General features: G+C 35.6%; 1 protein-coding gene across 1 annotated transcript; it reads left to right on the top strand.

Moving 5' to 3' along the window:
- Positions 1 to 36,925: 36,925 nt before the first annotated feature.
- On the top strand, positions 36,926 to 67,556 carry Scp1 (Sarcoplasmic calcium-binding protein 1). The gene is made up of 6 exons (XM_089098856.1): positions 36,926 to 37,021; positions 41,253 to 41,312; positions 44,366 to 44,532; positions 56,764 to 56,893; positions 58,513 to 58,616; positions 67,233 to 67,556. Exons 2-6 carry the CDS (start codon positions 41,261 to 41,263, stop codon positions 67,359 to 67,361), a joined length of 582 nt encoding a protein of 193 aa, XP_088954982.1. The 5' UTR covers positions 36,926 to 37,021; positions 41,253 to 41,260; the 3' UTR covers positions 67,362 to 67,556.
- Positions 67,557 to 72,089: the final 4,533 nt, after the last annotated feature.

The raw sequence follows: 72,089 nt of genomic DNA, 5'->3' as shown, positions 1-72,089 counted from the left end.
CGAAGGAAGCCACCGGTCCTCAAAGGTTCTCTGGGCTTCCAAAGGACCCCCCGGATCCCCAAAGGCCCTCATCCCGGCCCCAAAGGCCCCCCAGGGTCCCAAAGGGACCCCCCGCCCCCCCAAGGGCCCCCCGCCCCCCAAACGCCCCCCCCCGGTCCTCAAGGGTTCCCCAGACCCCCAACGGACCCACCAGGCCCCAAAGGGCCCAATCGGTGCTCAAGGGCCCCCCCGGACCCGCAAAGGTCCTCCACCCGTCCCCAACGGCCCTCACCCGGTCCCCAACGGTCCCCCAGGCACCCAAAGGCCCCCAGACCCGAAAAAGGCCAGACCCGAGCCCCCCAAGGCCCGCCCCAGTCCCCAAAGGGCCACCCGAACCCCCAACGCCCTCCCCCCGGCCCCCAAGGGCCTCCCCCGGCTCCCAGGGCTCCCAAAGGGCCCCGATTGCTCTACCCCAGCCCCGAAGGAAGCCTCCGGTCCCCAAAGGTCCCCCAGGCTCCCAAAGAACCTCCCGGACCCCCAAAGGCCCTCACCCGGTCCCCAAAGGTCCACCGGGCTCCCAAAGGGACCCCCGGTCCCCCAAAGGGCACCCCGGACCCTAAAGGTCCCCCCCGGTCCTCAAGGATCGCCCAGACCCCACCCGAACCCACCGGGCCCCAAAGGGCCCAATCGGTGCTCAAGAGCCCCCCGGACCCCCCAAGGCCAACTCCGGGCCCCCAAACGTCCATCGAGCTCCCAAAGGACCAATCGGTCCTCAAGGACCCTCTCAGACCCGCAAAGACCCTCCCCAGACCCCCAAAGGGCCCCCCCGGCCCCCAAAGGCCCACCCCCGGGCCTCAAGGGTCCCCCAGACCCCCCACGGACCCACCCGGCCCCAAAAGGCCCATTCGGTGCTCAAAGGCCCCCCCCTGGACCCTCCAAGGCCCTCCACCTTTCCCCAAAATCCCTCTCCCGGTCCCCAAAGGTCCCCCAGGCACCCAAAGGGCCCCAGACCCTAAAAAGGCCATACCCGAGCCCCCAAAGGCCCTCCCCAGTCCCCAAAGGTCCACCAGACCCCCAAAAGCCCTCCCCCAGGCCCCAAAGGCCCACCCCGGGCGCCCACGGCTCCCAAAGGGCCCCGATTGCTCTACCCCAACCCCGAAGGAATCCTCCTGTCCTCAAAGGTCCCCAGGCTCCCAAAGGACCCCCTCCCTGGACCCCCAAAGGCCCTCACCCAGTCCCCAAAGGTCCACCGGGCTCCCAAAGGGACCCCCGAACCCCCAAAGGGTCCCCCGGACCCCAAAGGTCCTCCCCCGGGCCTCAAGGGTCCCCCCAGACCCCCAACGGACCCACCCGGCCCCCAAGGGCCCAATCGGGGCGCAAGGGCCCTCCGGACCCCCAAAGGCCCTCACCCGATCCCCAAAGGTCCACCGGGCTCCCAAAGGACCAATCGGTCCTCAAGGACCCTCTCAGACCCGCAAAGACCCTCCCCAGGCCCCCAAAGGCCCATCCCGGTCCCCAAAGGTCCCCTCGGGCTCCCATATGACCCCCCCACCCCTCAAGGGGCCCCTGGCTCCCCAAAAGCCCACCCCGACCCCACCCAAGAGCCACCGCTCCCTTTTTAACACTTTTTATGGCTGTATTATATCCTTTTAGAACAAGTTCCTTTCATAATGTCATTCCTAAACCCATTTTCCAACTTGAAGTACCAATCCCTTCACTCACAACTATACTTTACAGCTTTTTGGATACCTCGACACCAAGAAATACTTTTCAAGGACCTTTTAAGAGCAAGTTACTTTCTTAATGTCCCTCCTAAACCCATTTTCCAACTTGAAGTACTTATCTTTTTCACCCACAACTATACTTTAAAGCTTTTTGGATACTCAACACCAAGAAATACTTTTCAAAGACCATTTCAGAGCAAGTTAATTTCTTAATATCCCTCCTAAACCCATTTTGCAACTTGAAGTACTTATCTTTTTCACCCGCAACTAAACTTTACAGCTTTTTGGATACCTCAACACCAAGAAATACTTTTCAAAAACCATTTCAGACCAAGTTCCTTTCTTAATATCCCTCCTAAACCCATTTTCCAACTTGAAGTACAAATCCCTTCCCTCACAACTATACTTTACAGCTTTTTTGATACCTCAACATCAAGAAATACTTTTCAAAGTCATTTCAGAGCAAGTTACTTTCTTAATGTCAGTCCTAAACCATTTTCAAACTTTAATTACTTATATTTTTCACACACAACTATACTTTACAGCTTTTTGGATACCTCAACACCAAGAAATACTTTTCAAAGACCATTTCAGAGCAAGTTACTTTCTTAATGTCCCTCCTAAACCCATTTTCCAACTTGAATTACTTATTTTTTTCATCCTCATCTATACTTTACAGCTTTTTGTATACCTCAACACCAAGAAAAAATTTTAAAAGACCATTTCAGATAAACTAACTTTCTTAATGTCACTCCTAAGCCCATTTTCCAACTTGAAGTAATTATATTTTTCATCACAACTATACCATACAGCTTTTTGGATACCTCAACACCAAGAAATACTTTTCAAAGACCATTTCAGAGCAAGTTACTTTCTTAATGTCCCTCCTAAACCCATTTTCCGACTTGAAGTACTTTTTTTTTCATCCACAACTGTACTTTACAGCATTTTGGTTACCTCAACACTAAGAAATACTTTTCAAAGACCATTTCAGAGCAAGTTAATTTCTTAATGTACTTCTAAATTTTACCAAAGAACACGCTCCAATTCTAATTTCTCCAGAGAAAACAAAAATCTTCCACTTCAGTTCTTTATTTCACAAAGACATAAAGAAATTTAAAGTTCAATTCTAATTTTTCGGTGGAAGATAGAAAAAGTAACACCATACTTGTGAATATTTTCACGGAAGATGAAAAGTTCTTGTTCAATTTTAAATTTTCACAACGAAGTGAAGAGAAGTTCAAGTTCTCTTCTGAACTTTACCAAAGAACACAATTCAATTCTAATTTCTTCAGAGAAAACAAAAATCTTCCACTTAAGTTCCTTATCTCACAAAGACATAAAGAAATTTAAAGTTCAATTCTAATTTTTCGATGGAAGATGGAAAAAGTAATACCATACTTGTGAATATTTTCACGGAAAATAAAAAATTTAAAGTTCAATTCTAAATTTTCTCAATGAAGATAGAAAAATTCAAGTTTTCTTCTGAATTTTACCAAAGAACACACTTCAATTCTAATTTTTCGGTGGAAGATAGAAAAAGTAACACCATACTTGTGAATATTTTCATGGAAGAGAAAAAGTTCTAGTTAAATTTTAAATTTTCACAACGAAGTGAAGAAAAGTTCAAGTTCTCTTCTGAACTTTACCAAAGAACACAATTCAATTCTAATTTCTTCAGAGAAAACAAAAATCTTCCACTTAAGTTCTTTATCTCACAAAGACATAAAGAAATTTAAAGTTCAATTCTAATTTTTCGATGGAAGATGGAAAAAGTAATACCATACTTGTGAATATTTTCACGGAAAATAAAAAATTTAAAGTTCAATTCTAAATTTTCTCAATGAAGATAGAAAAATTCAAGTTTTCTTCTGAATTTTACCAAAGAACACACTTCAATTCTAATTTCTCCAGAGAAAACAAAAATCTTCCACTTCAGTTCTTTATTTCACAAAGACATAAAGAAATTTAAAGTTCAATTCTAAATTTTTTTGGTGGAAGATAGAAAAAGTAATACCATACTTGTGAATATTGTCCCGGAAGATAAAAAGTTCTAGTTCAATTTACAGTTTCCTCAACGAAGTGAAGGAAAGTTCAAGTTCTATTCTGAATTTTACTAAAGAACACAATTGAATTTTAATTTCTCCAGAGAAAACAAAAATCTTTCACTTCAGTTCTTTATTTCACAAAGACATAAAGAAATTTAGAGTTCTATTCTAAATTTTTCCGTGGAAGATAGAAAAAGCAATACCATACTTGTGAATATTTTCCCGGAAGATAAAAAGTTCTAGTTCAATTTAAAATTTTCTCAACGAAGCGAAGAAAAATTCAAGTTCTCTTCTGAATTTTACCAAAGAACACACTTCAATTCTAATTTCTCCAGAGAAAATAAAAATCTTTCACTTCAGTTCTTTATTTCACAAAGACATAAAGAAATTTAAAGTTCAATTCTAATTTTTCGGTGGAAGATAGAAAAAGCAATACCATACTTGTGAATATTTTCCCGGAAAATAGAAATTTTCCACTTTAGTTCAGACTGTCCCGAAGAGATGAAAAAAATTTAAAGTTCTGTTCCAAATTTTTCTTAGAAGATAGAAAAGATCAAGTTTTCTTCTGAATTTTACCAAAGAACACACTTCAATTCTAATTTCTCCAGAGAAAATAAAAATCTTCCACTTCAGTTCTTTATTTCACAAAGACATAAAGAAATTTAAAGTTCAATTCTAAATTTTTCGGTGGGAGATAGAAAAAGTAATACCATACTTATGAATATTTTCACGGAAGATAAAAAGTTCTAGTTCAATTTAAAATTTTCTCAACGAAGTCAAGGAAAGTTTAAGTTCTCTTCTGAATTTTCTCAATGAACACACTTCAATTCTAATTTTTTCAGAGAAAACAAAAATCTTCCACTTCAGTTCCTTATTTCGCAAAGACATAAAGAAATTTAAAGTTCAAGTCTAAATTTTTCGATGGAAGATAGAAAAAGCAATACCATGCCTGTGAATATTTTCACGGAAGATAAAAAGTTATAGTTCAATTTAAAATTTTCTCAACGAAGTCAAGGAAAGTTCAAGTTCTCTTCTGAACTTTACCAAAGAACACACTTCAATTCTAATTTCTCCAGAGAAAACAAAAATCTTCCACTTCACTTCTTTATTTCACAATGACATAAAGAAATTTAAAGTTCAATTCTAAATTTTCGGTTGAAGATAGAAAAAGTAACACCATACTTGTGAATATTTTCATGGAAGATGAAAAGTTCTTGTTCAATTTTAAATTTTCCCAAAGAAGTGAAGAAAAGTTCAAGTTCTCTTCTGAACTTTACCAAAGAACACACTTCAATGCTAATTTCTCCAGAGAAAACAAAAATCTTCCACTTCAGTTCTTTATTTCACAAAGACATAAAGAAATTTAAAGTTCAATTCTAATTTTTCGATGGAAGATGGAAAAAGTAATACCATACTTGTGAATATTTTCACGGAAAATAAAAAGTTCTAGTTCAATTTAAAATTTTCTCAATGAAGTGAAGAAAAGTTCAAGTTCTCTTCTGAATTTTACCAAAGAACACACTACAATTTTAATTTTTCCAGAGAAAATAAAAATCTTTCACTTAAGTTCTTTATTTCACAATGACATAAAGAAATTTAAAGTTCAATTCTAAATTTTTCGGTGGAAGATAGAAAAAGTAATACCATACTTGTGAATATTTCCCCGGAAGGTAAAAAGTTCTAGTTCAATTTACAATTTCCTCAACGAAGTGAAGAAAAATTCAAGTTCTCTTCTGAATTTTAGTAAGGAAAACACTACAATTCCACTTTCGCCATAGAAAATAAAAATCTCCCACTTAAGTTCTTTATTTCACAATGACATAAAGAAAGTTAAAGTTCATTTCTAAATTTTTCGGTGGAAGATAAGAAAAAGTAAAACCATTCTTGTGAATATTTTAATGGAAGATGAAAAGTTCTAGTTCAATTTAAAATTTTCTTAAATTCAGTTCCGACTTTTCACATAGAGATGAAAAAAATTTAAAGTTCTGTTCCAAATTTTTCTTAGAAGATAGAAAAGATCAAGTCCTCTTCTGAATTTTACCAAAGAACACACTTCAATTCTAATTTCTCCAGAGAAAATAAAAATCTTCCACTTCAGTTCTTTATTTCACAAAGACATAAAGAAATTTAAAGTTCAATTCTAAATTTTTCGGTGGAAGATAGAAAAAGTAATACAATACATGTGAATATTTTCACGGAAGATAAAAAGTTCTAGTTCAATTTAAAATTTTCTAAACGACGTCAACGAAAGTTCAAGTTCTCTTCTGAATTTTCTCAATGAACACACTTCAATTCTAATTTCTCCAGAGAAAATAAAAATCTTCCACTTCAGTTCCTTATTTCGCAAAGACATAGAGAAATTCAAAGTTCAATTCTAAATTTTTCGCTGGAAGATAGAAAAAGTAATACCATACCTGTGAATATTTTCACGGAAAATAAAAATTTCTAGTTCAATTTTAAATTTCCTCAACGAAGTCAAGGAAAGTTCAAGTTCTCTTCTGAACTTTACCAAAGAACACACTTCAATTCTAATTTCTCCAGAGAAAACAAAAATCTTCCACCTCAGTTCTGTATTTCACAAAGACATAAAGAAATTTAAAGTTCAATTCTAATTTTTCGGTGGGTGATAGAAAAATTAATACCATACTTGTGATTTTTTTCACGGAAGATAAAAAGTTCTGGTTCAATTTTAAATTTCCCCGGAAGATAAAAAGTTCTAGTTCAACTTGCTATTATCTTTGTGAAAACACACAAACTCAGAAAAAATGTTCAATGTTCCTTTAGTACCTATGCAATTAGACTAAAAATGAAGATATTTATGCAGAGTTTCAACTCGCTATGGCTAAGTTTGCTAAAAACAAGCTATTTTCTTGCGAAAACACACAAAATCAGAAAAAATGTTCAATGTTCCTTTAGCACCTTCGCAATTAGGCTTAAATGAAGATATTTATGCAGAGTTTCAACTCGCTATGGCTAAGTTTGCTAAAAACAAGCTATTTTCTTGCGAAAACACACAAAATCAGAAAAAAATATTGTTAGGTTAGGTTAAGTTAGATTAGGTCAGATTAGCCTCCGTACGCGCGCATATAGGTTAGGTAAGATTGGATTAAGTTAGGTTAGGTTAAGTTAGGGTAGGTTAGATTAAGTTAGATTAGGTTAAGTTAGGTTAGGTTAGGTTAGATTAAGTTAGGTTAGGCTAGGTTAGCCTACGTACGCGCGCTTACGTAGGCTAACCTAGCCTAACCTAACTTAATCTAACCTAACCTAGCCTAACTTAACCTAATCTAACTTAATCTAACCTAACCTAACTTAACCTAACCTAACTTAATCCAACCTTACCTAACCTATCAGCGCGCGGACGTAGGCTAACCTAACCTAATCTAACTTAACCTAACCTAACAATATTTTTTCTGATTTTGTGTGTTTTCGCAAGAAAATAGCTTGTTTTTAGCAAACTTAGCCATAGCGAGTTGAAACTCTGCATAGATATCTTCATTTAAGCATAATTGCGTAGGTGCTTAAGGAACATTGAACATTTTTTCTGATTTTGTGTGTTTTCGCAAGAAAATAGCTTGTTTTTAGCAAACTTAGCCAAAGCGAGTTGAAACTCTGCATAAATATCTTAATTTTTAGTCTAATTGCGTAGGTACTAAAGGAACATTGAACATTTTTTCTGAGTTTGTGTGTTTTCACAAAGATAATAGCAAGTTGAACTAGAACTTTTTATCTTCCGGGGAAATTTAAAATTGAAGTAGAACTTTTTATCTTCCGTGAAAAACTTCACAGGTATGGTATTAATTTTTCTATCTCCCACCGAAAATTTAGAATTGAGCTTTAAATTTCTTTATGTCATTCTGAAATAAAGAAGTGAAGTGGAAGATTTTTGTTTTCTCTGGAGAAATTAGAATTGAAGTGTGTTCTTTGGTAATGTTCAGAAGAGAACTTGAACTTTCCTTGACTTCGTTGAGAAAATTTAAAATTGAACTAGAACTTTTTATCTTCCGTGAAAATATTCACAAGTATGGTATTACTTTTTCTATCTTCCATCGAAAATTTTAGAATTGAACTTTTAATTTCTCTATGTCTTTGCGAAATATGGAACTGAAGTGGAAGATTTTTATTTTCTCTGGAGAAATTAGAATTGAAGTGTGTTCATTAAGAAAATTCAGAAGAGAACTTGAACTTTCCTTGACTTCGTTGAGAAAATTTTAAATTGAACTAGAACTTTTTATCTTCCGTGAAAATATTCACATGTATGGTATTACTTTTTCTATCTTCCACCGAAAAATTTAGAATTGAACTTTAAATTTCTTTATGTCCTTGTGAAATAAAGAACTGAAGTGGAAGATTTTTATTTTCTCTGGAGAAATTAGAATTGAATTGTGTTCTTTGGTAAAATTCAGAAGAGAACTTGATCTTTTCTGTCTTCTAAGAAAAATTTGGAACAGAACTTTAAATTTTTTTCATCTCTATGTGAAAAGTCGGAACTGAATTTAAGAAAATTTTAAATTGAACTAGAACTTTTCATCTTCCATTAAAATATTCACAAGAATGGTATTACTTTTTCTTATCTTCCACCGAAAAATTTAGAAATGAACTTTAACTTTCTTTATGTCATTGTGAAATAAAGAACTTAAGTGGAATATTTTTATTTTCTCTGGCGAAATTAGAATTGAATTGTGTTCTTTACTAAAATTCAGAAGAGAACTTGAACTTTTCTTCACTTCGTTGAGGAAGTTGTAAATTGAACTAGAACTTTTTATCTTCCGGGGAAATATTCACAAGTATGGTATTACTTTTTCTATCTTCCACCGAAAAATTTAAAATTGGGCTTTAAATTTCTTAAAGTCAATGTGAAATAAAGAACTTAAGTGAAAAATTTTTATTTTCTCTGGAAAAATTAGAATTGTATTGTGTTCTTTGGGAAAATTCAGTAGAGAACTTGAATTTTTCTTCACTTCATTGAGAAAATTTAAAATTGAACTAGAACTTTTTTTTTGCCGTGAAAATATTCACAAGTATGGTATTACTTTTTCCATCTTCCATCGAAAAATTAGAATTGAACTTTAAATTTCTTTATGTCTTTGTGAAATGAAGAACTCAAGTGAAAGATTTTTGTTTTCTCTGAAGAAATTAGCATTGAAGTGTGTTCTTTTGTAAAGTTCAGAAGAGAACTTGAACTTTTCTTCACTTCGTTGGGAAAATTTAAAATTGAACAAGAACTTTTCATCTTCCATGAAAATATTCACAAGTATGGTGTTACTTTTTCTATCTTCAACCGAAAAATTAGAATTGTACTTTAAATTTCTTTATGTCATTGTGAAATAAAGAAGTGAAGTGGAAGATTTTTGTCTTCTCTGGAGAAATTGGAATTGAAGTGTGTTCTTTGGTAAAGTTCAGAAGAGAACTTGAACTTTCCTTGACATCGTTGAGAAAATTTTAAATTGAACTAGAACTTTTTATCTTCCGTGAAAATATTCACAAGTATGGTATTACTTTTTCTATCTTCCACCGAAAAATTTAGAATTGAACTTTAAATTTCTTTATGTCTTTGCGAAATGAGGAACTGAAGTGGAAGATTTTTATTTTCTCTGGAGAAATTAGAATTGAAGTGTGTTCATTGAGAAAATTCAGAAGAGAACTTGTACTTTCCTTGACTTCGTTGAGAAAATTTTAAATTGAACTAGAACTTTTTATCTTCCGTGAAAATATTCATAAGTATGGTATTACTTTTCCTATCTCCCACCGAAAAATTTAGAAATGAACTTTAAATTTCTTTATGTCTTTGTGAAATAAAGAACTGAAGTGGAAGATTTTTATTTTCTCTGGAGAAATTAGAATTGAAGTGTGTTCTTTGGTAAAATTCAGAAGAAAACTTGATCTTTTCTATCTTCTAAGAAAAATTTGGAACAGAACTTTAAATTTTTTTCATCTCTTCGAGACAGATCTGAACTAAAGTGGAAAATTTTTATTTTCCGGGAAAATATTCACAAGTATGGTATTGCTTTTTCTATCTTCCACCGAAAAATTTAGAATTGTACTTTAAATTTCTTTATGTCTTTGTGAAATAAAGAACTGAAGTTGAAGAATTTTGTTTTCTCTTGTTAAATTAGAATTGAAGTGTTTTCTTTGGTAGAATGCAGAGGACAACTTGAATTTTTCTTCGCTTCGTTCAGAAAATTTTCAATTTAACTAGAGCTTCTTATCTTCAGGAACAATATAAACAAGTCTGGTATTGCTTCTTCTATTTTCCTCCGAAAAATTTAGAATTGAACTTTAAATTTCTTTATGTCTTTGTGAAATAAAGAACTTAAGTGAAAGATTTTTGTTTTCTCTGGAGAAATTAAAATTCAATTGTGTTCTTTAGTAAAATTCAGAATAGAAATTTAACTTTCCTTCACTTCATTGAGGAAACTGTAAATTGAACTAGAACTTTTTATCTTCCAGGAAAATATTCACAAGTCTGGTATTGCTTTTTCTATCTTCCACCAAAAATTAGAATTGAAATTTAAATTTCTCTATGTCTTTGTGAAATAAAGAACTGAAGTGGAAGATTTTTATTTTCTCTGGAGAAATTAGAAATGAAGTGTGTTCCTTGGTAAAATTCAGAAGAGAAAGTGAATTTTTCTATCTTCATTGAGAAAATTTAGAATTGAACTTTAAATTTTTTATTTTCCGTGAAAATATTCACAAGTATGGTATTACTTTTTCCATCTTCCATCGAAAAATTAGAATTGAACTTTAAATTTCTTTATGTCTTTGTGAGATAAAGAACTTAAGTGGAAGATTTTTGTTTTCTCTGAAGAAATTAGAATTGAATTGTGTTCTTTGGTAAAGTTCAGAAGAGAACTTGAACTTTTCTTCACTTCGTTGTGAAAATTTAAAATTGAACTAGAACTTTTTATCTTCCATGAAAATATTCACAAGTATGGTGTTACTTTTTCTATCTTCCACCGAAAAATTAGAATTGAGGTGTGTTCTTTGGTAAAATTCAGAAGAAAACTTGAATTTTTCTATCTTCATTGAGAAAGTTTAGAATTGAACTTTAAATTTTTTATTTTCCATGAAAATATTCACAAGTATGGTATTACTTTTTCCATCTTCCATCGAAAAATTAGAATTGAACTTTAAATTTCTTTATGTCTTTGTGAGATAAAGAACTTAAGGGGAAGATTTTTGTTTTCTCTGAAGAAATTAGAATTGAATTGTGTTCTTTGGTAAAGTTCAGAAGAGAACTTGAACTTTTCTTCTCTTCGTTTTGAAAATTTAAAATTGAACAAGAACTTTTCATCTTCCGTGAAAATATTCAAAAGTATGGTATTACTTTTTCTATCTTCCACCGAAAAATTAGAATTGAACTTTAAATTTCTTTATGTCTTTGTGAAATAAAGAACTGAAGTGGAAGATTTTTGTTTTCTTTGGAGAAATTAAAATTGAAGTGTGTTCTTTGGTAAAACTTAGAAGTACATTAAGAAATTAAATTGCTCTAGAATGGTCTTTGAAAAGTATTTCTTAGTGTTGAGGTAACCAAAATGCTGTAAAGTACAGTTGTGGATGAAAAAATAAGTACTTCAAGTCGGAAAATGGGTTTAGGAGGGACATTAAGAAAGTAACTTGCTCTGAAATGGTCTTTGAAAAGTATTTCTTTGTGTTGAGGTATCCAAAAAGCTGTATGGTCTAGTTGTGATGAAAAAGATAAGTACTTCAAGTTGTAAAATGGGTTTAGGATGGACATTAAGAAAGTAACTTGCTCTGAAATGGTATTTGAACATTATTTCTTGGTGTTGATGGATACAAAAAGATGTTAAGTATAGTTGTGGATGAAAAAAATTAGTACTTCAAGACGGAAAATGGGCTTAGGAGGGGCATTAAGAAAATAGCTTGCTCTGAAATTGTCTTTGAAAAGTATTTCTTGGTGTTGAGGTATCCAAAAACTTGTAATGTCTAGTTGTGGGTGAAAAATATAAGTACTTTAAGTTGGAAAATGGTTTAGGACTGACATTAAGAAAGTAACTTCCTCTGAAATGACTTTGAAAAGTATTTCTGGATGTTGAGGTATCCAAAAAGCTGTAAAGTATAGTTGTGAGGGAAGGGATTGGTACTTCAAGTTGGAAAATGGGTTTAGGAGGGATATTAAGAAAGGAACTTGGTCTGAAATGGTTTTTGAAAAGTATTTCTTGGTGTTGAGGTATCCAAAAAGCTGTAAAGTGTAGTTGCGGGTGAAAAAGATAAGTACTTCAAGTTGCAAAATGGGTTTAGGAGGGATATTAAGAAATTAACTTGCTCTGCAATGGTCTTTGAAAAGTATTTCTTGGTGTTGAGTATCCAAAAAGCTGTAAAGTATAGTTGTGGGTGAAAAAGATAAGTACTTCAAGTTGGAAAATGGGTTTAGGAGGGACATTAAGAAAGTAATTCGCTCTGAAATGTTCTTTGAAAAGAATTTCTTGATGTTGAGGTATCCAAAAAGCTGTAAAGTATTGTTGTGAGTGAAAAAGATAAGTACTTCAAGTTGGAAAATGGGTTTAGGAGGGATATTAAGAAAGTAACTTGCTCTGAAATGGTCCTTGAAAAGTATTTCTTGGTGTCGATGTATCCAAAAAGCTGTAAAGTATAGTTGTGAGTGAAGGGATTGGTACTTCAAGTTGGAAAATGGGTTTAGGAATGACATTATGAAAGGAACTTGTTCTAAAAGGATATAATAAAGCCATAAAAAGTGTTAAAAAGGGAGAGGTGGCTCTTTGGAGGGGTCCGGGGAGGGCGTTTGGGGATCCAGGGGCCCTTGAGGGGTGGGGTGGTCATATGGGAGCCCGAGGGGACCTTTGGGGACCGGGATGGGCCTTTGGGGGCCTGGGGAGGGTATTTGCGGGTCTGAGAGGGTCCTTGAGGACCGATTGGTCCTGTGGGAGCCCGGTGGACCTTTGGGGATCGGTTGTGGGCCTTTGGGGGTCCGGGGGGCCCTTGAGCACCGATTGGGCCCTTGGGGGCCCGGGGGGTCCGTTGGGGGGCTGGGGGGACCCTTGTGGACCGGGGGCGGACCTTTGGGGTCCGGGGGACCCTTTGGGGGTTCGGGGGTCCCTTTGGGAGCCCGGTGGACCTTTGGGGACCGGGTGAGGGCCTTTGGGGGTCCAGGGAGGGGGTCCTTTGGGAGCCTGGGGGACCTTTGAGGACCGGAGGCTTCCTTCGGGGTTGGGGTAGAGCAATCGGGGCCCTTTGGGAGCCCTGGGAGCCTGGGGAGTGCCTTTGGGGACTGGGGGAGGGCTTTTGGGGGTCTGGTGGACCTTTGGGGACTGAGGAGGGCCTTTGGGGGCTCGGGTATGGCCCTTTTAGGGTCTGGGGCCCTTTGGGTGCCTGGGGGACCTTTGGGGACCGGGAGAGGGCCTTTGGGGACTGGTGGAGGGCCTTTGAGGGTCCAGGGGGGCCTTTGAGCACCGATTGGGCCCTTTGGGGCCCGGTGGGTCCGTTGGGGTTCTGGGGGACCCTTGAGGACCGGGGGAGGGCCTTTGGGGTCCGGGAGGGCCCTTTGGGGGTCTGGGGAGGGTCTTTGCGGGTCTGAGTGGGTCCTTGAGGACCGTTTGGTCATTTGGAAGCTGGGTGGACGTTTGGGGTTAGTTTGAGGGCCTGTGGGGGTCCGGGGGCTCTAGAGCACCGATTGGGCCCGTTGGGGCCCGGTGGGTCCGGGGGGGTTCTGGGGGGACCCTTGAGGCCCGGGGGAGGACATTTGGGGTCCGGGGTGCACGTTGGGGGTCCGGGGGTCCCTGTGGGTGCCTGGGGGACCTTTGGGGACCGGGTGAGGGCCTTTGGGGGTCCGGGAGGTTCTTTGGGAGCCTCGGGGACCTTTGGGGACCGGAGGCTTCCTTCGGGGTCGGGGTAGAGCAATCGGGGCCCTTTGGGAGCCCTGGGAGCCCGGGTAGGGCCTTTGGGGACGGGGGGTGGGCTTTTGGGGGTCTGGTGGACCTTGGGGGACTGGGGAGGGCCTTTGGGGGCTCGGGTATGGCCTTTTTAGGGTCTGGGGGCTCTTTGGGTGCCTGGGGGACCTTTGGGGACCGGGAGAGGGCCTTTGGGGAAAGGTGGAGGGCCTTTGAGGGTCCAGGGGGGGCCTTTGAGCACCGATTGGGCCTTTGGGGGCCCGGTGGGTCCGTTGGGGTTGTGGGGGACCCTTGAGGACCGGGGGAGGGCCTTTGGGGTCCGGGAGGGCCCTTTGGGGGTCTGGGGAGGGTCTTTGCGGGTCTGAGAGGGTCCTTGAGGACCGTTTGGTCCTTTGGGAGCCCGGTGGACCTTTGGGGACCGGGTGATGGCCTTTGGGGGTCCGGGGGGCTCTTGAGCACCGATAGGGCCCTTTGGGGCCCGGTGGGTTCGTTTGGGGTCTGGGCGATCCTTGAGGACCGGGGGAGGACCTTTGGGGTCCGGGGTGCCCTTTGTGGGTCCGGGGGTCCCTTTGGGAGCCCGGTGGACCTTTGGGGACCGGGTGAGGGCCTTTGGGGGTCCGGGAGGTTCTTTGGGAGCCTCGGGGACCGTTGGGGACCGGAGGCTTCCTTCGGGGCCGGGGTTGAGCAATCGGGGCCCTTTGGGAGCCCTGGGAGCCGGGGGTGGGCCTTGGGGGGCGGGGGGTGGGCTTTGGGGGGACGGGGGGCCCTTGGGGGCCCGGGGAGGGCCGTTGGGGGCTCGGGTCTGGCCTTTTTAGGGTGGGGGGCCCTTTGGGGGCCGGGGGGCCCGTTGGGGACCGGGTGAGGGCGTTGGGGGTCGGGGGGAGGGTGTTTGGGGGTCCGGGGGGGCCCTTGAACACAGATTGTGCCTGGGGGGGCGTGGTGGGGCCGTGGGGGTGCGGGGAGACCCTGGAGGACCGGGGGTGGACGTTTGGGGTCCGGGGATCCCTTTGGGGGTCTGGGGGTCCCTTGGGGACCCTGGGGGACCTTTGGGGACTGGATGAGGGTCTTCGGGGATCCGGGGGGTCCGTTGGAAGCCCAGAGAACCTGTGCGGCCGGGTGGCTACGTTGGGGGTTGAGGTAGGGGGCGTGGAACCCGTGTGGGTTGGGGTAGAGCGATCGGGGCCCTTTGAGTTGGGGTAGAGGACCTCACAACACTGTTCAATTGAAACTTGTGTATTATAACGACCACACTTAAAACCTCTTCCAAAATCTCTTCAAAAATCATATTTTATAATGTCTCTAGCTGTTTCGTCGAAATAGTTCACTAAAATAGCTAAAACGGTTTCGCCCAAATAATCCCTAAACGGAATTTCAGCATGTTCCTTTTGTTTTGCATCTCTGCGCTAATGTATTTCAAATTATTTGGAAACCTTTCCCTACGCTAAGATCAAAACATCTGCCCGTGAATCAATTCTCTTGTTAGAACTCCAATTAATTCCCCTTCCATGTCAATCAATCAATCATGACATCATCTGTGATTTAACTGTTTCTCGGAGACTTTTCTCTTTGTAAATGCGAAGACATTAATTAACTTGACGTCATCTGTCAGACATTAATTAACTGTTTCCGGGAACCTCATAACATCTGGCTCGAATAACAATAACAAATACTATTTCTGGATCATAACATTCGCTGAGGGGCGTGCCAAAAACACACCTGAAGAAAGAGGTCATTGACCGATTACGCAATCATTCTCCCTAATGACTCTATGCCCATATTAGGAGTCCCGGTCGGAGCTTTAGGGTCATCTCTACTGCTTTGGGGGCATAATGCCCTCAGGCATATACCTTATATGCATATATCCCCCCTCTGACGCCCACTATTTTCCCAAATACATCCAATCACAGTTTTCATATAGTCGTTTTGTTCAACGAAGTTGAAAGTTCTGAAAATTAGGACTTTGAGGATGACAAACCCCCCACACCCCTCAGGGCAAGGGTTGTAAATTATGCCCTTGGGGCATATAAGATTTTTATAGAAAGCGTTGTCGTAGAAACTTAAAAAAGGATTCATTCAATTTGAAATTGAAAGGGCTAGCGCCCTTTTTAATAGTCGAAAGTGATTGGAGGGCAACTAACTCTCATGCCTACCATTTCCTCAAGCACATGCAATCAAAATTCTTAGATATCCATTTTGTTCAACGCAGTTGAAAGTTTTGGAAACTAGATCTTTGAGGATGATACCCCCCCCCAAACCCCTCAGAAAAAAGGGTTGTAAGTCATGCTCTTGGGGCATAGGCTTTTATAGAAAGCGTTGTCGTAGAAACTTCAAAAAAGGTTCATTCGATAGGAAATTGAAAGGGCTAGGGCTCTTTTTAGCAGGAGGAAGTTATTAGGGGGTAGCTAACCCCCTCTCACGCCCATCATTTCCCTTAACACATCCAACCGAAATTTTAACATAGTCGTTTTTTCAACGTAGCTGAGAGTTAAAGAAATTTGGTCTTTAAGGATGACAACCCCCCCCCCCCACAACCCTCAAAGCAAGGGTTGAAAGTTATGCCCTGAGGGCATATTAGGTTCTTATAGAAAGTGTTGTCGTAGAAACTTCAAAAGGGCTCATTCGATTGGAAACTAAAAGGGATAGTACCTTTTTTAATAGTCGAAAATGATTGGAGGGTAACTAATCCCCTCTCACGCCCAACATTTTCCCGAAAACATTCAATCAAAATTTCGAGATATTCAACATAGTACAAAGGTCCGGAAATTATATATCTTTTAGGATGACAAACCCCCCACAGCTCCCAGGGCAAGGGTTGTAAGTTATGCCCTGGGGCATATAAGGTTTTTATAGAAAATGTTGTCGCAGAAATTTCAAAAAGGGCTCATTCAATTGAATATTGAGAGGGCTAGTGCCGTTATTAATAGTCCAAAGCGATTGAATGGCGAATGCCCCCCCCCCCCCCCTCATTTCCTCAAACACTTCCGATCAACATTTTGATATATCCATTCTATTGAACGTAGTTGAAGGGTCCGGAAATTATTTTTTTTGAGTATGATAAACCCCCCCCTCTCCACCTACAGCCCTCGGGGCTTAGTTTGTAAGTTATGCCCTGGGGCATATAAGGTTTTTATAGAATTTGTTGTTGTAGAAACTTCAAAAATGTCATTCAATTGGGAATTGAGATGGCTAGTGCCCTTACTAATAGTCAAAAACGATTGGAGGGCAAATTACCCTCCCCCGCACCCATTATTTCCCCAAACACTTCGAACTAACATTTTGATACAGCCTTTTTGTTGAATGTACTTGAAGGGTCCGGAAATTATGTTATTGAGTATGACAACCCCCCACACCCCTCAGGGCTAAGATTGTTATATATGCCCCGGGGGCGTATAATGTTTTTATAGAAAGCGTTTCCGTAAAACCTTCAAAAAGGGTCATTAGATTGGAAATTAAGAGGGCTAATGTTTTTTTTAATAGTCGAAAGTAATCGGAGGGAGAATCATCCCCGCCCCATGCCCATCATTTCCCCAAACATTTCCCATCAACATTTTGATATAGCCATTTTGTTCAACTTAGTTGAAAGGTTCGGAATTTATGTCTTTGAGGATGACAGCCCTCCCACCATAGCCCTCAGGACAATGTCCTAAGTTATACCATTGGGGCATATAAGGTTTTTATAGAAAGTTTTGTCGTACAAGCTTCGCAAGGGCTCATTCGATTGGAAATTGAGAGGACTGGTGCCTTTTTATTAGTCGAAAGTGATCAGAGGGTAAATGCCCCCCCTCCCCCATGCCCATCATTTCTCCAAACACTTCCAATCAGAATTTTGAGATAGCACTTTTGTTCAGCGTATCAGAAAGGTCTTGAAACTATGTGTTTGAGGATAAATAATCCCCTCAGCCCTCAGGGAAAGGGTTGTAAGTTTTGCCTTGGGAACATATAAGGTTGTTTTTTTTATATAAAGCGTGGTTATATATACTTCGAAGGGGGTTTTTGGATTGGTGATCAGACGCTTTAGTGTTCTTTTTAAGAGTCAAAGTTATCGGAGGGCAGCTACCCCCTCCTCCCCACACACGTCGAATTGTCTCAAAATGCATCTAATAGATATTTTGATATAGCCATTCTATCCATTGTAGCCATTCTATAAATGAAAACCAAAACAAACAGAAAGTAAAATAAATAACAGAGTCAGACTGAAAATGAGGAGAAATTAATAGAGTAGGGTTCTAAACCCCAGGCTTTCTAAAAGCCAGAATATAATTTGTATTTTACTGAAAAAATACTTTTAAATATTTTCACTCTTATAACTTTAAGATATAAAAAAATAATTTAGATTTTAAGGAATAAATATCAGCATGTGTATATTAAACTGATAATGCATATTTTTCTCATTAAATTTATTTGATTTTTTTTCAGTAAAATGCAAATTATATTCTGGCCTTTAGAAAGTATGTGGTTTAGGACACTACTCATATTAATTTCTGCTCATTTTGAGTTTGACTCTGCTATTTATTGTAGTTTCTGTTCGTTTTGGGTTTCATTAATCCTTACCGGCGGTGCTGATCTTCGTTTCATTGCCCTTCAGCAAGGGTGCCGGCAGAAAATTTTCCAGGGGGGGGAGCCAAAATATCAGTGGTGGTTGGGTGACAGGGAATATATTTCAGGATTTTTTTTCGTAGAATTGAGTTTATTTTCAGACTCTTTTAGTAAAAAACACAAATAAAAAGAGCAGTGAAACTGATTGCAAAATGAAACAAAATATAGTAAATTTTAAACGACAAGGATTCCTGACAAAAGGATTACTTTATTTAGTCAATAACATATTTAATTATTATGCATTTAATTATAAAAGAAAATCAAACTCTAGCCAAAATTACAGAAAGATTTATTGCTTCTGTTGATTTAAACAAATGTTGGCTTGCGTTTTTGCAATTCCTATGTCTTTAAATAGTTAACAGAAGTAGCAGAGATACTCAAAAATCATCCTGCCTGCATAGGTACCACGTATTGATTTTATAACGGTAATTCTAAGTGTACTTCTTTCATAACGGGACAGTTATCCCTCCCTCTAACTTCAATACCTTATATATTCAGACATTAAAAAAAAAAAAAAAAAAATAGAATAGCGAAAGAAAAACTAAATTTAAAGTTACTATCCATCTGTCAAATAAACCCTCTTTAATTTTAGTGTCCTATTCAACTAAGTAAAAAGAACAGGTTAAAAAAAAAATGTCATAATAGAATCTTATCAAATAGTTTGTGATAAAAAAAACTGGAAGTAAGAAGTGACTTGGACCAGTATTCACCAAAACTAAAAATGCAATTCTCATGACAATTGCTATACCGCCAGTATTGGCTTTTTATGCTGCTTCTAAGTATATAAAATTCTTTCAGTTTATTGTTACCCACCCAAAACCAAAAACCCAACAAAATTTGCCTGATTTTTGGAAAAAGGCGAAACACCCCCAAAAAAGCAAGCGATCTTATTGAAAATCCTTTTATTAGACACATCATATAAGAGAACCCTTCCATAGAGGTTCCATGCTCCAATTTTCAACATGTGGAATTTTGCATTTTTTTTTTCAGAAGAAACATCATCGATGCATGTTTATTTGTTTTGTTTTTCACAGGGGTGATTCTATCAAACCGAAGGTCCAAAATTGGGAGGGAGCTCAGTCAAACGTGAATTTAAAGGTCTTTTTTAAGTGACCATACAGACTGGGTCACGGGAAAGTCTTGTTTTCTTGCTATTTTAGGGCACCAAACCACGACTTAACCCCAAAGAGGACGAATTTGCAATTAATTTAGAATTCTGAGAAGCTAATTGATTTAAAGCATCAATAACCATATTTAAGGCTTCCCAGTTGCAAAAGAAGTAATGCCACACGGTGGCAGTACTGGATTCAACCAAGTTGATTCGCTTTATTTGTAATGAAAATAGGCTATATTTGATGATTTGTAATTGCGTATCAGCTGTAATGAGGGGGGAGTCATTGTTTAGGTGGGAGTAGGGTAGATTCCTACCCTAGATTCCTACCCCGCTAGGTAGATTCCTACCCCGCCAGGAAATCTCTTTGGGATGGCAAATACTGTTAGGTACTTAGTTTTCAGCAATTTTAAATGGTGTCATTTCTTTTTCTATTTATACGAAGGAGCCTACTTTAAAGTACCTTACTTTTGTTGAAAAACCTTTTCAATTTTTTCAATTATACTTCATGAAACTGTAAAGTTTCGTGAATACAATACTTTTGGTAACGCAGAAAAAACTATCAATAATTCAATGATCTCTGTTTGGATTTTGAGGGGTAATCGAACAGTTTGTAGTAACGAACTATAAGTAAGGAGCATCCCGGCTCAATAGTAACCTATACTCTAAAAAAGGGAATTTTGATACCAATAGATGCATCAAAAGAATTGCTTATTATGCTGATTTCAAATATATAAGTTTCATTAAGTTTAGTTTTACCCATCAAAAGCTATGAGCCTGAGAACATTTGTCTGATTTTTCAAAAAGGGAGAGAAAAATCCTCTGGAAGTCATAAAATTTTTATGAAAACCAAACCATTTGATTCAGCAAATCAAAGAACCTACTGTAAAGGTGTCAAGCTCATATCAGCAAAAATGTGGAATTTTGTAATTTTTGCCAGAAGTAAGATCACGGATGCGTGTTTATTTGTTTCCTTTTTTCCATGGGGGATCGTATCAGTTCAGTGGGCCTGAAACGTCGAGAGAGGGCTGATACTAACGGAAATAAAAATTTCTAGTACCCTTTTTAAGTGACCAAAAAAATTGGAGGGCAACTAGGTTCCCTCCCGCGCCACTTTTTTCCCAAAATTTTCCAATCAAAATTTTTAGATAGCTTTTTTCTTCAGCATAGTTGAAACGCCCCATAACTATCTGCTTAGAGATAAAATGATCCCTCACAGCCCCTGGGGAAAGGTTCTTAAGTTAAAACATTTACCTATTGTTTTATTTGTTATTTGGAAGTATGCACACATTTTTCGAGTGGGGAGGGGAGGACGAATTTTTTGGTGGAAGGATTTTGCATGGGGAGAATTTTAGAATTTTCCATGGAGAGAGAAGTTCCCAGAGGGTGAAATTTCCAGGGAAAATTTTGCACTGGGTGAATTTGACAGAATTCCTGTACAAAATTTCTTTATATGTTTTGCTTTTTCTTTATCAATTCAATTTTAGCCGTGGAGATGTTACGGGTAATTGTCCGGGCTAAGTTTTCGCCAGGATTGAATTGCCCAGAGGATATTTATGTGGGAAGGGAGATTTTTCCGTGGAGTAAGAGCCAAGTATTCTGGCGTTATTTTAAAAAACGATCAGAAGTTAAAAAAAAACAAGTTTTTTAAACTGAAAGTAAGGAGCAACATTAAAACTTAAAACGAACAGAAAATAATAACGTATATTAGGGGGAACACCCCCCTCCTCAACACCTCGGTCTTCGCGCTATAGTTTATAGCTTAGATTTAATGAAGCTTAGAGACAAACATTTTTCTAAAGGCAATGGAAAAAGTATGTCAATTAAAGCAAAAGTATATAAATATGAAAAAATTAATTAGATAGAAAAAAAAATACACAAAACAATAGCCTACTTACAAAAACTAAGATATAAACTCCCAGCATTTCGTTCTGTTGAGCAATGCCGAGGCGTTGGACGGATATTTTTTAACAATATCGACAGTTTTGAACTTGGTTATCAAAACCCAAAATATGTAATGCCTTTAGACTTAATTTCGTATAATAAGTAACGTATTATCAAAGTAGTTTGTTCAAAGTAAAACATTGAAACTAAAATGAAGAAAATCAAATATAAATTTTTAATTCAACATTTTTAAAATACCAAAAACCAATATATTTGACACCTTTATACTTCAGAAGCGTAAATAATAAATTCTTTTTCAAAGTGACAACTAGATAAATACGATCAGTTCTGGAAAAAAAATATAATAAAACACAAAAATACGTATCCGCTCAGGGGGAAAATACAAAAATTCCCAGCATTCCGTTCAGGGGAAATATTTCTGATTATAGTGTGCTTCATATATCAGCTCGTGGGTACTCTTGCAATGCAAGCAAAAGTTGGCGGCATATTTTTACCGAAATTGCCCCTTATTAAGTTGTTTTCCTTTTGTTTTCTATAATTAAACGAAATTTCTTGTATACTAATATCTGCACTAATTACTAATTAACAAATACATATTTAGGATCACCATAAAATGCTGATTCTTTGATTTAATGTTATCAATAGTTAGACTCTCATACTTTCGTTATTGACAAGGATCGTTATTTACTTACCATTCGTTACTATGAAGAATTCGATTTTCTTTTGTTACTCCGACCAAACCCTATAGAAAAAAAGTTTGTGGAAATCGGGAAACGGGTCACTCAGTCACAAATTAGAACTTATATTTTCCTTATTAAGGGTCAAAATGTATTGGCAGCCAACAATGGGAGAACACACATTTTTTCCATGTTTTTCCCCTATTCTGCTCATTTTCCTTTGGTTTGCTTATAATTACTTTATAGTCCCAAATTTCCAGGGGACCATGGCCTCCCTTGCCGGCGCCCATGCTCTTCAGCCAGGACGTGCAATGGGGGTAGCCAGCCATCCTTTGTTTTCGCACACCCTTCCTGTTTACCTTCCCCAGGCACTTATTTAGAGCTGTGTCGACTACGGTTGAGCTTACAGAGTCACACCACTGACATCTGTTCCAAACCAAATAACCAGCGACTCCTCACGAAGAAAGGGTTTCAAGTCTTATGCGCTAACCCCTCAGCTAGGACGGCCTACTCGCCTAGGATTAGCTTACTCGTTTTACTTATTTAGTGTCAGGTGTAACTTAAATCTATTATTAGGGGTCATCAGGGTTCGGTTAATGATGTCTAAAACTGTGCAAATTTTCATACGCTAATAGATTTCAATGAGCAAGTTCAAGAATCAATTAATAACTTCATTTAATGATTCCTACTTCTAAAATTTTGCAGATTTTCATATGCTAATATATTTCAATGAACAACTTCAATAATTAATACATTTGGTGTATTAAGAATCAGAATGAATAATAGATTTCCTTGTTGCATATATTGTAATTAGAACCTTATCTTGAAGCGTATCCTACTCAAATATATGACATGATAGAATACGTTGCCATAAGATTTCCAAATATTTTTTGTTTTCTTGTGCAATTCCACTTTCCAGTGAAAAATATCCAGGAAGTGAGGTCTATTTTCCCAGGTCTAATATTCACTTTTCTGAGAACACCCTTCCCAGCTTAATGGAAATGACCAATCCTACTGAATTATATTAATGATTTCCACGTGCCGTACAAGAAATTCTTTAAGAAGTTGCCAATTCCTGGATTCCTTTACAACAACATGGTCGTTTGAAAAAAAATTGAAATAAGCTTGTATCAATTGAACTGAAATTAAAATAACCATGGATCAATTGATTAGAAGTAAATCCTATAAGTAATTAAATACTTTTGTTAAGTAGTAAAACAGCACTATAAATCATTATTTATTTTATCTTATTCAACACAGGATAAAGCCTTCTGGCTTTTACTTTATTGACTGAAAAAGAAACACATACTGGTCATAAATAAAGATCGAATTACAAAAATAGAAAAAAGAAATATATATATATATATATATATATATATATATATATATATATATATATATATATATATATATATATATATATATATATATATATATATATATATATATATATATATATATATATATATATATATATGTTAGCATTATTTTGATGGACTTTGTTTTAAGGAGCACAGAAGAGGCAATGGGAGACTACGGAATCAAATGGGGAGGAAAAAGTCTCCTGAACTTAGATTATGCTGATGATTTAAGCATCCGTGATAAAAGTGTGAGCAAAATGAATGAAGTTTTAGAGGTTTTGCGAGTTCAGGGTACTAGAATAGGTTTGAAAATTAATGTTAGGAAGACTAAACCACTAAGGCTAGGAATAAGTGAAGATGAAAAGATGACGTTGAGTAATGAAAAGATTGATCAGGTGGGCAGCTTCACTTACCTTGGTAGTATTATTAGTAAAGATGGTTGGAGCAGTGATGATGTTAAATATAGAATAGCCCAGGCTCAGGGTGTTTTTTCACAGATAAAAAAAAGTCTGGAAGAATAGGAAGATAAGTCTTCAAACCAAGATTAGAATATTAGAAGCTACAGCGATGACAGTGGTCAAGCCGGCTTACTGACCGTATTTCAAACAATAGGCTATACGAAAAATGTGGTTCAATACCGCTCTCTAGGGCTATACTGAAAGAAAGGTTGAGGTGGCTAGGGCACGTTGTGCGGATGAAGGATGACAGATTGTCGAAGATTGTTCTTTTCGGCCAATCGTCTAGGGCTAAACGGAAAGCAGGTCATCCCCGTCAGGGGTGGGAGGACGTCATAAAGAAAAATTTAAAGGAAATGGGAACTTCGTGGGCGGGTGTAAAAAGAGAGGCTTTGAATAGATTGGGGTGGAGGAGGAGCATGCGTAGCTGTGTTGGCCTCGGGTGGCTTGGTACTGCGGTGAGTTGTTATTAGTAGTAGTATATATATATATATATATATATATATATATATATATATATATATATATATATATATATATATATATATATATATATATATATATATATATATATATATATATATATATATATATATATATATATATATATATATATATATATATATATATATATATATATATATATATATATATATATATATATATGGAAAAAATACAAAATTTGAACGTTTTAGGAGCAGGGGACGTTTTCGGAGGGGTTACCCGGTTTGAACCCCCCCCCCCCCGAAATTTTTGACCGAGTCGAAAATTAGTAAAATATTAGTAAAAATTAGTAAAATTAGTCGAAAACCGAGTCAAAAATTAGTCCCCCCCCCCCACCGAACAAAAATCCTGGATCCGCTCTTTTTTATATCGGGCATTTTTGGCGATGGGGTGCTTTCCATTTTCAAGGGAGATTCAGAGTCACAGCTTAAGAGGTGGCTCTTTCGTCTCCTGGTCTAAAACCAGAAGGTAATGAGGAAAAAACTGTAAAGACAAAAGGGACCATAACAACAGAAATTTATATAACAAATTATCTGTAACAAAAATTTGGATATTCCAGGAGGTTAGGATGTCCCAAAGGTTTCTTGCACGCGTATTTTCGTGAAATTTATTATTATGTTTTTTGGTGTTTCAAGGGGGAATCATAGTTTTAGAGGTCTTTAATGTTTCATTGTTATAAAGCCAGAAGGTAGGCCTAACTGAAAAAAAAAATGCAAACTAAAAGCAAGGGGCAATAACTACAAAAATTCAGGCATTTCAGGTTTGATAGGGGTCCCAGGACCTGAAACCAGAGCCCATTATGATATTTTTTGGCAATGAGGCCATGTTCCATCTTTAAGCTAAGATTTTCTTTTGAAGTTTGTGAACTTTGTCAAAATAGTATTATTCTTCTGCAACTGCAGATATGTTGTTTCCTCTAACGTATGCACTCATTCACACATTTTTTATCATTTGTAAGAGCGAACAACAAGAGTAGGCCTGCTTAAAAACTTCTAAAACTTTTTCGAATGCTGACAAATGTTCTGTGTAGCGCTGGTAGCGATCCCCTGATTTCATGCCCTCGATCAGGAGTGCAATCCGTGGTTGGGGACACATCATCCGACGCTTGCCGCGTTTTGCCCCCAGATTCCTCCAGGTACACTTTCATAGCCTGATCGATTCTGACCAAACCATTGACCCCGTTCCAAACCAAATAATCAGCGACCCCAGGATTATAACTCCTGAAACAGCAACAGCAGACAATGGCAAATTCCCAATTTTTAAGAAACAATTGTGGTCTGTTGAATATTTAGAAACAACTGCAGCTTGTTTTCTGTTAAATCGTACCATAATAAGAAACGTCACCGAATTTTGAGGGTGTACAATTCCAGCTATTAGAACTCTACGGAAACTCTTTGGCAAAATTCAAATTAAGTATATTTAAAATTCTGTTCCGTTCCTTTGTTTATATTCCTTATCATTTGACCACTTTCGTAAGAGTTTACGCCTAAGTAATTCTCTCATCGCCCAGATACTCCTTTTGTTTATAAGAGATCTATCTCATGTGACAACTGCTTCGGGATGAAAAGATGTGTTAATAAAATCCTAACATAAGTCATTTTTATCAAAATTGAGGGGCTAATCACTTTGCGAGAACTGGCGTGTATGTTTTGCAAACACCAGTTCGCAGGCTATATGGTACTGTAAATTGGTTGTTACTGGGTTAACTTGGCCTCCTCTGTAAACATATTTTGTGACTGAGCCATTCTTTGATTGACTTATATTTATTATTTAATGATTTGTTTCAAAACCTGTTATACAATAAATACTAAACAAAACGGAAAGGAAAAAGCAAAAGAGATAAAGCAGAAAATAATAAATGAATGGAAACTACACTTAAATAAATAATAAATATTTAAAATTTATATTTATAATATATAGAATTTCCAAACTATAAATTTCTTAATAGCAAAGAAAAAAAAGCAAATAAGCAGAAGCTGCACTTAATATAGAACAATGCTTTGATCCAGTCAAAAAAGACTATATAATAAAAAAAAACTTAATGCACAAAACACACTAATAATTTATGTATCTTCAATGGGCTTGTAAAACTTCTTTCATTGGGATCAGAGCTATTCAAGGGTGGGGGCAGGGTAGATCCCCTGGGTGTTGTTGCTGGGGGGAGTTAGGAAGCTGGAGGTTTGCCCACTTAGGCACATTTTCCCCTTTGATTCGGCTTTTTTGCTTATATCTGAGCTGACAAGGGGACGCTGTACTCAAGTTTTCCCCAGGCACCACCAACTCTAGGAATGGTTATGATTGAAATCGACAACTCTTAGCTATAAAGGATTTATTTAGGACAGAGACATGTGCAGGAGGGCTTTGGGGCATAGTTCTTCTGAAATCCTAAATAATTCCGAGTTTCTGAGCAGTTCTTTTTTTTATTTTTGTCCTTCTGATTCCGATGAATTCCTGCGTTACTGCCTGGCTGAATATCAGCCAGGCAGCAACATATGAGCCAGTAACGTATGAGCCAGGGACGGCTCAATATAAAAAAATAAAGAGAAAGTACAGTCTGAGTTACAACGTATGCCTTAGTTTCAATGGTTTACATCCGTGACTTATCCTCAAGCCAGTCATATTATTCCTTATTTCTGGAGAGACATATAACTCAAGGGGAAGGCGTCATAGCATCTAACCGTCAGAACCACTAACGTAAGGGCATCGACAAAATCCGTCATAACATCGACAAAAAAAATCTGTCAGAACCACTAACCATCATATCATCTAAAATTTTAAAACTTTTGATTTTTGGGGTTTAGGGGGGGGGGGGAAGGTACCTATGTTAAGTTACGTATTTAATAAATGCTATGCTTTACCCCCACCCCTCTGATGTGTTAATATATAGCCGAAATTTGTTTCTAAACTATTACATACTTATTGCTTATATAAAAACTTATAAATTTTTTGTCGATGTTATGACGGTTAGTGGTTTTGACGGTTAGATGTTATGACGTTTAGTGCGTGTGACGGTTAGTCGAAATGGTAGCACCGTACCTCAAGTTTTAAAAGTCTGATCAGCTTTCCTTGGGTTTCTGTGTATAGCTTTCTTTGGGTTCCTTTTTGGGTTTTGTGTTTCTTTTTTTTTGGGTTTCTGATCAGCTTTCCTTGGGTTTGTCCAGTAAATCAGAGTAAACATTTTGCAGTCAAATCTTCATTTATTCTTTCGAAAAACAATAGTGTTTGGTAGTGTCTTGAAGGTGTATATTTAATCTTCGTCTATTTCCAGAGGATGTATTACCTCACATGGAAGACAAATCATGTTTTAATAATAGAATAGCCAAGTCTCAGGTTACACAGTTAAAAAAAAAGTTTGGAACAATGGGAAGATAAGTCTGCAAATTAAGATTATAATATTGGAAGTTATAGTGATGACAGTGGTCAAATATGGTTCTGAAGCATGGGCGCTCCGAAAAGCGGATGAAGATTAACTAAATGTTTTTCAGAGAAATTGCTTATGGATTTATCTGGATGTACCCGGCTGACTGACCGTATTTCAAACAGTAGGCTGTACGAAAAGTGTGGTTCAACCCCGCTTTCTACGACTAAAATGAGAGAAAGGTTGAGATGGCTAGGGCACGTTCTGTGGATGAAGGATGACGGATTGCCGAAAATTGTCCTTTTCGGCCAACCGTTACGGAAAGCAGGTCGTCCGCGACTAGGGTGAAAGGATGTCATAAAGAAAGATTTAAAAGAAATGGGAACTTTCTGTTTGGGTGTAAAGAGGGAGGCTTTGAATAGATTGGGATGGAGAAGGAGCATGCCTAGCTTTGTTGGCCTCAGACGACTTGGTGCTGCGGTTAGTTGTTAGTAGTAGTGGTAGTGGTAGTATAGAGGCCGGGTATTCTGGCCTTGTGTATTTTGGCCGGGTAGTCTACTTAAATGATTTCAAATAAATTCTGAGATCACACTGGCTAAGCATGACAAGATGAGAAGAAAAGAAAAAAAGGAAAATCCTAAAAAAGGAAAAACGAAGATGTTTCCAGCCAGTGAAAATGAACAAGCAATGCAAATGTTTCGGCCGAAACCTCCACTCAACAGTCCCCAATGTATAAATAGAAAAATAAAGACAAACCGTAAAAAAATAACCCCGAAAATTAAAACAACTCTTTCCATGTAACGATGAAAGAATAACAGTGTAATGGTGAATCAAGACAGAATCATAACCATTATCAAAGTAACCATAAAATAAAAAGTAATTACAGCAGATCGTTAAGTTAAAATCCAATGCTTAACTTGATAAATGCGAAGAATGCTGTAGTTGTTCTAATGACAAGATGAGGTAAAGATATGCGTAAAGAAGAAATAAAAAAATGAGGATAGTTCCAGCCGGTGAAAATGAAAACAGTAGTGCAAATATTTCGGCCGAGACCTCCACTCAACCTTCTTCAGTGCAGAGATAGAGAAATAAATACAAACCGTAAAAAATAACAACTAAAATTAAAGCGACTCTTTCCATATTATTTGAAAAAAACTACGTTTTCTAAAGAGTTAAAGAGGCTGAGTCACAAGTTCGAACCTTAAAACGTACAGGGATTAGAAGGTACAGTTGGGGGGCTGCCGCCCCCCAAACCCCCGCATTCGCAGCCTTTAAAAAAAATCTTAAACTGAAAGTAAGGAGCGACATTAAAACTTAAAACGAACAGAAATTATTCCGCATATGAAAGGGGCTGTGCCCTCCTCAGCGCCTCGCTCTTTACGCTAAAGTTTGACTTTCTCACAACTCTTTTTTTAAACAATAAAAAATTTAGCGTAAAGAGCGAGGCGCTGAGGAGGGCACAGCCCCTTTCATATGCGGAATAATTTCTGTTCGTTTTAAGTTTTAATGTTGCTTCTTACTTTCAGTTTAACATTTTTTTCAAAGGCTGCGAAAGCGGCGGGTTTGGGGGGCGGCAGCCCCCCAACTGTACCTTCTAATCCCTGTACGGTTTAAGGTTCGAACTTATGACTCAGCCTCTTTAATTCTTTAGAAAACGTAGTTTTTTTCAAATAATTTCTGCACGTTTTTGTACAGTTTATTACTTATTATTGCTTGACTAACTGGTAGATGATTGTGTATTATTCTTTTCTTTCTCGACAGGGTGTTTTAAGGGTCGACCTTGTAATTCAGCCTCTTTAACTCTTTAGAAAACGTAGTTATTTTCAAATAATTTAAAAAAGAAACTGGGTTTCTTTTTTAAACTTTAAATTCAGTATATATAAAATTTCCTCTGACGGTGAATCGAACCCGGGGTTTCCGCCTGACAGTCAGGAGTGTCGACCGCTGTACTAAAGAGACACAATTATAATTGTTTTTTAGTAAGGGGAATCTATTTTTAACGCAAGCAAATCCCCACAAAACTTGAAATTTGGTTTTTGGAAAACAGGGAAGGAGTGATCAGATTGAGCTGAAATTTCGAGGATAAGCTCCCAGGCCCCAGAAAAGCTTATCCTCTAAATTTCAGCCAAATCGGAAAACGTTAAAGGGGGGTTGTGGTTGGAGGGTCGAAACTTCCGGCCCACTTTTACCCATGAAGATAAAGTCAGAGGGGGTGAAGTTTTGCACGTTTCTTAGTTTGAGCTTGGGCTACAAAATGCGATTACCGCTGTCTCTCTGCGACCGCTAGGACCGGAAATCGCTTGCGGGCTCTTATAAGGAAAACGAGCCCGCGTTTTCGCGGGCTCTTATAGGAAAACGATAAGAGCCCGCTTATAGCGGGCTGTTATAGGAAAACGAGCTTTATCGTAAATGTAAATTCGGGGGATAATTTTTTCAGTCTGAAAATATCAAAAGGCCCTAACAGGTCGAATTCTGCTTCGAATGAGTCCTCATTCACCCGGATCAGTTGCCAACTGTGGCCTGTAGGCGTGGATAACAAAAAAAAGAGAAATGAATTTTAAGTGGCTATATTTGTTTTTTTGAAAACAGGGAAGGAGTGACCGGATGAAGCTGAAATTTCGAGGATAAGCTCCCGGGCCATAGGAAAGCTTAACCTCTAATTTTCAGCCCAATTGGACAACGTTAAAGGGGGGCTGTGGTGGGAGGGTCGAAACTTCCGGCCCAGTTTACCCCATGAAGATAAAGTCGGAGGAAGATGAAATTTTGCACGTTTCTTAGTTTGAGCTTGGGCTACAAAATGCAATCACCGCCGTCTCTCTGCAACCTCTAGGACCTGAATTCGCTTAACATTGTGGTGGGTCGGCTCTTTATAGAGGCACAAGTGTGCCTCCTTGATAGCGGCGAAAGGATAACGATGTAATTGTGAATTAAGACAGAAAATAGTGAGTCAAAACCATTATCAAAATAACCACAAAACAAAAAGCAATTACAGCAGATCATAAAGTCAAAATTCGATGCTTAACTTGATAAATACGAAAAATGCTGTAGTTGTTCAAATGACAAGATGAGAAAAAGATATGCGTAAAGAAGAAAAAAAAGCGAGGATAGTTCCAGCCGGTGAAAATCCAAAAAGCAGTCAATCAATCAATTTATTTAAGAGAAACAGAGAAAAAAATCACAAAACTTAGACCCCCACAAAGGCTCTTTAGCCTTTGAGAGTGCAAAAATTTCGGCCGAGACCTCCTCTCAATCCTCCCCAATGCAGAAATGGAGAAATAAAAACAGACCGCACTTAGGGGTTGTTTTTATGGTTTGTTTTGATTTATTTTAGTTTTCTATGATTTGTTCTATTTTCTATTTTTATGGTTTTATTTACAGGAATGAGTATTAGTTCTCTTACAATACCAAGCTCGTCAAAATAAAAGCATTTTTTCGTATATAGTTGGGTCAGTTTCCACCTAACCCACTATAAAATTTAGATTCATTTTAACTATTTCTGGTATTTAAGGACATAAAATTAAAAAAATCACTGTCAAAAAGGGAAAAATAACTGAAAAACCGCTAAAATTTGTTCAGTTTCCTCTAAAAAATTGTTTTCTGTTACCCCCTCCCCCTTCTGCCGAATTTAATTATTCATCAATTTTTCGAAACTTGACTACAAAAAAAATTCCAATGAAGACAATCTCTTGTCAAGTTAAATTAATTCGAAATAAAAAGCCGCACTCTCAAGCTTTATCGCTAGTTCAAATAGTAGCAATCTATTTCGCAAGTAGGAGAATATAGCGTAATTCAACAGAAAACCTAGTTCAAACAAAAATGCAACACGTTGAGGTAACTCATAATTATGCAGCTGTAACTCAAAGGTTTCTTGTAAATTAGGTTATTTTTTATCAGGCTCTTGTATTTTACATTCCGACTGCCCCAGATCAGATTATTTCTTTAATAAAGAGATTAAACTTGCAGTTTAAAGTTCATAAATTACAAAAATGGTGGTTAGCAGTAGATTTTAACTTGGAGCAAACTCAAAAGGTAAGACTCGTTTTTCTTTCTTTTTGATATTTTAATAACAAAAAGAAAGAAAAAGAAAAGAAACGGAAAGAAAGAGAAAGAAACAGAAAGAAAGAAAGAAAAAGAAAGGAAAAGAAAATAAAGAAAATAACAAAAAGAAACAAAAGATATAGTAGGTGTGTGCACCAATTTATGAAAATGTAGAAGGAACAGGGAAAACATTTTCAAAAGAAAAAAAATTTTAAGTACAAAAAAGGTATTTACACAATATCTGAAGTGCTGATGCTTAAGCATACGCATATAGACTATTTGGCAAAATTTTGATATTCGGCTATTTGGAAATACATGGATAGTGGTAAGGTGCTTTCAAAAGAAAGAGACATCTACTACTGCAAGTGCAGTATTCGTTGTTAACTTCACGAGTACTTCACTTGTAAGTAAAAGTTTTCATGCCTCAAAATGCTCTAAAAATCTTTTTATTCTTGCAAAAGAATGAAGGGATTTTTGTTAGTTTATATTACTGAGTTTTATGCTTAGGGTATGTTTGTTTTCTCTTTATGGCGGCAATTTCGAGCCTCCCCAGCTCCGTTTTTTTTTAATACCTGATCTATGCTGCTTATCATGCGCTCAAATTAGTTGACCTTTTTGAGAGAGTCGTTCTTTGGTTTGATGCAAATTGCCTTGCACTAAATGTTGCTGAGTCCAGTTTTTCAATTTATTCCCGTATTTCTCTGGCTTGCTCAGAGTTAACTAATATCCAGCTTTCAAGGGGCTCTCTCAGTAGACCTAAGTAACGATATGTCCGATTTCTCGGTATTTCTTCTCGATGAAAACCTTTTATTCAAGCATCATATTGGACTATTTAATATGAAGATCTCAAGGAGTCTTGGAATTTTGAGGAAGCTAAAACACATTTTTCCTGGATCAGTTTTAAAAATTCTGTTCCATTTCTTAGTTCAGTCCTACGTCTTATATTGCCCTACAATATGGATGTCAACTTTCTCTTCTTTTTTGAAACCACTTTCTAAGTTATATGATAAGGCAAGACGGCTTATACAGGAAACAAAGTGTACTAAAACTAACCCAACTAGCCTATTACTTGATTTGCAGTCTCCTACGCTCTTTCGTGTGCGTCTTTCCCTTCTCATCAACTTCCTGATGATTTTCCCACAGCCCTTCAAGCTACTCCTTCTTTCGTCACTGTTAGGTCTTCGCATCATCTTCGCAATTCAAGGAATATTAATATTCTATTTACTCCATCGGTAAGGTCTGACTTTAATCCATTAACTGCTTGTCATATCGTTTGGAATAGCCTACCTGAATCAGCCCAAGAATGCCACTCGGTTGGTACTTTCAAAAGAATCTTAAGAAATTTTTTAATGTCTTGATTTTTCATGTTTAAATATATTTCTGTATATTTTATTATTATTATTTGGGGGGGGGGGACACTAGCCGGGGTTGGAAACATTTGTTGTGAGGGGTACTGAGTTTGTCTATTATTTTTTGTGGTTTGGTTTCAAATATATATTTAGAATTTGGTTTAATTTATTGGATTGTCCTACATCTTTTTTTTGTTTGTTTGGGGGGGGGGATCTCATAAAATCGCTTTTTGTTTGGGTTTTTTAATTGTTGTTTTTTTCTCTTCTTTGTTTTGTGTGTGTATGTGTGTGTGTGTTGCGTCTTTGAAAGGTTTAAATGCAATGCATTATATTGAACAGACCTGTTTTTTTTTTTTTTTCTCTCTTTTTTTTAGTATTAGTACCATTTCTGTTTTTCCCCTGTTTTTTTTCCTGGCCAGAGAACCTTACGAGGGCCTCTATATTGATGTGTTTTTGTCGTAAATTTACTGGTTGAGTAAAATGATTGATTGATTGATCATAGGGTGATCCACGCGGAATAAATTGATGGCTTGTTAGTCCCCTGCTTAGTTTTTGATTTTTTGATTTTTTTTTTTGCTTCTTTATTTTCATGTGGATCATTGTATTGTATGATTTTTTTTTTATTTATGGATTTTGTTTTCTTTCTTTCTTGTGTTGAGTCTCTTAAAGGTGTGAATGTATGATGTTGAAAATGTTTTTGTTTTTCATGTATTTGTTTCATTCTTATTTCTCCCCTGTTTTTTTCCTGGCCATAGAGCCTTACGGGGGAGTTTATATTGAAGTGTATTTTGTTGAGTTTATTGATTGAATAAATTGATTGATTGAATAAGAAATTAACAGCAATATAGCAATCTACTATGATGGTACTAGTAAACAGGTTTAACCTTAATGATATACCATCTCAAAATAATCTTAATGAAACTCTATGTTTGGGAACTTTGAATGTATGATCATCTTTTGGAATTTTTCCCCTTTCTGAGTAGGCTGACGGATTTTAGTATGATCATCTTTTGGAATTTTTCCCCTTTCTGTGTAGGCTGACGGATTTTTATTTTGTTCCTTAGTTGTTCGTTCTATTTTTGTGTTATTTAGTGTTTTATTTGTTGTTGTCATTTTATTGTCGTTCATACTCCACATTGTTGTTCTTGCTTGTTGTGAGTAAAACATATGTGAGTAAAACAGTAAAACATTATTGAAATAATCATAATTGGATAATTTGATGGAAATCCAGCCTTATAATAGAGGACAGGGATCGTTAAAAAAAGAAAATGTACTTATTTGTTATAGCGACTCCCCACTCAAGAATTACGCTGTGTAAAATTGTAGAGCAAACCAGTTTCATCCTGTATTAAAAGACAATTAGCTTACACTCGGTGGGAAGCAAGTGGCGGTTGACAGAATACATTATACTTGTATAATTTGAGCTATATATTTGCAAATTAGGGGGCTGGGGACAAGGCCGTACCCAGGAGTTTATTTTGGGGGGGGGGAGTACTCAAACAATTTTTTCGGGGGGGGGGGGTAACTTAAATATTTCTTCGGCCGGGAGTTTACACAAAAAAAACGCATAAAAATTTGTTTATATCCATTTTTGTTATGTTTTTACGAGTAAACCAAACATTTCCAGGGGTGGGGGGTCAAACCCCATAAACCCCCTGGGTAAGGCCTTGGTTGGGGGGTAAAATATTTGAACAGCTTGAAGTTAGAAAAAAATTCTTTCTTCATAATATGCAGAATAATTGTAGCTAACTCATTTAGCATGCAGAACCGCTGTACTTTACCCCTACCTCCCCCTCACCCTTATGTCCCCCCTATATCACCCTTGATGAAAAGTGAAAGACGCACACGAAAGAATGTAGAGAGACTGCAAATCAAGTAATCGGCTAGTTGGGTTAGTTTTAGTACAATTTGTTTCCTGTATAAGCCTTCTTGCCTTATCATATAACTTAGAAAGTGGTTTCAAAAAAGAAGAGAAAGTTGACATCCATATTGTAGCGCAATATGAGACGTAGGACTGAACTAAGCAACGGAACAGAATTTTTAAAACTGATCCAGGAAAAATGTGTTTTAGCTTCCTCAAAATTCCAAGACTCCTTGAGATCTTCATATTAATTAGTCCAATATGATGCTTGAATGAAAGGTTTTCATCGAGAAGAATACCGAGAAATCGGACATATCGTTCCTCAGGTCTACTGAGAGAGCCCCTTGAAAGCTGGACATTAGATAACTCAGGGCACGCCAGAGAAATACGGGAAGAAATTGAAAAACCTTGACTTAGCAACATTTAGTGCAAGGCAATTTGCATCGAACCCCCTAATATACGTATTAAAAATATATGAATATAGAAGTTCGTTACGTAAATTAATTCGTAAGTTACGTATATTTATTACTAATAAAAACGTTCGTAAATAAAATGAAACAAGTTTCGAGAAAGCCATTTAACCAAATAAAAGTAAATTAATATGAAAATTTTGTTTTAATTATTCATGTAATGTGAGCCAAGATGCGTAAAGAGCAAGGCGTTGAGGATGAGACAGCCCCTTTCATATACGGAATAATTTCTTTTCGTTTTAAGTTTTAATGTCGCTCCTTACTTTCAGTTAAAAAAAACTATTTTTTTTATCGATAAAGAAGGCCAAATATCATGAATGACAATACAATTTTCTTGACCTTAGTGTCACATATATAAAAAGCAAAAAATTAAAATTGCTAGAAATTAGTTTAAAGAGTTTGCACCAACAGTGATTCGTGTCCAACTGTTCTCTACTAATACTATGTCTTCTTAACTTTTGTCAGATTCCTCTCCCAGATAGAAAAAACCGCTGTTCTAAGTTTCCATATTTTCTAGTTTTAAAAAAATATGCCTTAAACTTTGACTCTGATTGGTCAGTCAAAAAATTTATGTTTGAAAGTTGAACAATTTAAACTTGAGAAATTACGAACGACGAACGTAATTAGCGCGGTAGTCGCGCGTAATTTTTATTTTATCGACAAGTGTGACTGTAATGTGGCACGGGCATTACTCCCTTCGTAATCTCAAACTTCTATCTTGTAACGGTGAGCCATATTGGGTGGAATAGGATGCCTGATTCAGCTCGAAGGACCTTGAAATTTTTTTTTACTTCTTGGAAATTTTTTTCCCTCTGTTTTTGTGCACGATTCATTAGTCTATTTAACCCATTTGATTTATTTAATCTATTTAATTTATCTAATTTATTTGATTATAAGTCTTGTATTATATTTTTTTCTCTGTAACCATTTTTTTTAACCATTTTTCTCTGAGTAAATACTGATACAAACAAACAGCAGTAAATTCTAACACTCAGTGGTGGATCCAGGGGAGGGGGTGCCCCCTAACGTAGTCTAAAGTAGTGTAATTTACTTAATTAACGCAATACTGCGTTGATTAAACTTGCTCCTAACGTAAGTTTATCGGATCAACCTATTTTGCGCTCCCCCCTTAAGAAATCCTGGATCCGCCCCTGCCCAGACTCATCAGCAAAGGCGATTTTCAATAAATCAGATTCAATAAAGGCTATCCCTTCGAAAACAGAGAGAGAAAAAAAATCTATGGGGCAAGTGGCAATTCTTCATAAATAGAGGGGTCATCCCCACTATACGTATATTTATTGTTACTAATATTTATTCAAAAACTATTAGAACCTGTACTTGTTTCGACTTGACATCTATAAAATAAAACTCATTTTTCATTAGCTGTATTTCTTTCTTAAGTGTCAAAAAAGTTTTATAACAATTTTTTGGCGACAGTCAAGAGAATATTTCTATGAAGTCTGGTAAATTCGTAAAACTGTAGAAATAATTTCCTCGGACTTGATTATCCTTCATATCATTAAAATGAACTGAGACACCTGTTTTCAGCTGTACTGCAATCCAGGCATGCCTGCCTTTGTTACTTTTAGCACAGTGTAGAGACTCCTCCTCCGGTATAAAGGGAGACACAGGACCAAAGAACTTCAGTGCTAGCAGAGCTTCGACAGTCGCCAGAGTAAGCGAAGTGTCGGTCCCTTTGTGCTGTAGAACTTCATAAAGGTGAGATTAAGGACCGAGATTATCAGTAGTGAAAATTGCATTCGAATAGCCTGGATTAACCATGGAAGCGTGGCAAAGAGCTTACCACAGTTGAGATGTGTTCAGTGCATTTAATTCAGGGATTGTGGTTGAGTGTCTTCGTGTTTCAAAAGTGGATGTCATTCAGTTTAGAATAGAAAATACTAGCATTACTGTTCTATCATTTCAGAAAGTTTTACACCAAGTAGTCATGACCAGACCAAGGCCGTACCCAGGATTTTTTTCGGAGGGGGTTTTACTCAAAGTTCTTTTTTCAGGGAGAGGAGGAGGCTTACACAAAAAAAAACTTAAAAACCACATACAAAATTCGTTTATGTCCATTTTTGTTACATTTTTACGAGCTAAAAAAACATTTCGGGAGGGGTTCAACCCCCCCCCCCTCCCCCCTCTGGCTACGGCTTGAATCAGATCCATCAATTGAAAAGATGGGGGAATGTCCAGTGTGTGTTTTCTTATCCCCAAATCTTCCAAAACCCCTTTTTTGGTATTCTCACTGAGAAATACTTTGTTGGTATTTTCATTAAAAACCAACAAAACATCAAAGCCCCTCTTGGTTTTGAAAAGTAGATTTTAGCTCCCCGCCTAAAAGAAGAGTGAATAAACATCCCTTGAAAGAAACCACAGACATTTTAACTTTGTTTTTTATTTAACTCTTTTTCTACTTTGATTAAAAAACTCGGTTGGTGATTAATCATTTCTTATTATGTTTGTTCCGAGTAAACAGACAACACAAATTTAAAACGGATTTTGGGTGTAATATGTGTAGGGGCTAAAGTTGCGGTTGTCTGGAATCTCAGACTAAAGGTAATAACCAATAACTACTGATTATTAAATGTCTTGGGTTCTATAGCATACACTTTGACAAGAGAAGACAACTAGAATTTTGGGGAACCCAGAATTTTGCTTTAGAAGATACGTAAAATTTTTTATAAAGCTGAAATTACAAGAAAATTATAGTTCAACAGTTACGCCTTTTCGCAGTATTTCCTATAAAAGGAGACATTTTGTGAAGATATGGTTTATTCAGCGAGAAGAGGGGCGGGAGTAATTTATTGATTAGTCTTGGCCTCAAATAAAACTGACTATCCTTAGAATTTAGCCTTGAATGAACACCTGAATTTTCATTAATTACTCCATTTAATTACTACTTATTAATTAATATTATCATCTGGTAATTACTAATCAAGCAGTAATTATTAACAATAATTGATTCAATAATAGCATCTTGGTATTCATTACTTAAAATAGCTTCATGGTTAATTAATAGCATATAAAGTGATACTATTATTGTATCACTATTGTATAAAAACACATTTTTTGCTGAGCTTATTGTTGTTTTTTTTTGCTTCTTTTTTTTTTACTTGGATTTAATTGAAAATAACTACATTAAGGATTTCCTCAGCAATTTTTGGCAGTTAATCCTTTTGATTTCTCTTTTGAAGTTTGAATCTCAATAAAATGTGATTTTCCATGATTTGTTAGGAATTATAAGAAAATCTTAGGGTAGTATTACATTTCGTCAGTGTTGCCATATAGAACCGTCAAAATAAATATTTTTTACCGAAGAAACCTTTTTGGAAATGAGTTGAAAAAGGGGATAATATACTTTTAGTGTTATTTTCCCATTTGGAAAAGAGTATATGCCTCATAGATGGTGGAAAAAAATTATGTATCTTAAGCAAAAAATGCATTAATTTGCGCTTAATGGGAAATGTTTTTTTCAAAAATAGATTTAAAGTAAGATTTTTTGGCATTTTTAAGAAAAAAATTTGGCAAAAATAGGGTTTATCTAAAATTTATGTATGAGATAAATAACACCCAATCGAATTAATCACTAGTTTCCACTGTGACTATATCATCGCGACTGACATTCATACACGATTCTTTTATGGACATGTTTAGCTGCACTTGCATGCTAAACTACGTCCCGTGTTAGAAACTCATGCTTAGTCAGGAAATTATAGCTAAGGGTTGCCACCCCCTAGTGATTTATTACTATTTGTTGTGATTTTTTATTTTGCCTAAACAAAAAAATCACTAAATTTGTAAATTACTAGCTTATTGAAGAAAATCACTAAATCAACCAGAAAATCACTAAATCTAGTGATTTGTTTTACAGCGGGTGGCAACTCTGGTCTAGCTGGACCTGCATGTGAACACAACTTAGGTGGAGTCATAAATTAAAGTCATAAATTAGTCATATGATAAGTAAAATTGCAAAAAAGTCAGATTCAATATTTAAGCTTCTAGGAAATAGGGCGTCAAAATTCTAAGACCTGGTGCTCTGGCCATGTCCCCTGATGTTCCAAACTTTCAGACTGAAAAATTTGTTAGCCAGTCCTTTAATTGTTCAGCATCCAAAAGTAAAATGATTAATTAGCTTTGTTATTATCAAGCAATTCCTTGTAACGAAACAGACAGTTCGTGGTAACGAAATGTAAGTAATGAGTGACTGGAAACTCTAAAAAAAAACTAATTTTGGTAATAATAGATCCGTCAAAATAATTGGCTTTTCATTCTGATTCCAAATATATAAAGTTTAATGTTACCCATCAAAAGCTACAACCCTGAAAAAAAAATTACCTGATCTTTCGAAAAAGGGGCAAACACCTCCCCAAAATCAAGGAGTCTTAATGATCACACCATCATATCCAGCGTGTCAGAGAGTCCAGTGTAGACAGACCGATGGTTGAAAAGGGACATCCCCCCTCCTCATTTACAGAATTACTTGTGCTCGTTTTAAGTTTTTATGTTGCCCCCCCCCCACTTTAATTTGAAGAAACTAGTCTGTTTTTAGTGAATATTAAGTTAAAACGATATACTCATGACCCATAAGCTATAACAAAAATAAGGTAAAGAGTCGGACTAAAGGTATCGGACTTTAGAGTCCTTGCAGGTTGTGCTGATCTTCATTTCATGGCCCTTCAGCCACAAAGTGCAATCAAGGATTGGGGGCAGCCATCCTCTGCTTTCGCACACCCTTACTGTTTACCTTCGTCAGATTTCTCCCGGCATCCATTAAGAACTGCGCCGACTGTGGCTGAGCGTAAAAAGTAAGGCCACCGATTACAATAGGTGAGAAACGTCAAAAACCAAGGGTAGTCACATAAGTTCTTTGGAATAAGAAAGTCTCCTGATTTTTGTTGGATTGGGAGGGGGGCAAACAATTTTTTGCAATGAATTTGTTTATTTATTTAGAATAGTCCGATATCCTAGATTTTGTTTGCATTTTGAGCCTACCAAGAGAGAAGATCACCTTCCCCCCCCCCCCCTGATACCCTTTTAAGAAGAAGCATTATATTTTAAAATGAGGAAACTGGATATGTAGCATAAGAAAATAAAAAATTTGACTTTATCTTTTTTTCTCTTCCGGATATGTTTTTAAACATGTAGCCTCATGCATCAAAGTTTCCATAAAACTGTGTTTAGAATTTCCCTTTGTATTTCATAATAAGAATCCCTATTTTCCATCTATTTATGCTTAATAATCAATATAATTTATAATTTAAAAGAAAAATATCGATGGATTTTCTTTAAAAGTCTAATTATGTTCCGATCTTCGGTTAACAAAAATTGTTATGTTCCCGTTTATTTTGGTTACGACGATCTAAGTAAAAAGTTAAAATTTTTTAGACACTTGATCTTTTTTTAGGGATACTTATTTTTTTAAATTAGCTGAACTTTTATATATTTGGAATCAGTGTATTATGAATATTTCTTCCATCACGATTCCACATTTAGAGTTTCAGCCACTAGTGGCATGGTTACTCTTTATTCATACTATGTTAATACAAACGAGTTTACGAGAAATTAAAACATTTTGAGCTTTAAAAAGGAATTTTGTAAATTTTAAGGTGAAAAGAGGGGGGGGGGTCTAAAATCTTTTATATCGAATGTTGAACATCCCTGGGAAAAAATTTTAATAAGAAAAAACAAAAACTTTAATAAAAATTAGACAATTAAATAAGAATTGTATTTTATTATTAATTTTGTTTATAAACTTAAAAAAAATTCATTTTATTTCTTCTATTTTTATTAATTTGTTTAGTTTTATTTTGTATATAAATTTATGATGATGCTTTTATTTCATTTTTTTTATTTATTTGAACACTCCTGTTTCACCCCTACTACATTAAATACCCCTGAACATAACGTATTTAACCGAAATTGTCTTTATTTCATTTTTTTGCAGAGTATAAAATGGCAAACAACTGGGATAACCGTGTCCGCTTCATTGTCAGATACATTTATGGTAAGTGAACAGTCTATTTAAAAAAAGAAGTCCTGAAAGTTTTTTTTTTGGTAAACGTCAAAAAATGACCTGATTATTGACAATTTTACAGATAAATTCAATAATTATACAAATATTTTGGTGTAAATATCTGTTTTTGGTACAAATAGCTAAGTATCCGTATTCGACCCTGAGTTATAAAATACTATATTTGATATAAATATAAAATATAGTTATAATATTAAATATATAGTTATTACGCATTTTATATTAAAAACTGCAAGTAAACAGTTTATGTTAAAAAAAAGCTCTGATTTTTTTTTTTTTTTTTTTTATTTTTTTTTTTTTTAACGCGAATAAAAGTCCTGATTACTGACAATTTCACACATAAATACAATAGTTGTACAAAATTTACGTTAAAATATCTGTTTCTGGTACAAACGCTAAGTATCAGTGTTTGGTCCTGAATCCTTATTTTTTCTTACGTTTTGGGAGTCCCCAAATGATTTTGTGTGCAGTCTTAAGTTCTTTACATTACCTCTGGGGAAAAAAAGAAGATAATAAATTTAGTCATGCTCTATTGTTCACGTAAAGTATTATCTTCACTATGTCTTTTTCAGGCGAAGTCGACAGAGTAAAAACAGATTTTTTTCATTGAATGTGACTTTTCATGAAATAAAAAAAAGAAAAAAGTTTGACTTGCCTTTTGAGTCTATAAGATTGGAGCTGTTGGAAAAAAAACAAAATGTTACGGGAACGTCACCTGAAAAAGCAATGGCGACGACGCGGCTTAAATGCTTATTTTATCAGTCGGCTTAGAAGTCGGAAAACAATCGACGTTAAACCTTAGTGGCGCTTTTTTTTGTCCAGTTTCTTATGAAAATATTTTGATATTATTTTCAAAGAAGCTATTCTGATAATGAAATAACTGAAAATAACTAATAAATTAACAATTAATTCATAAAATGAAAATAAGTTAAAAAAAAGCATTGAAATCATAATAATTAAGATAATTAAATTAAATGATTGATAATAGTTCAATAAAGTAATTAAAATGAGAAAATATTTTGATAGAGGTGCAAATTAATTCAAATGTTTCGGTAGGGTAAACGGATAAAGATACTATGCTGTTCACAGACCGCAAACAAATTCCTCAGTTCACTGCAGCAAATCATTTCCAACCGGCTTGACAGATTTGTCAGTCATTTGTCTAGAGTTAAAGCGGCTATATATTTGAATTTAAAGAAGCGCGAGTAAATAGTTTTATTCTATTTATATATCAGGTTTCGATGACCACATAAATGGTCCTGCGACATAAATATCGTTTCCGCAAAATTGTGAGACAACACTTTAGTTTTTTGTTTGGAATGTTAATGTCGTGAATAACAGTTGAGAAACAACAGAATTATTGGAACGGAAATAATTTTGGAGTTAAATTCCGTAAAATTAAATTTATATTTGACTGCATAGTTGTAAACAATCACACCAGGGACTTTAGCCTGTGAAATAAATTGGGGGCTTTCCAAGAAAAAAGGGGCTCAATATGCTTACAAATTTTAAATTTTTATATGGAACTAGCAGAAGAGCCGGCTGGGCGATAGGCGTAAAAAATAGTATCGCTAGACTGGAGACAAAAATTGGTACTTTCGTATTAGCCAGTACACACTCGAGAAGTGAACTTAGGTTAATCCTAATAAAATAAACCAATGTATAATAGAGATATAATACTTTATTAACAAAATTATGGGATCTACAACTCAGAACTACGCACCCAGAACACATAAATGTCTACAACATAAATAACTACTACAGTTTGTCTCCTGAGAAATCACAACAAACTTATAAGCGAACGTCTCCAGTGTGTACTGGCTAATACGGAAGTACCCTAGATTTATACGAAGAAAAAAGATCCTCTCCCCTCTTTAATCCAGTTCTTTTCCGTATGCTCATGAAAAAGTCGAATATCGCTTTGTCAATCCAAATATGCAAATTCTACTCAAAAAGGTTACTTTTAGTCGAATATTTGATTAATTGTAATTATTTATTGGGGCTACGCTGACAGGAATATATTGTAATCCTAAACTTTATAACGTTGTAACATCGAAAAACTTGCATTATTTTAAAAATAGGAGTTAATCCCCCCCCCCCCAAAATGCAATCTTAATCGCAATTTTGTAATGACATTCAACATTTATAAGAGCCCTCAAGGTACCGTCTACAAAACGTAAAAATCTCATATTTCTTATGATGTAGATGAAAATTCAGATGATCTTGGACTTTACCTTTGATTATATATATATATATATATATATATATATATATATATATATATATATATATATATATATATATATATATATATATATATATATATATATATATATATATATATATATATATATATATATATATATATATATATATATATATATATATATATATATATATATATATATATATATATATATATATATATATATATATATATATATCTTTCAAGTAATTATGCTAGTATTGTTTTATAATTTTGGTTTTAGTATTAATTGTCACTTATATTAATGTAAGTCTAATTTTATGTTTATCTATTTGCTTTTCTAACGACGGCTTTTAGATACAGAGCCGAAATATTCGTTCAATAAAACGTGACTGTTTTAAAATATTTCCTGTTGATATTTGTAAAAATCCCTGAAAATCACAGTTTTTGCGTGTAATAAAATTAAGGCAAGTCCTGTGAACAAATAATATCCAGGATAATTTAAGAACATGGAAGACAAACCTTAAACTATTAATCTGCACTTAATTACATCATACAATTATCCCTTTAATTTAAAAATAATATCTGTTTTACGGACAATTGAGTATCTTTATATATCTTTATATATATATGTATATATATGAGTATCTATATATATATATATATATATATATATATATATATATATATATATATATATATATATATATATATATATATATATATATATATATATATATATATTATATATATATTATATATATATATGCATGATATATATTTTTGTGCCTCTCACATTAAATTAAAACTGATTTTACAGATGTTGACAACAATGGCTTTTTGGACAAGAATGATTTTGAATCCATGGCTTTTCGTTCTACAGTATTAGAAGGAAAGGGAACCCTCGAAGCGACAAGACAAAAAACCAACACGAAGCTTTACATGGATCTTTGGGACAAAATTGCAGAGCTCTGTGACTTTGATAGGGTATGCACTAAGGCACATTGACAATTATATTTACTAAGATTGATATTTTGCTATTGCCCGGGCGACATTATAGCCACACTTGTGGATCAAATTAGGAACGACTACAGTGCCAATAATTTATCTCTTGCATAGTTTTGGGAGTTGAGTAAGGTTCAGTTATCAAGCGTAATAGATATAATAGACCAATCAGAGCGAAGGTGTGAGGCGTGCTTTTTAAACTAGAAAAATCTGAATCTGTTTCGGGCTACAAATACAAAATGTAGAATTAAGCAACAATAATTGGAAACAAATTTGAAATAATTGGAAACAAAAACGTTCTCAACCGTTTCTCTTAATGACTGCTATCACAAAACCGACAATAATAAATAAATACCAATTTCATTCGGTATAAAGGTGAAAATCAAATTTCTTAGCTCCAGATTTCAATTTTAAAATCAATAACTTTAAGACTATAAATAACCTGGCTGCACAGGGTCTAGAGAAAACAGGCTGCACAAAATCTAGAGAAAGTTGGGACTGGCAACTGGCAAAAGTTGGGTGATTGTTACTTTATTTGCCATTCCCTCCCTGAAATGGATTCTTGAATGAATACAGGTCCCCTAGTGATGCAATAGTATACACAATGGCTTCCCTTCCAACTAGGAATGGAGAAATGGCATCCATAGTCCAAGAGCGGTTTTTAATAAATTAAGGCCTTTGGTACATGGTCGGTGCTTTTTTTTGTATCTGAGTTTGGGGTGGTCCTAGCTTATTCTGTGCCGTTTTGGAAACTGACAAATAAAATAGATGAAATACTAGATCTCCCATACAGGGGCAAATCTTTTGGATTTTTATTGGGGGAGGGGGCAAGAGGGGTCCATATCTGGATAGTCAAAGGGCGTGGGATGTATAATATTTTTTCTCCACATTATTGGGGGGGGGGACTGCCCCCCCTGCCACCCCCAAGCGACGCCCCTGCGCCCATATGTAACAACCATTGATATCTTGTATACAAAAAAGAAATATTTTGGTTTTAAAAAATTATATTTTCGTCCTGGGGTGGGGGGGGGGGGTATAAGAAAGGTAGTAAAGCAGGGGAGCTGTGTCCTTTTTTTTCATCAAAATCTAAATATATAATTGAATTTCTGTTTTCCTAAGGCAACGGTTTTAACAAGCAATGGTTCTATTGGTACCCTGAGTACCTATTAGTATTAAATAAAAAAAACAAGTTTTTTTAACTGAAAGTAAGGAACGACGTTAAAATTTAAAACGAACAGAAATTATTCCGTATATGAAGGGGGCTGTCCCCTCCTCAACGCCTCGCTCTTTACGCTAAAGTTTTTTTATTGTTTAAAAAAATAGAGTTGTGAGAAAGTCAAACTTTAGCGTAAAGAGCGAGGCGTTGAGGAGGGGACAGCCCCCTTCATATACGGAATAATTTCTGTTCGTTTTAAGTTTTAACGTCGTTCCTTACTTTCAGTTAAAAAACTTGTTTTTTTTATTTAATTTTTGAACGTTTTTGAATTAATGCAGGTTTTGATTTTGGCTCACCGTACATGAATAATTAAAACAAAATTTGCATATCATATTTGGTTAAATGGCTTTCTCGAAACTTGTTTAATTTTATTTACGAACGTTTTTATTAGTAATAAATATACGTAACTTAGAATTAACTTACGTAACGAACTTCTATATTCATAAATTTTTAACACGTATATTAGGGGGTTCGCCCCCTAGCCAATACCCTGCTCTTTAAACTATAGTTCGAATTTTTTTCCAGTTCTTTAAAAATGACCTCTTAATCACAATCAGTTGATCAGTTGAAAAACTTGTTTTTTTTTATTTAGTTCCTGATCTTTTTTTTTAATAATGCTGGGAAATCCGGCGCCCCCTTCATAGCAATGTCCCTTCCCCCATGAAAACTTCCTTCATGGAAAGATCCTTCCATATAGCCCCCGACCCTCTCCTTCCCCCACCTACCACAAAAAATCTCCTCTTAAAAAGTCTGTATATTTCCCAATAACCAATACTATATGTTAACATTGAGTAAAGTTCATAACTTTCAGCCCTCCCCCTGGGGACTTTGGGGGATCAAGTCATCCTAAAAGAAATTTTTATAATATTTTCGACCATGCTGAACAAAATGGCTATCTCAAAATTTTGATCGGGTGACTTCGGGGAAAAAAAGAGCGTGGGAGGGGGCTTAGTTGCCCTCCATTTTTTGGTCAATTAAAAAGGGCAGTAGAACTTTTAATTTCCGTTCGAATTAGCCCTCCCATGATATTCTAGGACCACTGGGTCAATACGATCACCCCTGGAAAAAAAAACAAAAACAAACAAACAAATAAACAAACAAATAAACACGCATCCGTGATCTTTCTTCTGGCAAAAAATGCAAAAATCCACATTTTTGTAGATAGGAGCTTGAAACCTCTACAGTAGGGTTCTCTGATACGCTGAATATGATGGTGTGATTTTCATTTAGGTTTTATAACTTTTAGGGGTCTTTCTCCCTTTTTTTGAAAATCAGCCAAATTTTCTCAGGCGCGTAACTTTTGATGGGTAGCACTAAACTTGATGAAAATTATATATTTGAAATCAGCATTGAAATCTGATTCTTTTGATATATCTATTGGTATCAAAAACCCGTTTTCTAGAGTTTCGGTTACCATTGAGCCGGGTCGCTCCTTACTTACAGTTCGTTACCACGAACTGTTTGACAGAATCGCTTTTTATCTTATCTACATTGCTTTATTGATTTCCCTGAGTATCAAAATTAGCATCTACATTTCATGCTCATCTACATTTGATGTTCATTTGAAAATCTCATCTACAATGCTTGATTGATTTCCCTAAGTATCAAAACGAGCATTCGGCTTCTCCGTTTTGAACTACTTTACATTTTTCGGGTTCTGAAATTAGCTAGCTACTGGCCTGCCTGAAGACCCAAAAAGGCCTGAGCCGGGAACGGAAGAACCATTTTTAGTTTTACCACGTAAAAAGCCATATATTTTCAAAGTTATAAGGCAAATTAGTAAAATTTGAAAACATGTCAATGCAGTTTATGCTTCTGCTTCGCTTTTCTCATATGTGGGTTCTTTCCATTTTATTCCATTTTTCAATTTGGTTCTCCTGAAAAACACCTTGAGAGGAAGTATTAATGCATTAAATAAATCCTTTTGGACCGAAACATATAGGATTAGGCGGAACTTGAACTCTATTTTCATTTGATTCTTTCAGTTTACATCTTGGAGATGAAAATAATTTAGAAATCCAATTAAATAAAGTGCGTGAATCGAATAATGATAACGTTATGCAAATGAGGAAAAGAACCACAAACGTTAGTTTTTAGAAATATGCAGTGCGTTTACAAGCATTTCCTTTTAGGGGGGTCTGAAGCTAAGCTTAGAGGGAGGAGATGCTAACAAAAAAGTCTTCAAATGGCTGTCCTAAACACGAATTCGCACATTTTTTATTTTTTTTATTCCAACATTCACGGCGCCAGGTACTTCAAAGTATCTGATATGTCGCTATTCATTTACCTCGTTCAATGGTCTCGAGGTTTTAAATGTCTATTGAACCTTCTTTTGAAGGTATCAACAGAGGGATTTGCAGGGATAATATCCCCAGGAAGATCGTTCCAGATAGAAGTGCAACGCCGGATGAAGCTGTTCCTCAAGTACTCGGTTTTCGGCGTATCCTCCTTTAGATAATTGGACCGAGCTGTGTGCCTTCGTGTCTGCCTTGTCGGCTGGACAAAGGGGGGCACAATTCGAGAGAGCTCGTCTGAGGGAGGCGAATTCAAGTACTTGTAGAAAACAGCCATTGACACAACATCAAACCTTTCATTTAGAGGCTGGAGACAATCACATTTACATGGGATTATCATAATATATTTCATTTCAACATTGTGGCATCAACACCACTTTTTTAAGGGGTATGAAGTTAAGCTTGGAGGGAGGGGTGCTTAGAAAAAATCTATTCAAATAGTTATCATAAATAAAATTTTCGTGCATACACAAGATTTCTACACGGATTAGAGGGGGCATCGGAAGGGCAGGTTGGAACTATCCGGGCTAAAGAATGGGGCTATCTGGCTATTTCACCGGTGACAGGATATACTAGATTAACACTCTTGGACACAGGACACTCTTTTCATGGCACTAGTTAAAATAACTCTTTGAAAAAATAGTTAAGTACCGATAGCATTTTGGTAAAACATATAATAAAAAATTAAAGTACCAATAGCTTAAAGTACAGGGGCGGATCCATGATTTTCTTAGGGAGGTGCAGAATAGGTTGATCTCAAAAAATAAGGGGGGGGGTGCAAAATAGGTTGATCCGCTAAACTTGCGTTATGAGCAAGTTTAATTAACGCAAACTTGAGTTAATTAAGTAAATTAGACTACTTTAGACTACGATAGGTGGAGGCGCACGCCCCCCTCGCGCCCCTGAATCCGCCACAGATAAAGTACCAATAAAAATATAAAATGTGGCATAAAATGGTATAAAATGTTAAAGAACCAATAGCATAAAGTACCAATAAAATATAAAATATGGCATAAAATGGTATAAAATATTCAAGTACCAATAGCACATGGTACTATTAAAGTACCATGAAGAACCATCAAAATAAACATTTTTTTGTCTTTCGGGCAAGTTAGCTGGATTTGCAAAATTTATCTTTTATCTGTCTCAAGAGTATGAAGTTTTTTAGGGCAGAACCACAATTATGTATTTGTTGCCACGTTGAAACATTGAAATAAACAATTAAAACTGATTAATTAATTTTGACAACGCATTTCGTCCATGAAAGCTCAAACACTAATCTTTTGATTCCCAAAGACAACTAAATCTCTAAATTCTTGAACTATTTGTTTTCATGTGCTTTAATTTATTTTGTAGAATTTTTTACCCAAGTTTCTTGCTTTTTATTTAGCTCCCGCTACTGTCAACAACTGCCTAAGTGCATATTAAGCACTTTTTCATAAAAATTGAATTTCTGACCTTTACTTTTTTTTATAATACGTATTGTTGTGTAAGTTTCCGCTTAACCAATTCAAAAAATCAGATTTTATTTTCAATGTCGTTGGTAATTTAAAGACAGATAATTGTTTTAAAAGGGAACTTTAGGAGGGCGTCGAATTTATTCAGAATTCCTTTTATTCACAATCTAGAGAGTAAAACAATTATAGAAATTCCATTATAGAACGGAAATAAGATGTGAGAATTGATTTATGACAAAATTTTGGCAAGAAGAAACAAACTGAACGAAATCATACATCTTAACTGTTTGGTAGTAATCAATGTTTTTCTTTTGAAACCGATTTTTGTACAACAAAGCAAGATATATATTATTTTAGAAATGCTACAGAATTAAGAGAAAGAATTAAAATCATATAGAACTTATTAACAGTGGCCTACCCAGAATTCGGCTGTGGAGCAGGGTTGCCACCACGGTCAGTTCCTAAAGTGCTATAAGTGCCCAAATTTGCGAGCTACACAGGAATTTTTGATGCTACAGTCAAAAAATTAATTATAATAGCACTAAAATAGCACTTTCGTGTTACAGGTGTGGCAACCCTGAGCACGTGTTCAAGGAGGCACACTTGTGCCTCTATAAAGAGGCGACCCACCACAATGTTAAGCGGTTTCAGGTCCTAGAGGTCGCAGAGAGACAGCGGTAATCGCATTTTGTAGCCCAAGCTCAAACTAAGAAACGTGCAAAATTTCATCCTCTTCCGACTTTATCTTCATGGGGTAAACTGGGCCGGAAGTTTCGACCCTCCCACCACAGCCCCCCTTTGACGTTGTCTGATTGGTCCAAAATTTAGAGGTTAAGCTTTCCTAGGGCCCGGGAGCTTATCCTCGAAATTTCAGCTCAATCCAATCACTCCTTCCCTGTTTTCAAAAAAACAAATATAGCCACTTAAAATTCATCATGTCTTTTTTTTTCTTATCCACGCCTACAGGCCACAGTTGGCAACTGATCCGGGTGAATGAGGACTCATTCGAAGCAGAATTCGACCTGTTAGGGCCTTTTGATATTTTCAGACCGAAAAAATTATCCCCCGAATTTACATTTACGAAAAACCTCGTTTTCCTATAATAGCCCGTGTTAATTTTTCCCACCACAACCCCCCTTTAACGTTGTCTGATCAGGCTGACTGTTTAAATTTATTGTTTAAAAAAAATAGTTGTGAGAAAGTCAAACTTTAGCGTAAAGAGCGAGGCGTTGAGGAGGGCACAGCCCCTTTCATATACGGAATAATTTCTGTTCGTTTTAAGTTTTAATGTCGCTCCTTACTTTCAGTCTAAAGAAATTTTTTTTTTATTTAAAGGCCGCGAAAGCGGGGTTTGGGGGCGGCAGCCCCCCAACTGTGCCTCCTAATCCCTGTACGTTTTAAGGCCTCTTTAACTCTTTAGAAAACGTAGTTTTTTTCAAATAATGCACATTATACCATAGTGCTAAAGTAGTACTTTCATATTACTGGTGGCAACGTGGAGGGAATCTAAAAGTGTACTAAAATAGCACAAAGAGAAACTGTTCCGTTTTTGAGCTGGACTGCCCTCTCTTCAACCCTTCATTCGTTGCACTAAAGTTTTCTCGTGCTTTTAAAAAGATTTTCATCTCAATTTGGCCTCTGTGTTTCAGCAGTTGTTCTTAAAGAATTAGGACATTAAATACAATTTTAGCGTAAAGAGTGGGCAGCCGGAGCGGCTGAGGAGTTGATGAGGGGCTGAGGAGTGAGCAGCCCTTCACACACGGAATAATTTCTCTTCGTTCCAGTTTTAAACACTGTTCCTTACCTAACCATATTAACCATTTATCTTGTATACTCTAAGTGACTTTTCAGGAATGAATGCGCTGCCGTGCTACATTACTTCCTCTATAACTGGGAAGCTACACATACAGTTCTTGATACTTTTATCTTGTATACTCTAAGTGACTTTTCAGGAATGAACGCCCTGCCGTGCTGCATTACTTCTTCTATAACTGGGAAGCTAAACATATAGTTCTTGATACTTTTATGTTGTATATTCTAAGCGACTTTTCAGGAATGAATGCGCTGCCGTGCTGCATTACTTCCTCTATAACTGGGAAGCTACACATACAGCTCTTGATACTTTTATCTTGTATACTCTAAGTGACTTTTGAGGAATGAATGCTCTGCCGTGCTGTATTACTTCCTCTATAACTGGGAAGCTACACATACAGTTCTTGATACTTTTATCTTGTATACTCTAAGTGACTTTTGAGGAATGAATGCGCTGCCGTGCTGCATTACTTCCTCTATAACTGGGAAGCTATACATACAGTTCTTGATACTTTTATCTTGTATACTCTAAGTGACTTTTGAGGAATGAATGCGCTGCCGTGCTGTATTACTTCGTCTATAACTGGGAAGCTACACATACAGCTCTTGATACTTTTATCTTGTATACTCTAAGTGACTTGTGAGGAATGAATGCGCTGCCGTGCTGCATTACTTCCTCTATAACTGGGAAGCTACACATACAGTTCTTGATACTTTTATCTTGTATACTCTAAGTGACTTTTGAGGAATGAATGCGCTGCCGTGCTGCATTACTTCTTCTATAACTGGGAAGCTACACATACAGTTCTTGATACTTTTATCTTGTATTCTCTAAGTGACTTTTCAGGAATGAATGCCCTGCCGTGCTGCATTACTTCCTCTATAACTGGGAAGCTACACATACAGTTCTTGATACTTTTATCTTGTTTACTCTAAGTGACTTTTCAGGAATGAATGCCCTGCCGTGCTGCATTACTTCTTCTATAACTGGGAAGCTACACATACAGTTCTTGATACTTTTATCTTGTATTCTCTAAGTGACTTTTCAGGAATGAATGCCCTGCCGTGCTGCATTACTTCCTCTATAACTGGGAAGCTACACATACAGTTCTTGATACTTTTATCTTGTATACTCTAAGTGACTTTTGAGGAATGAATGTGCTGCCGTGCTGCATTACTTCCTCTATAACTGGGAAGCTACACATACAGCTCTTGATACTTCTATCTTGTATACTCTAAGTGAATTTTCAGGAATGAATGCCCTGCCGTGCTGCATTACTTCCTCTATAACTGGGAAGCTACACATACAGTTCTTGATACTTTTATCTTGTATACTCTAAGTGACTTTTCAGGAATGAATGCGCTGCCGTGCTGCATTACTTCCTTTATAACTGGGAAGCTACACATACAGTTTTTGATACTTTTATCTTGTATGCTCTAAGTGACTTTTCAGGAATGAATGCCCTGCCGTGCTGCATTACTTCCTCTATAACTGGGAAGCTACACATACAGTTCTTGATACTTTTATCTTGTATACTCTAAGAGAATTTTGAGGAATGAATGCCCTGCCGTGCTGCATTACTTCTTTTATAAATGGGAAGCTACACATACAGTTCTTGATACTTTTATCTTGTATACTCTAAGTGACTTATCAGGAATGAATGCCCTGCCGTGCTGTATTACTTCCTCTATAACTGGGAAGCTACACATACAGTTCTTGATACTTTTATTTAGTATACTCTAAGTGACTTTTCAGGAATGAATGCCCTGCCGTGCTGCATTACTTCCTCTATAACTGGGAAGCTACACATACAGTTCTTGATACTTTTATCTTGTATACTCTAAGTGACTTTTCAGGAATGAATGCGCTGCCGTGCTGCATTACTTCCTCTATAACTGGGAAGCTACACATACAGTTCTTGATACTTTTATCTTGTATACTCTAAGTGACTTTTGAGGAATGAATGCGCTGCCGTGCTGCATTACTTCCTCTATAAATGGGAAGCTACACATACAGTTCTTGATACTTTTAAGTTCAATGAATATGTCAGGATTTCCAGGATTTTTTGGGGGGAGAATCGTAGTTTGTTGCCATAAGTTCCAGAAAACTCCACTTTTGCATGGCATGGTCTTGTTGGTTCCTAAAAAAGGCACTAGAACTTCTAGTTTGCTTTCGAATAAGCCCTCTCTCGATTTTGTAGGACCAGTTGTTTGATACAATCACCCCTGAAAAAAAAAGTATCCGTATTTTTCTTCTAGGAAAAACGACAAAATTCTACATTTTTGTAGATGGGAGCTTGAACTCTACACTAGGGTTCTCTGATATCGAGGAATATAATCGCGTGATTTGCATCAAGATCGCTTGACAATTAGGGTGGTATTTGCTCCATCTTTTTTTTAAATCAGTCAAATTTTTTAGACTCATAACTTTTGATACGTAACATGAAACTCAATAACTCTTATATATTTAAAAACAACATAAAAAGCCAATTCTTTTGATTTATAACTTTATCTAACTCGTTGTTGTCAAAGAATTTACTGTGATCAAAATTCTTTTGAACGCTATCAAAATTCCCTGTTTTTGTGTTTCCGTTACTGTTGGCCTGAGTCGCTCTTTACTTACAGTTCGTCACCACAAAGTGTTCAATTTCGTGATATAATATCTTTGGTATGGAAATGGGTAATTTTTAGATTTTGTAGATGTAGGTTTGAGACCTCTGCAACAGGGGTTTGACAACAAGCTGAGCTTGTTGGTTTAATTTTCATCAAGATCACTCGCCTTTTCCGTGGTGTTTTCAACCTTTTTTGAAAATCAAGTAAATTTTCTCAAGATCGCGGCCTTTGATGTAAAACTTTAAACTTGATGAGTTTTAGATTTTCAAAATCACCCTAAACTGCCGGTTCTTTTTTATGTATATATTGCTATCAATTAAAAAAAAAGAGATTCGGCTACTATTAACACGAGTCGCTCCTTACTCACGGTTTGTTATTATAAACTGTTTGAAAAACAGCATATCTTAGAAGCTCAATTTAAGCTCTTAAAAAGCTCGTTTTAAGCTTTTTTTAAGCTCTTAAAAAGCTCGTTTTATGAGCGTTTTAAGCTCTTGAGACGCTACAAAAACATACACCGTGTTTTAAGCCCAAAGGTTGATATTAAAAAAAAAGAATACTAAGAAATTATGCTTCGTTCAAATTTTAGATTACAATTTACACGCTACATTACCTTTAAAGTTATATTACAATTACTCTAAATACTACAACTAAATGTGCCAAGATGTTTCTTCCAACAGTTTAGGATTATAACTCAGGAATCAATCTTCAAAACCCTAGGAATAAGGAAAGGTAACGATAGTATTTTGATATCGTCTGATCAGAGTATATTTCAGGTCCTCGATTCATTCCTAAAATTGTCATTGGCCTCAATCAACCCAAACCCAAGCCCCTGTCCTCAAGGACAAAGAACCCAAGTCTAGCGGGCTAACCACTCGGATAAGATTGGCATATACCCTAACCTTATCAAGCTAGATAAAAAACTGCAAATAAAAATACGGGTGGAATAACCCAGAGTTTGATTCCGCAATGAGATTATGCGAAAGCGTATCTTATTCCGCGATTTTTTATGATTTTTCTTTTGGTTGTTTCAAAGCTATGAAGTTTTAGGGTAATATCATTTTTTGTCAGTAGAGATGTACAGAGAAGAAGATCCCTGGGATCCCCCAAAGGAAATGATAAGTTCTTCTAGGATGGGACTAGACTCTTACATCAAGGGCTTGGATCTCATTTTCCATTAGTATCACAAACACTATCAGCAATCACTAGAGGATAACTGTTCAAACACTGTTCCGGTGGTTTAGGAGAGCGTATCAAATGTCAATCCATAAGTGCTTTGATTTATTTTCGTGAAATTGCATCCAAAGGTAAATTTACAAAAGAATGATAATCACTCATATTTGGCCCTTTCAGAGCACTATAATGGCTCGAATGGTAAAGAAAGAGGCGAAAAAAAATTAAATAAGATAGTTTGCTTCACTTTCGGGGAAAATCCCCGTGGACTTGTTAAATAGCAGGCAAAAAACAATATATATGTGTAACCAAAATATGTTAGAAAAAACTCAAATAAGGAGAAAGAGAAAAGGTTACTTGCCAAAAAAAAGAGAAATGAAGAATAGCTCAGTCTTCTTTACTCTTTGGCGAGGAAGAGATTTTTCACTTTGTTACATAGATTCACGAATAACAACCGAGATTATTACAAACAGTCGGTGCAAATTTTTTTGTGATAAATTATACTTTTTTTTTGGCATAACATCCCCAAGCCCCTCAATTCCATAATTGTGAGAGTTTCTATTAACATAAGATACCGCAACACAGCAAACATGCTGAAACAAGATACCAAACATGAGAAATAAAAGTTCAAAATTGGGATAAAATCCTTTTTAATAGACAGTGTATATAAATTCACAAAATTACCTGATATTTCGGTCACATATACAGTGACCGTCATCAGTAGTAAAACATCAGTTTTTTTTTTAAATTTAAAAAAAAGGTTATTATTCTAATTAAACTGCCATTGTGTTTCAGGAGTCACTCTTAAACAAAAGTAGCAAAATGTCAAAGTGTAGTGGAAAGAGTAAGGTATTGATGAGGGGGCAGCCCCCCCTCATGTACGTAATAATTTCTGTTTGCTTTAAGTTCTAATTGTACTCGTTACTTTCAGTTGAAAATCTTTTTTTTTTTAATAATTAAAATTAGGAATGACCGAAACTTCAATTTTTAACCAGAGGTACCTCCATAAACAATTATTCAGGTTCCGGTAGTAACGAGTACCAGATTAATAAAAAGAAAAGTACGCCAAAAAATAGCAAAAAAATAAGCTAAAAATACATAGCATCTATCAGCTTAAGAAGAGGAACCTTTCCTTTGACGACGTTGCTATCTTTGGGAAAAAACAGACTGTTAATCCTTGGATTTTTACCAAGGGTGGATCCAGGATTTTTTTCGGGGGGGGGGGTACTAATTTTTGAATCAGTTTTCGACTAATTTGACAGATTTTTACCTAGGTTTTACTAATTTTCGACTTATTTTCGACTCGTTCAAAAATTTCGGGGGGGGGGGTTCAAACTGGGTACCCCCCCCCCCTGGATACGGCCTTGATTTTTATCGAATAAAAGCGCTGTTAAATTTAAGTATTTGTTTTTACTTAATTATTTTCAGCATTCAAAGTGCCAACGCTGATAAGAATTTGCTGCTTCCCTGAAGACCCCAGAATTTTAAAATAACCAAAAGAAAAATTTAGATTTAAAAAACAGGATTTCAGGTATGAAAAGACTTAAGGTGGGTTCAGGTGGGCACAAATTATTTGTATTTGGTGACCAATGTACTTTTTTGTAAATAGGCAAATTCTTCCAATTTCAAAAAGGTATTCATATCATTTCAGAATGGAGAAGTTACTGTTGACGAATTCAAAGAAGGAATGAAACAGATCTGTGCGAACAAAACCATCATTCAACTTCCAAAAGAGTTCCGAGATTTTATTGCTGCTAGCTTTGCCCAAATTGACATCAACGGTAAGACTAATGTTTCCTAACCCTTAAACAGTTTATCAATATTACCGAACTTAGTCAATTACGACTAGTGCCCTACATATGAGAAAAGGTCCTGTTTCTCTCTGGACCATGGAAGGGTTATTTAGAAGCGTTTGACAGAAATTGGAGCTAATTGATAGCCAATTCAGACGCATGCATAAGGAAAAATGTGATTGACAATTCGAGAATCCCCCTTTTTCCTAAATTACTTTGTTCCCCTCCCTCCGTTATATTTTGAAATATATCTTTTATGGTATTTTCATTGAAAAAGCCCCTTTCTTAGTATTGTCGTTAAAAGAATTGATAAGCCTCAGAATTTTCCTCCCCCTTAGAAAATGAAGAAAACATCCCCTCCCCCCATTTCTATAAATTCACCGTCGAAAAGTAAATTAGTTTCTAATTAAGATTTTACAATATTAACATTATTTTAAAATCCATTTGTGTATTTTTATTCCTTGAAAAGTTTCCATATACATAACAATATAGTGACAAAAATCCTCTCTTTCATCGATAAAAAAGGTCAATACTTTTTTTTTACCACTGAGTTACAAATAATTTTTTGAAAAGCAAATTTGACTAGGTTCATTTTAAAATAAATTTTAGAGCATTCTCGATCCTCACTATAATGAGCTAATACACAAGTAACCATCGGTACATTTTCACCAGAAAATTAAAGTATTTAAAGTCGATCATCCCCACCAAAAAAAATTCCAACAAAACATGCTCACAAGAGAATTAGTGCATAAAATAAAAGCCAAAAAAGGGATTCTTGTTTTAAAGTTTATCCACGGTTTGGTGTCCATACTTTGTCAAAATTGCCATCTGAGGGATGATATTGTATTTAATAATGCGTCGCAAAAATTAACCAATGGAAATAAAGCACACTTTTTAGCATGGAAATATAGGATAAATTTATCATATATATATATATATATATATATATATATATATATATATATATATATATATATATATATATATATATATATATATATATATATATATATATATATATATATATATATATATATATATATATATATATATATATATATATATATATATATATATATATATATATATGTATATATATATTATAGTTGCATATGTTTGTTGGTCCCTCTTTAGTATTGGACATACTCTTCAAAAATTCCTGACTATAAAACTCAAGAGACTGATATGAGGTAGCCTACATGTAGTCATATTTGTTTAGACGCCTCCCCTCCCCCCCAGATAATTTTACGATTCTCTGATATTACGAAATATTTCTTAAGTTATCACAATATACCAGACAGGGAATAAATAAATAATTATCAAATATAAAATAAATTCTTGCATAAGCCACACGAGCTTAGAAATTTTTTAGTGCCTCTAGCACAAGGTGGAGGAAGTCTTAAAGCCCTTATCCTTCCAAAAACAAAATTTTCGTGATTACACTATATTTATTATACAATTTTATATTCATATGTTTTTTAAATAGTTGATTGGTCATTTTTTTTTAATCTAGGGCCTTCAGTATGTTGCCCCTCCCAAAGAGAAACTTCCTTCACCCGCTATCCAAAGAACTTCCTATTAACTGAAAACGGTTTGTATATTTTCAGGTGACGGCTTAATTGGCATTGAAGAATTCCGTGTAGACTGTGTCAATCGCTTGGCCTTTAAGGATAGTAATGCCATCGACGCTTCGTTTGAAGCCCTTCTTTCCGTATGTATTTACATTATTTTTTTCAAGCCCGGGATACCCAGGTTTGCTGGATAGCCGGCATCCAGGGATACTCGGGATCGCTTGGCCTTTAAGGATAGTAATGCCATCGACGCATCATTTGAAGCCCTTCTTTTCATATACATTTACATTCATTTTTTTAACCCGGGTATACCCCTCAGGAGAGGGGAATATATAATTACTTAACCTTAACAAAAATTCATAAACTGTGCCCTTCGGAAGACAACTAATTACCGTCTAATGCCACATCCAGTACCTGAATGCGAGAGAGAGAGAGAATTAGTCAATTATTAGAAAAAGAAGACAAAAACAAGGGAAAAGATATAAAAATGATTTGCCTTTAAACTCCAGGGAGGATTTAGTGCTAAAATAAGCAATAAATTCCATCATAGATCAGCCAAACAAAAACCAAAAAAAAATAAAAGAAGAAGTTGAAGTGAACAAACAGATTCAACACCACACGCTAAAATTCTACTAAACTGTATTCACAGGGGGATATGAAAAAATTAATCAGAGCATGTAATTTTACTTAAAATCATTTAAATAATTCCAATAAAACAATTCAAGATCGTAAGAATAATTTTTACAGTACTCAGGAAAAAAAAATTGATGCAATTTCAACTTATTTCTACGTTATTCAAACTTAAGATATATCATGTTAATTTGGGCACGAGTAGAAAACCCTTCCCTTTAGTTAACATATCTATAATGGCTGTTAATGCTAGTCGTTAGGTCAAGGTAAGTCTAATGTACAAAAACCTGTTTTGGGTTGTAGGTCCCTAAAATGGGACCGAAAAAAGGCTAAAAAACGGATTTTCTTATCAAATCCAATCGGGATTGAAAGTCTTTTGGCTAAGAAGACCCAAATCCAGAAAAAAAAAAAATAGATCTCCAAAAACAGGGTCCGAGAAAGGGTGAAAAAAAGACCTTTCTGGTCGGCTTGAAACTAAAAACCGTAAGTTCCGTCACTTAATTGCTCTTTTCTGAAATAGTTCAAAATAATCGAGGGAACTGAAATTCAAAAGGAAAGAACGAAAGCAATAACGGGTTTTCTGAAAATGGATAAAAACAGTTTTTTCTCCGAATGATTTGAAACTGCTTGAAAGTTCATGAGCCAAGATGATTTTCTGGGGGCATTGGCCCCTGGAAACTGGGACAAGAAAATATTTTTCGATTGGCGTTAAACTTATATCTGAAAGTCCTTGGGGACCGCAATTCACAAAATACAATTGAAAAAAAACATAGATTTTACTGAAAATATGACCAATAAACTTTCTCTCTGAACAGGGATTTTGAAAATCAGAGATAAGCATTTCTCGGTCGACTTTTACGTTACTTGTAAATAGGGAAGAGAAAATTTTATTGAAAACTAAACAACTTAAAGAAATTAACTTGATTCGATTCATTAAAAATAGGTACAATATTTTTCTATTTAAAAACTGTAGTCCATCAGCCGATACAAGTATTATACAGCGTGTCGGGTCAAACATGACTTGTTCATAAATATACATTAAATTAGATTTGCTTAAATGAAAGTATTTTCGACATAACACCTCTAAATTAGGTGTAGTTTTCTTAGAGCACACTGCCGTTCTAAGACGAAAAAATAAACTTTCAAATGGGAATAAATCCATTTATTTAGACAGTGAAAAACAGGTACAAAAATAACTGTTTTTTTTTTTTTTTATTCCAAAAACAGATCATTGGCTTAAAAGTTATATGTAGATAGAGTAAAAAGAGATGTGGTTGGAGGTTTTTTGAAAATATAATAACAATAATAAAATAATAATAATTTATTTCTTATCCACAAAAACACTATACAAGCATTATAATGTGGAGTAAAAACAAGAAAAAAACTATATTAAATAAACACAAAAAATTAAATAAACACACACACACACGAAGTAAAGATCTATAGAGAAATAAAACAAATCAACATTAAATACACACAAAAAATGAAATTCACAAAAAAAGAAAAAAAAGTACAACAAAAGAAAGATAACTATAGAAAAAAATAGGTTGATTCGAATAGATTGATTCTTGATATCAAACAATAGCCGCTTTATTTCTCTGTGTCTGTACTATAAGATAATCTCCCGACAAACTATACCGCGTTAGATGTCACTTGCTGTTGAAATATGCCTTAGATTAGCTTTGCTTAAATGAAAGCTGTAAAGTTACTTGTTAAGCAAGTGGTAAGTGCGCAAGAAGTGAAGTTTCGTTAATGCTAATGAAATAAAATGAAATCTAAACTATTATGGGCTATATATTTGCACATTAGAGGGCGGGGGTGGGGTAAAGAATAGCATATATTAAATACGTAACCAAATCTAAACTACCCTAGCTACCTTTTAGTCCCCCTAAACTCCAAACAACTAAAGTTTAAATATAGTTCTCGGAGTGAGAAACCCTTTATTCAGTCACTATACATTGGAGACTACCTGGTTATTATCCTACCTGATCTTCAATACAATTGTCGTGCACTTACCGCTTTCTTAACAAGTACCTCTGTAAATTTTCAAACGGTGCAAGTGGCGGATCCAGGATTTTTTTAGGGGGGGGCAAAATAGGTTGATCCGACAAACTTGCGTGGCTAATTTACTAATTGGTTTTGAACTTACTAATTAGTCTGAATTTACTAATTAGCATGAGATAACACGGAGCTGAATAGATTCCCAACTCTATTCCTAAGTCTCACCTAGTCAAAAGGAGGAACACAGTAAACACTTGAGAACACACAGAGAAACACAGAGACACTTGAAGAAACACTTGAAACACTTGAAACACACAGAAACACTTGAGAAACACAGTAAACCATTTTATTCAAGAAAGCATACTTAATTTGTAAGGACAACAATTTGAAACTAATTTTGGTTCATGACTTGTGACTCTCGGAAAAACGTTTGAAATTAGTCTAGTTTTAGGAAGGCTTGAAACTTATGCCCGTGCCACGTCATAGTCACATCTATCGATAAAGAAAGTCAAATATCATGAATGACATGGCAATTTTCTTGATTGTAGAGTTTGCACCAACAGTAATTTGTGTCCAACTGTTCTCTATTAATACTAAGTCTTCTTAACTTTTTTCAGGTTCCTCTCCCAGATAGAAAAACCGCTGTTCTAAGCTTCCATCTTTTCTAGTTTTAAAAAGTCTGCCTTAAACCTTAAATCTTATTGGTCAATCAAGAAATTTATGCTTGTAAGTTGAACAATGTTCGACTCGAGAAATTACGAATGACGAACGTAATTGGCACTGCAGTTGAGCGTAATTTGATTTTATCGACAAGTGTGACTATAATGTGGCACAGGCATTACAGAGCATGCAGACGGCTCAGGTAGACCTCAATGACGAAGAAACATTTGGAAGTTTGATTGTATCAATACGAGATACTAGATATTAAAACCATTAATTTTGATTTCAGATTAAGTACATTTACCTCAATAAAGACGAAAAGTATTGAAAACAATCTTGTTGTATCAATTCGTAACACTGAAAATAGACACTAAAAAAAATCTCTAATCGGCTTCTAAAATACTAACCACACATAATAGGCAAGACTTATTGCCTGTCTTGCCAATGGCCTATTGCCTAAAAATATATATTATTGCCTGATATGGCTTATTGCCTGTTGTTGAAACTATGGTATTAAAAGGGTGTAGGCTAACTAAGCAATAACTGCATCGACTGAGATCTATTTCTACGCTTCAATGAATTTTGCTGCCATAGACAACCCCAAAAATAATAAATACAAATATCCCGCAATAAACAAAAATGAGTACAGTGTTGTCAAATAAATATATTACTGTAGCAATTGACTTGAAGAAAGAAAAGGAAAGAACAGAGATAACGATTTACTCTTTTCTATTACTCTAAAAACACAATAGAAACAATGAAGTCATAAGAAACAATAACATACAATAATAACGTAATAACAAAATATATAATAAAAAAAACAAAATAGAACATAATAGTCATAAGAAACAATGAAGAAGAAAAGAGTCATGAAAATTAATTACTAATAATGATTAACGTCATAATCTTATAACAATGATAATGCAATAATTAACATAACTCTAAAGATTTCATGACCATTTTAGCTTCACCTATTGGCTGCACTGGCACGGGGAATTAAATATTTTATAGAAAGCTAAAGTCACATGTTTCGACTAAATGCCTCTGAATTTACGTATACTTTCTTGCTTAATTCCTGCATTAAAAGGTTAAAGATAATACTTTTACTTTTAAATAAGTTCCTTCTGTGTTGGGTATGAGGATACCCAATTCATAAGAGAATTATCAATAATGTCATGATCTTGTAACAATAACAATGAAAGATCAATAATAATTGAAGTCATTATGAAACTAGTTATCCTTGTAAATGAATACTGTTTTTATTTTGGTTTTAGAGGGGAGTTTAAAAACAGATTTTTGGGTTACTCGTGGGGAATCTCTCTCCCCTTTGTTGGCAAATCTTTTCATAGATTCTACTGAAACCTCGGCTATACAGTTTTAGAATACCCCCTTGTTTCTGGGGTGGGTTCATGGATGATGTAGTCTGTATTTGGAAACACGGTTTGGACTCCTTAGACCTTTTTTGTAAACTTTAAATAGTTTTGATTATAATATTAAATTTACAGTGGAGTTTGAGGAAAATGACAAACTGCTTTTACTTGTAATTTTATTAATTAAAAGAGATCTCCATTCCCTGTTCTCGATTCATAGAAAGCCTACGCACAATGATAGATATTTAAATTTTCATTCGTGCCACCTTGTGTCAGTGAAACGAGGGGTTGGAATTTCACTAATGGATATCGCCTTCAGAATTTGTTCCCAGGAATTTCTGGATTCGGATTTATTATATTTGAGGTATATTTTGTTTTGTAATAATCACCCAATTAAGTTCATTGATAAAACAATTGAAAATAGGCTACACCTATTAAATGTCATAGTAGGGTTATTGGATTTTCGCAGTCTTTGGAGTAAAATGTATCTAAAAGTTTCATTTTATTGCCATATGTACCTGGTATGGGTGAGAAGCTTTCATGAATTTTCCGTAAATTTAACATTAATACATGTTTTTAATCAGTGAGACCAATGAGTAATTTCTTTAATTCCGGGAAGGATTTAACCCGGGGAAATTTAGTAAGGGAGTGGATGAGACTCCGTGTTATTGTAGTAAGTTTTATATTGGTAGAACTCACCAACAATTTCTTGAAAGATTTATTGAGCATCGCAATTCATTAGAAAAAAAAAACCCGAAAATTCGGCCAGGGCTATTTCTAATAATATATAGATATATATTTTTATAATATATATAATATAATATATATAAATATATGTTTTTCTCAGTGGGCGAGGGAGGCTATAGAAATTAAAAAACATATGTTTGCTAATCCTTTGATAAATAGGGACCCGGAAAATTTAAATAATGACTCAATTTATGATAATCTTTTGAAAAGTGAACCAACAGTCAATAAAGGAATTAAAATTTAAGATAATCACCAGGGGAATATATTACCTGCTAGACCAAAACGAGTTGCTTCAGTAATTGCTAATAAGAGAATTATTTCGCAACAGAATAATTAACTTAATTTGGTACTTAGGCATTATATAGGCATTTCTAAAAAGTCAAGTTTGGTTAATGCTAATGAAATAAAACAGGATGAATATATAATAGTTTATAAACAAATTTGGGCTATATATTTGCCCATTAGGGGAGGGGGGGGGATAAAGTATTGCATATATTAAATACGCAACCTAACCTAACCACGGTCCCTCCCCCCCCCTAAACCCCCCAAAAACAACAGTTTAAATATCGTATATGCATATCGTATATTCCATTACTTTATAGCTGTGTCTTGAATTATCCCGCCAAAAACGGGTTTTTCGTGACTGGTTTCCTTGTAAGTGCCCATATAATGCCCAAGTACCGTTAATTTCTGTTTTTATATGTTTACCTCAGTTGCTTTGATGTTCTCATCGGAGTAACTCTATTAGCTTCTTTTCCCTACGTGGATCAGTTGCACAAATTGTATTTTATTGGTGTTTGTTTCATATGTTTTTAGTTTAGTTTTTTATCTTTGCTTTTCTTGTGGTAAAGACGCCTAGTTTGGATACAGGCGAAATATCCGCGTCGTTTTAGTTTTCCATCTTTTCTCTCTACTGGCCGCAAACTCGTTTGTCGTTTTTTCATTGTTTTTTCTCTCTTTGTTAGTTTTTTAGCAATAATTAACATAACTCTAAAGCTTTCGTGATCATTTCTAGCATTACCTATTGGCTACACTCGCAGGAGCAACTAAACATTTTATAGAAAGCTAAATTAAATATTTTATAGAAAGCTAAAGTCACACGTTTCAACTAAATGCCTATGAACTTAAATATACTTTTTTCTTTAATTCCTACAGTAAAGATTAAAGATAATATTTTTACCTTTCTTAAGTTTTTTTTTTTTACTTTAAATATGTTCATTCTGTTTTCGGTATGGCGATATATTTCTGTCAATATTTATCTGGTCGTTTGATCAATCGGGATGACAAAAAACTTGCCTTTAACATGACAGGTAATGACTGTAATCCTTAGCTGTCATGGAAATTTGAGTCAGAGATCGAACTGTACAAACAAAAGCAAAAAAGGGCCGCGATATTATTTTTTTCAACACACTGTTTTGAAACAAAGTCTTAAAAACATGTTACCTTTTTTCTATTCCTATATAATTAGTTACACCATTTTTATAACAAATTCAAACGACTAAAGAAAATTTTTGCGCCAACTAAGAAATGAAAACAAACAAAGAAATAAAGCCAGTTTATTTCCAAGAGAGTTAATTGGAAAAATAAAGTCTCACGAATCTTTCGATTTTCGCTCTGAACAAGAGTGTCCGCAGCAGAGCAAATTATGGCGCTAGAAGAAATGAAACACCTTATACACAAGGCCATATTTAGGGAGGGGTTAGGGGGTTTTAGATCCCCCTGAAATGTTTGTCCGACTGATACAAATGCATATAAACAAGTCTTTCATGCGTTAAATTTTTTTATCCCCTCACACACACACACACACACATATATATATATATATATATATATATATATATATATATATATATATATATATATATATATATATATATATATATATATATATATATATATATATATATATATATATATATATATATATATATATATATATATATATATATATATATATATATATATATATATATATATATATATATATATATATATATATATATATATATATATATATATATATATATATATATTATATATATTTATATATATTTATATATATTTATATATATTTATATATTTATATATATATATATATATATATATATATATATATATATATATATATATATATATATATATATATATATATATATATATATATATATATATATATATATATATATATATATATATATATATATATATCTATCTATATATATATATATATATATATATATATATATATATATATATATATATATATATATATATATATATATATCTATATATATATATATTTTTTTGTATATACGTGATATATATATATATATATATTTTTTATATATATATATATATATATATATATATATATATATATATATATATATATATATATATATATATATATATATATATATATATATATATATATATATATATATATATATATATATATATATATATATATATAATTTTAAACTAACGCTGTTCGTGTCCCCTTTAAAATCCAATTTGTTTTGTTGCGGGCAAAACTACCCCTCATCAGGTTTTCCCCAAGTTCAGGGGGGCTGTTACCCCTGAGCTTCGGATCTTTGGAAAGTCTGTGTATTATATTACCCTTAGAGCATACGAAAGAACTCGTATATGTATATTATTATTACCTAATATCTTTAGATTTTATTTGAAGCTTGTGATTTTAACATATGGGCTCGGATTATTCTTGAGTTGTGAGTGGTGGCCCTGTTTTGGGAACGGTGGTCCCGTTTTCTTTTCCTCTGTGCCATCTATTTAGGCTAACATTTAGAAAGTGTTGCTTTAAATGGCACTTAAGCCTAAAGGGCTGTTTTAGGAGTGGTAGCCCTATCCTTATTTTTCATATTTACTGGGTTTTTTTAATTTATTATTTATGGTAAAACCAAATAAATTTCTTCGGAAACTGACAATCACGAGGGAGGGAAGCGGCTAATTAAAATACATTCAGGTTGCAAAATTAGGCAACCTTCAGCGAACTTTAAAACGTTTCAAAGGAATTAAACATTTTCCTTCATTTTTAATGTTCACTTAACAAAGCTAAAGTCAGACTTACGCCAAATTTACTGCTACTACTGCTTTTAACAACACACTGCAGAACCAAGCCACCTTAGGTGAACACAATACGCTTCTCATACGCCCCAGTCTATTTAAAACCTCAATGTTTATCCTCCCTCCTTTGGATCAAGTTTCAATTCAAAAAACCCGATTTTTTTGTCAGTCAGGAAAAAATTCACCAGTTTTTTTAATTTTAAGGATAAATTCAGAGTTTGTGATTTTATTAATAAATAACTAATGATATTTTATTTATTTAAGGAGGAGGACCGAAAGAAGGGAGGCATTGACTTGAAAACCTACCAGGAATTGTATGCCGCCTTCATCGGATCCCAAGATGCTACCAACCGAGCTGTCCACCTTTTTGGGCCCCTCCCCGAGCTCAGCTAAAGAAACCCAATCAGCTTTTAAGACCCAAGCAATCGGTATGCGAGGCCATAACGAGGCACTCTGAACCAACTTTCCTCTACCTAAGCAAATCTTTTTTTTAATGGTGGCCAATGATGTGTATGAATGCGTTCAAGAGTTTACCCGGGAATTCTCTCTTTTTGTAAATAATAATAAAACTATCCTTCAATTTGTTTACTTATTTTCTTCTCTTAAACATATAGTTTGTAATAGTGACAATAGCTCAAATAGCTCTTACGTAGTGACAAATAGTGACAATAGATTAGAAGCACACAGTATTTCTTGACTAATTTAATTTTAAATAAAAAAAAAAAAAAATCAAGTTTAACCTAAGCTGACCTTAACCTATGCAAGTCTTCTAGCACAAAGGACAGTACAAAGGACCTTTATACGAAGTTATACAGTTTTACGTAGTACTGGGCGCCAAATTAAAAAAAGGACAGTACAAAGGACCTTTATACGAAGTTATACAGTTTTACGTAGTACTGGGCGCCAAATTAAAAAAAGGACAGTACAAAGGACCTTTATACGAAGTTATACAGTTTTACGTAGTACTGGGCGCCAAATTAAAAAAAGGACAGTACAAAGGACCTTTATACGAAGTTATACAGTTTTACGTAGTACTGGGTGCCAAATTAAAAAAAGGACAGTACAAAGGACCTTTATACGAAGTTATACAGTTTTACGTAGTACTGGGCGCCAAATTAAAAAAAGGACAGTACAAAGGACCTTTATACGAAGTTATACAGTTTTACGTAGTACTGGGCGCCAAATTAAAAAAAGGACAGTACAAAGGACCTTTATACGAAGTTATACAGTTTTACGTAGTACTGGGTGCCAAATTAAAAAAAAAAAATGGAAATGAAAGATCCATCAAAAATAAGCTAAAACGTATGGCACGAATTAGCTTAAGAAGGTATTAGTTTTCTTTGAAGGCGTAGTTGTCTGGTAATTAACAGATTGTTAAAGTTGGAACTTTTAATGACGGAAAGCGCCGTCAAATTTAAATAATTAGTTCGGGTTATTTATTTTCACTGTTCAACATGGCAACATTGAGGAAAACATGGTACTGTGACAACACTGACGAAAATATGATATTACCCTAAAAACTTCCATGATTTTGAGACACTCAAAAGAAAACAGTGGTTTTCAGGTAGGAATAGATAAAATCAAATGAACTTATCGTTTTGAAGGGTAGAAAATCCTTTTACTTCGGTGTTCTTGGTAGTTTAGGTCATTTTTACCGTATCGATTTCACCTTCGCACTTCATTTGTTCATGTTGAGGTTTCATCTTCGTTCTTTTAAGTTGTAGGGGTATTGGACGGGTACTGGAAAGCTTTTCTTCAGGGAAGGAGCGGAGAGAGGCAAAAAAAAAGAACTGTTATTGGACTTATTTTTTATTTTTTGATCGAGCTAATTTAAGTGTTTTAGTCCTTTTTGGAAATATGAAGAGGATTTGTTCTAATTTATTTTTACTGTTTGATTTCATTTATTAATTCCATTCCTTCCTTCTGTAGGCCATTTTTTAAGACTACTACTACTACTACTACTAACAAGTCACCGCAGCACCAAGCCACCTGGGGCCAACACAGCTACGAACGCTCCTCCTCCATCCCAATTTATTCAAAGCCTCCCTTTTTACACCCGCCCATGAAGTTCCCATTTCCTTTAAATCTTTCTTTATGACGTCCTCCCACCCCAGAAAAGGAAGACCTGCTTTCCGTTGAGCCCTAGACGGTTGGCCAAAAAGAACAATCTTCGGCAATCTGTCATCCTTCATCCGCACAACGTGCCCTAGCCACCACAACCCTTCTTTTATTATAGCCCTAGAGAGCAGTATTGAACCACATTTTTCGTATAGCCTATTGTTTGAAAGTAGTAACCTATCTAGTACTTTGACGCCTACATTCATGCCTACAAGATTATACAGTGCAAAGGTTTGACGCCTACAAGAATGTACAGTGCAAAGGTTTGACGACTACAAGAATATACAGTTTCACGGGGACATTTTAAAAAGCTGGCAAACCTATAAAGTGGTCAAACATGTTTTGAGAGTATGGTTGAGATTGTATAAGACAACCAGAGTGGTTTTTGAGGCAACACCCATTTTTTAGGGCCAATCAGAGACAGCGGAGGTTATTCTATATACGATAACTTGATTGGTTTTTGGATTTGAATAAAAGGAGTGATTTTCATTGCAATTCATATTAGTAAGAGAATTGAATTCAGAGAGAATAGTTTATTTGAGAGGATATTAGTAGAGAAAATGAGTGGAGCATTTACATTATTGGAGATTGATGGTGGAGCCGGCAGCAGCAGCAAAGATATACAAGTACCAAACGTGGCTGTGGAAATAACCGGAGGCTGTAGACTATGCCTTGAATGGGACGATATGTATGCTAGATACGTGATATCATTAAGCAAATTTAAACTGGAGGAGCAATTATGTTTTGCTGCGAAACTGAATATTGTGCATATAAATAGACTTCAGGCAGCATTAGATGCGCTAGTGAAATATATTGATGAGAACAAACCGCATCAGTAAATATTATTGTTGTAATTATGCTAAAAAAAATTGTTTCTAAATAAAAGGTATTTTTCATTCTATAGTAGACTAGCGTATATTTTTTAGAGTAGAAAAAATTCTGGTTAGTCTGAAGTTGGTTGTGAGAGTGTTAGGACTCCATTAGGAAATGGATAGATTTGAGAAAGAGCGAATCATGGGGAATCTAGTGCTTATGGAAAAACGTTTGATTCTAGATGATGATTTTCTAGAGCTGTCTATTCAAAGGAAGATATTTTCTCAGGGAATGCTTGTCGATATAATGAAAACTGATTCTCCATCACTAGACTGCTTCATGAAGCTTTTACGTCGTGGTCCAAATGCATTTACACAATTTATTGATACGTTAATCACGACACAGCAAAATGATATTGTGGATATGCTTTTAAACACTAGTTTAGAAATTTAGGACTTTTTTCTTCATGAGAAAGATGGTGTTCAAGGATGATTTACTCCTCTCTCTCTCTCTATCCCACTCAATTTGTTTTTGCTAGCTCAGTTTCATTGTGGCAGTGAGAGTGTTAACACATGAAAAAATGTTCCATGCATGTCCACTATGCATGTACACACTGGGCAGTTGGTCATCAGGTGATAATTGCACAATGATTGATGAGTATGATGAAGAGGATATGCTGAACAAATTAAAACTCGCAATTCTGGTGATAAAAAAGTGTGTGACTCTAATTCTAGACGGCACCGACGCTCCAAGGGTTGCTATGATAAAAGTAATCAGTAAGAGAATACATATCTTGGTAGGACCGGAAAGTATCCTAACCGAGATTTTTGTTTATTGCTACGAGATTGGACTCGTCGAGGTTGTAGATTGTTCTGGGAGGAGGAGCCGGGTCATCGATTCAACTGTTGGAACAACAACAGAATATGGTTTCCACGTCATCGTTGTGAAGACAATGGGTGTTATGATTATAAGCCCACTGATTTTTATTTGGCTGTGACGGAATGTAATTCGTCACTTGAGGACACTGTTTGTGACATTGCTTCAAATAAGCAAATTGAAACATGTGAATTCTACAGAATATATGAAAATAGTATCATTGACTATACAAAGAGATATGACAAGAGTGAAGTTACACTCTACTGTAGAAAATGTGACCCTGACATTGAAGTACATCAGGATCAGTATACTGTGAATTCAGATAATCTACCTGCATTAGTTGTTGTCGACAAATACCTATACCTAGTAGAAGAGGAAATCTAAAGAGTAGAAAAGTCGTTTTTATCATGTATATACATTTTTTCATTTATTAATAAAAAAATTAACAAACATTTTTAGAACATTTTATTAGTAGGGCACTAAAATCAATATTAAACAAGCTTGTAAGTATATTTTCCAATAGAAAGTCGTTCAATCGAGGTAAATCAACGTAGATGTCGAGAAACTGCTTGTAGGTATAGCCACGACATCTGAACATGAAAAAGAGTAGTGCATGAAAGCCACATGTCTTAGTCCTTAAATGCTGTACTCTTCGTTGATTTTGAATAATAGTTTTACCACTGCTTTCGATAAAGTTGCTGATGTATGGAGTGTAGAATTTATACGATAGGCCAAGAGGATCAAAAAATTCAATAGTATTTGCTAATTGAAAGATATATAACCAATGGCCTGTCTCCAAACCTGGTGGATAAGTATGACCAACGATTTGTGTAACGTTAACACACGGAATGCCTTCAACGGAGACCGGTGGTATGCGCAAGAACATTCCCCGAGACATGTACAGATCCCGAGTATATACACTGATTATTTGGTTTGTGTTCATGGTGCTAGGTCTAGTAGAACACTGCCGTCGGGTGTGATTTCCCAATAGGTTTCAAATTGACTCAATGATATTAGCGTGATACTCTGAGTCAAAGCATCGGCAAATTTACACTCTAAACGTACATTCCCTGTTCGTACTATGCTCATATCCTGGGTCCCCGACAAGTCCAAAACAATTACACCATGTTTATTTGAAAACATTGAATCGGTTATTCCATTTTCAAATAGTTGAGAGTCATCATCTAGGGATTGCATGGTCAACTCGTACCGAGTTCTATAGGCTTTTTTGTCAAATGATAGAGCGTACAATGGAATATCAGTCATTTTACACACGTGACTAGATAGACCGAAAAAATTAAAATCATGGGGGGG

This window comes from Artemia sp. Qi Xiang Cuo, chromosome 13, assembly GCF_049724085.1.
Source record: "Artemia sp. Qi Xiang Cuo chromosome 13, ASM4972408v1, whole genome shotgun sequence".
Lineage (NCBI taxonomy): Eukaryota > Metazoa > Arthropoda > Branchiopoda > Anostraca > Artemiidae > Artemia > Artemia sp. Qi Xiang Cuo.
This window is presented reverse-complemented; position numbering and strand designations above follow the sequence as displayed.

What these genes read in the sequence shown, in the direction of transcription:
- Scp1 (XM_089098856.1), top strand. Translation starts at nt 41,261, where the DNA reads ATGGCAAACAACTGGGATAACCGTGTCCGCTTCATTGTCAGATACATT. An exon ending in CATTGTCAGATACATTTATG is followed by an intron (nt 41,313 to 44,365) that starts GTAAGTGAACAG and finishes CTGATTTTACAG; the next exon opens with ATGTTGACAACAATGGCTTT. An exon ending in CGTTTGAAGCCCTTCTTTCC is followed by an intron (nt 58,617 to 67,232) that starts GTATGTATTTAC and finishes TATTTATTTAAG; the next exon opens with GAGGAGGACCGAAAGAAGGG.